Raw genomic sequence first — 72,089 nt, 5'->3', positions numbered from 1 at the left:
CTACCGGCCAACGTGTCATCTGGCAGCTTTCTCCTAGAGAACACAGAAGTGCTCGACTCAATGAGTATGTGAGAGTTGGCCGAGATGGCTGACAGCTGAATGATCGGTCGAAGCATCGTTCGGCCGGCAGCCATCTAATGTGTATGGCCAACTTAAATAGCTCTTTCTTTCTAATGCCTTCTGCCTGTATAGACACTTGTTATATACACACGTCAAAATTGTTGGTACCCCTCGTTTAATGAAACAAAAACCCACAATGGTCACAGAAATAACTTGAATCTGACAAAAGTAATAATAAATTAAAAATCTATGAAAATGAACAAATGAAAGTCAGACATTGCTTTTCAACCCTGCTTCCATAGAATTAAAAAAAAAATTAAACTCATGAAATAGGCCTGGACAGAAATGATGGTACCCCTGAAAATAATGGGACATGTTAAATCAAGTTGTGTCCACTAATTAGCATCACAGGGGTCTACAATCTTGTAATCAGTCAGTGGGCCTGTATATAGGGCTACAGATACTCAATGTGCTGATTGGTGACATGGTGTGTACCACACTCAACATAGGCCAGAGGAAGCAAAGGAAAGAGTTGTCTCAGGAGATTAGAAAGAAAATTATAGACAAGCATGTTAAAGGTAAAGGTTATAAGACCATCTCCAAGCAGCTTGATTTTCCTGTCACTACAGTTGCTCATATTATTCAGAAATTTAAGATCCATGGGACTGTAACCAACCTCCCTGGTCATGGCCGCAGGAGGAAAATTGATGACAAATCAAAGAGACGGATAATACAAATGGTAACAAAAGAGCTCAGGATAACTTCTAAAGAGATTAAAGGTGAACTTCAAGCTTAAGGAACATCAGTGTCAGATCGCACCATTCGTCGTTGTTTGATCCAAAGTGGACTTCATGGGGGACGACCAAGGAGAACAACATTGTTGAAAAAAAATCATAAAAAAGCCAGACTGGAATTTGCCAAACTACATGTTCACAAGCCACAAAGCTTCTGGGAGAATGTCGTATGGACAGATGAAACAAAAATGGAAGTTTTTGGCAAGGGACATCAGCTCTATGTTCACAGATGGAAAAATGAAGCATATCAAGAAAAGAACACTGTCCCTACTGTGAAACATGGAGGAGGCTCTGTTATGTTCTGGGGCTGCTTTGCTGCATCTGGCACAGGGTGTCTTGAATCTGTGCAGGGTACAATGAAATCTCAAGACTATCAAGGGATTCTTGAGAGAAATGTGCTGCCCAGTGTCAGAAAGCTTGGTCTCAGTCGCGGGTCATGGGTCTTGCAACAGGATAATGACCTAAAACACGCAGCTAAAAACACCCTAGAATGGCTAAGAGGAAAACATTGGACTATTATGAAGTGGCCTTCTATGAGCCCTGACCTAAATCCTATTGAGCATCTTTGGAAAGAGCTGAAACATGCCGTCTGGAAAAGGCAACCTTCAAACACGAGACAACTGGAGCAGTTTGCTCATGAGGAGTGCGCCAAAATACCTGTCAAGAGGTGCAGAAGTCTCATTGACAGTTACAGGAATCGTTTGTGATTGCCTCAAAAGGTTGTTCAACAAAATATTAAGTTAAGGGTACAATTATTTCTGTCCAGGCCTATTACATGAGCTTAATTTTTTTTAAAATTCTCCGTCTCATGCTGCACATAACACATCTGCATCTCTGGCTGCTATGGGCATAAAAGGGGACAAACTTATGGTGTGGCACCCATGCTCCCCTGACCTCAACCCCATTGAGAACCTCTGGAGCATCATCAAAAGGAGTGTCTATGCTGGCGGGAGGCAGTTCACATCTAAGCAACAGCTCTGGGAGGGTATTCTGTCCTCATGCAAAACAATTAAAGCAGAAACCATCCAAAACCTGACAAATTCAATGGACGAGAGAGTTCAGAAGCTCCTTTCGAACAAGCGGTCCTATGTGCAAATGTAACATCACCTAGAATAAAGTTTTGAGTTGAAAACTGTTTGATTTCAGTTTGTAATAACCTGCTAATGCTTATAATTTCAAAAATGACCATTTTTTTGTTCTATATTCAAATGAAAAGGTTGAAAACTCTGCTGTGCATAATAATTTGGAACATGCATTTTGAGTGCAGTTTGAGTGTTTTATTTTTTTAAAAATATACTGTTATCATAGGCAGTTTGTACAAAAAACTTTCAATTGTACTCTAATAGTTATTTGACTGGAAACTTACAATGACTGCAATTCATATAGGTAATTTGGGAAAATCTGAGAAAATATTATTTGCATAATAATTTGGAACACAGTGTAGTTGTGGGAGTCTACAGGAATTGAACAGGAGACAAGTTGGTATGCAGGACTGGCGTTAGTGATAAGGGAGAAAACTGGGCACGCTCTCAGGCTCCTCACTCTCTTAGGGGCCCCAGCATTTCTATTCTGAGGTTAAGACTGCTTAAGGACCTTTGATGACATCATGGTCATGTGACCTTGATGTCCCCAAAGGTCCTTTAACTGCGTTAGTCTAGAGCAGGGGTCTCAAACATGTGGCCCGAGGGCCGCATGCGGCCCCTGAGGCTGCTTAATGCGGCCCGTAGGCACCGGAGCCCCCGTAATGATTGCGGCCTGCTACTGAGGGCCGCCGAAGTCAGTGATTCTTTTCAGTTGAATGTTCTACAAGTTAGGGACCAGCATGGCCATTACTACAAGATGGGGACAGGGATGGGCAACATTACTACAAGATGGGGACTGGGATGGGCAACATTACTACAAGATGGGGACCAGGATGGGCACATTATTACAAGATGGGGACCGGGATGGGCATATTACTACAAGATGGGGACCAGGATGGGCACATTACTACAAGATGGGGTCAGGGATGGGCACATTATTACAAGATGGGGACCGGAATGGGCATATTACTACAAGATGGGGACCAGGATGGGCACATTACTACAAGATGGGGACTGGGATGGGCACATTACTACAAGATGGGGACCGGGATGGGCACATTACTACAAGATGGGGACCGGGATGGGCATATTACTACAAGATGGGGACCGGGATGGGCACATTACTACAAGATGGGGACCGGGATGGGCACATTACTACAAAATGGGGACCGGGATGGACACATTACTACAAGATGGGGACCAGGATGGGCATATTACTACAAGATGGGGACCGGCATGGGCACATTACTACAAGATGGATACCAGGATGGGCACATTATTACAAGATGGGGACCGGGATGGGCACATTACTACAAGATGGGGACCGGGATGGGCACATTACTACAAGATGGGGACCAGGATGGGCATATTACTACAAGATGGGAACCGGGATGGGCACATTACTACAAGATGGGGACCGGGATGGGCACATTACTACAAGATGGGGACCAGGATGGACACATTACTACAAGATGGGGACCAGGATGGGCATATTACTACAAGATGGGGACCGGCATGGGCACATTACTACAAGATGGATACCAGGATGGGCACATTATTACAAGATGGGGACCGGGATGGGCACATTACTACAAGATGGGGACCGGGATGGGCACATTACTACAAGATGGGGACCAGGATGGGCATATTACTACAAGATGGGGACCGGGATGGGCACATTACTACAAAATGGGGACCGGGATGGGCACATTACTAAAAGATGGGGACAGGGATGGACACATTATTACAAGATGGGGACCGGGATGGGCACATTACTACAGGATGGAGACCGGGATGGGCACATTACTACAAGATTGGGACCAGGATGGCCATATTGCTACAAGATGGGAACCGGGATGGGCACATTACTACAAGATGGGGACCGGGATGGGCACATTACTACAAAATGGGGACCGGGATGGGCACATTACTAAAAGATGGGGATAGGGATGGACACATTATTACAAGATGGGGACCGGGATGGGCACATTACTACAGGATGGGGACCGGGATGGGCACATTACTACAAGATTGGGACCAGGATGGCCATATTGCTACAAGATGGGGACCGGGATGGGCATATTACTACAAGATGGGGACCGGGATGGGCACATTACTACAAGATGGATACCAGGGTGGACACATTATTACAAGATGGGTACCAGGATGGGCACATTATTGCAAGATGGGGACCAGGATGAGCACATTACTACAAGATGGGGACCAAGATGGGTACATTACTACAGGATGCAGACAAGGATGGGGACATTACTACAAGATGGGGAAACTATTACAAGATGGGGACATTACTATAAGAAGTTGGTCAGAATTACCATATGGTGTTAAAAAAAATCACTGTATATGGCCAATTAGAGGACACAAAAAGGAAATAAAAATTGTAAAAACTACAAAACTGTACCATAGCCCATAAAATGAATGACATTTAAAAGAATAAAATAAAAAAAGCCAAAAATGTTCAAACAATGATCCAAAATGTGTATAGAAAAAAACAATATGGTATCATTAAAAATTTCATATCATCCTGTAAAGAATGCGGCCCTTCTAATTCACATTTTTTCTATGTGCGGTCCAAATTCTTAGCCGAGTTTGAGACCCCTGGTCTAGAGGAACTGAAGAAGAGGCATGCTGGTATGTAACTGTGGCACCCCAGGGGGTCTGGTTGCCACAGTGGTAGAAATACCATGTCTGAGAGCGAGCATGAGTTTTCCTGGTCAGGAGCACTATTGCATGCAACGCCTCCTGCCCCAGTCCAGGGAGGGGAGGAACCTGCCCTTTATAAACTGGATCTGGGGCGGGGTTAGCAGAGTAGAGTGGAGTCGAGTCGAGTTCTAGTCCAGAGGAAGGGACAGAGGAGCAGCAAGGAGCTCTGTATGAGACAGGAGCTGAAGGCCAGGGACTGGAGCTAGCAGAGCTCGTCCTGGCCGAAGACGCAGAGAACTGGACACCGGAGTCCGAGGCTGTGAGGATATCCACATCCAGCAGCAGAAACCACCTGGCAGGGGATTTCAGGTCCTCTGGCCATAGAAAGCCCGCAGGCTCAGTCACACGCAAGGGAACGGCACCGCCATCGAGGAGCGGAAGGTACCAAAGGCCCCAAGTTACAAGCCATACGGGTGAGCACCACACGGTACACTTAGGGACATGGGCTACTACACGACTACAGCAGTGTAGCCAGGAAGAGTGCAGTCAGACCGGAAGGCCTACACCTCCACCTGGCCAGGGGGACTCTTGTTCGCTCACAGACTGACCAGGCCTCTAATGTTAACCAGTACTCCCGGCAGGGCCTTCTTCATTACCAACAGTAAAGACCCTGAACTGCACTGCACGGACTCTGAGTCATTTCTGCTACGCCCATGCACCACAACCCTCACCATCTACACATGCTGCCCTGAGGCTATACTCCTCCCGTGGGGAGTTATACTACCCTCTGCTGCGCACACAACATCAGCCTCAGCGGTCTGCCCCGCAGCGGCGGTTCTCAGTGACCGCAATCCACGGGTGGCCTAGTCGGACATTTCAACATTAAAAACCAAGTAAACAGATCCGCCACTGGTTTGACCACCCTGAGCCACGGGACCGGGTCACCGCCACGGAGACTACAACCCCTGACATTACACAGAGACCCGGCTCCGGGTATTCCCCCACACACGGCCCAGGGGGCACGTCAACTTTGGTGTAGTCGGCAGGATTTCGTGCCCGCAACTGCCGGGTACTGCGTGCCTGAAGAAAGACTGTGATACTTACCGTGGTGAAGTTTCCCGCCATCCGCAGCCGCTTTCCCGCCATCCGCAGCCATTTTCCCGCCGTTGGGCGCCATTTTTGGGACGCCGCGCGGGAAGAAGAGGGGCGTGGATGCCAAAAGCGCGCGAGAGCCGAAGCCCCGCCTTACGTACTGACGCTGCGCAAGGTCCTGGAAGGAGCCCAGCGGACACCGATCTCACCAGCGTGCGACGCAAGGTCCTCGACCCCGACGATCGCCTGCGGAGCCGCGGCCTACGGAGAAGAAGCAACGGAAGGTAGGCCACGGTTAACCAGGGGGGAGGAAGACACCAGGAATGGAGGGAGCTCCCACCGCAGTGATGCCGTTCACGATGCCGTATATCCCCGGAGCGGCATGGTTACCCCAGTACTCAGGGGAGTCGCATACCCTGAGCGATTTTAAAGAAAGACTGAATAGCCTATTCAAAGTATACTCCCTGTCCGAGGAACAAAAAGTGAGCATCCTGATAGGCCAGTTAATCAGAGCAGCCAAAAGAGAAGTGAAGTCCTGGTCAGCCAGGGAAAAGGGGACTGTAAAGGAAATACTGGCCCATCTAAAGGACACTTTTGATACCCGCACCTCAGCAGAGATCAAGCTAAAATTTTATGGATGCAAACAGTGGGCACAAGACAGTATACGGGACTATGCTTTGAATTTGCAGGAGGCCCTGAGAGCCATTAAGCAGGCAGACCCTGACAGCATGCGGAATGAGGATAAGCTATTGACTGAACAGTTCACTGAGGGTCTACAGTCCAGCGCCCACCGAACGCAGTTGCGTGTAATGGCTTTGCAGAACCCTGATTTGGACTTTGCGCAGTTTAAAGACAGGGCCATCCGGGTGCTCCGAGAACTGGCACCAGGTGGCGCTGTAACCCACAGGCGCCCTGCTATCACCTATCACCAGGAGGCAGCGCCCTTGTCTGCAGAGCCTGTGGGAGCTGATGCACAGGCTTTGGACAAAGCCCCGACTACAGACCTGCACCATCAGGTCCAAGAGCTGACCAAAAGCGTTGCCGCGCTAACCAGAACTGTGCAGTCTTTACAGGTGTCCCCCCCAGGAAAGATCCAGCTGGCTTCCAGTCCGGAGGAAGTCCCTTGGCACCGACAGAGGAGGATCCATCGTCCAGAGGAAGGCCCAGCGACCGCTACGACCAGGACAGACAACCCATCTGCCACCGCTGCAACCAACCAGGACATATGGCAAGGTACTGTCATTTAAACGGGCCCAACCTGGGGCAGAGGGCCGACCCCCAGGCATAAGACCATCAAGCCCATCGAGCTGGCGTGATAAGTACGTAGGGGGATGACCGGTCTTGCCTGTGGTGCTGGATGGCATTCCTATGAGTGCACTACTGGACACCGGGTCACAGGTAACCACCATCCCCTATGTGCTTTTTAAGCGGTACTGGAATGACTCAGATATTACCCGCTACCCAGATAACGATTTGAGCATCATCGCCAGCACTGGTCAGCCCGTACCGCAGGTGGGATTCAAGGAGGTGACCATCAAAATTGGTAAAGTTGAACTGCCAGCGCAAGGACTGATTATTGTGGACATTGTCCGTCGTGAAAGCCACCCTAAGATAACCTAATGTTATTGAAAATTGTCTTGCAGAGATAATTGTCATATTACAGCAGGTTGCGGTGAACTCCAGCTCCAGCCAGCAGCGTGTCCTACAAAAAGAGATCAGAGCCCTGATGAAAAGGCAACAGGTAGAACTGTCTGGTGGTGAGATTGGTAGTGTTAGGATGAGTGACCCGTTCCCTATCGCCATGCCCCCAAAAAGTGAGATGATGATCTGGTGCCGGACTGCAATCGGGTTAAGAGGAAGGGACTACCAAGCCATGGTAGAACCCGTCTACTCAGACAGTAGGCCCACCATTTTGACAGCACGGGGGGTGGTCGATGTACGCCATGGAAGGGTACCCGTCCGCATCCTAAACATTGGGGAAAGAGAAGTATACTTGCCCCGGTATGCCACTCTAGCCAAATTGTTCACCGTTAACCAAAACTCTGTAAAGGCCGTGAAACTCTTGCCTCCATCTCAACCAGAGGAGGGTAACGGCTCCAAGAAACAAATGGAGGACTGGTGTCAGAAGCTGCATGTGGGCACCGACTTCACTCCTTCACACCAAAAACAGGGAGTCTACCGGGTGGTGCAGGAGTACGAAAGAGTCTTTAGCAAACACCCGCTAGACTTTGAGCAAGTAAAGGGTGTAGAACACCACATCCCCACAGGAGACCATCCACCCATAAAGGAAAGATACCGATCTGTACCCCCTGCACACTATCAGAATGCCAAGGGAATGTTGCGAGAAATGAAGGAGGCTGGGGTAATCAGGGACACCTGTAGCCCCTGGGCAGCTCCACTAGTTCTTGTGAAAAAGAAAGATGGCACCATGAGAATGTGTGTAGATTACAGAAAGATCAACTGTATCACACACAAAGATGCGTACCCGTTACCTAGGATAGAGGAATCTTTAGCTGCATTAAAGTCTGCCAACTTCTTCTCCACTTTGGATCTTGCTAGCGGGTACTGGCAGGTTCCTGTAGCAGAGGCCGACAAGGAGAAGACCGCGTTCACCACCCCGATGGGTCTCAGCTAATTCAACTGTATGCCGTTCGGGCTCTGCAATGCACCAGGAACCTTCCAGCGGTTGATGGAGTGCTGCCTGGGGCACAGGAATTTCGAGACGGTCCTGCTATACCTGGACGATGTCATCGTGTATTCCAAAACATATGAGGACCATCTGAAACACCTGACAGAGGTGTTTGACGCCCTGGCAGGCTACGGCCTAAAGGTGAAACCCTCCAAGTGTCATCTACTGAAACCAAAGGTACAGTACCTGGGACACGTGGTGAGTGCTGACGGAGTAGCTCCAGACCCTGATAAGATCACATTGATTAAGGACTGGCCAAGACCCTCCAGCATAAAGGAAGTGCGGCAGTTCCTCGGGTTGGTAGGCTACTACTGAAGATTCATTCCCGGGTTCACCAAATTGGCAGCCCCTATGCAAGACCTCCTGTTAGGTCAGTCAAAGATCAAGAATCAGAAGCCGCCCTTCAGGTAGGACAAGCTGGAAGAGGAGTCTTTCCGCCAGCTGAAGATGGCCCTCACGGGGGATGAGATCCTGGCTTACCCTGATTACGGCCAGCCTTTCATCCTCCACACAGACACCAGTAACGTGGGGCTGGGAGCGGTACTATCCCAGATCCAGCAGGGAAGAGAGCGGGTAATTGCTTACGCCCCATATGGCCTCAAGTCACCAGCCATATGGGTGAGCACCACACGGTACACTCAGGGACGTGGGCTACTACACGACTACAGCAGGGTAGCCAGGAAGAGTGCAGTCAGACCGGAAGGCCTACACCTCCACCTGGCCAGGGGGACTCTTGTTCGCTCACAGACTGACCAGGCCTCTAATGTTAACCAGTACTCCCGGCAGGGCCTTCTTCATTACCAACAGAAAAGACCCTGAACTGCACTGCACGGACTCTGAGTCATTTCTGCTGCGCCCATGCACCACAACCCTCACCATCTACACACGCTGCCCTGAGGCTATACTACCCTCTGCTGCGCACACAACATCAGCCTCAGCGGTCTGCCCCGCAGCGGCGGTTCTCAGTGACTGCAATCCACGGGTGGCGTAGTCAGACATTTCAACATTAAAAACCAAGTAAACAGATCCGCCACTGGTTTGACCACCCTGAGCCACGGGACCGGGTCGCCGCCATGGAGACTACAACCCCTGAGATTACACAGAGACCCGGCTCCGGGTATTCCCCCACACACGGCCCAGGGGGCGCGTAATAACGTATGTGCAGTGTGTGTATATACATTTGTGTGTGCATGTGTGTATGTGCAGTGTGTGTGTTTGTGTATACATCTATATGTGCAGTGTGTGTGTATGTAAATACACGTGTATGTGTAGTGTGTGTCTGTATACATGTGTATGTGCAATGTGTGTGTGATGACATGATTATATTTGAATAAATGTTGATTTTTTTTGTTGTTTATGGAAATAAAATAAGACATCCCCTAAAAATGTGCCCTAACCCATCTTTTGGTGCAAAAATAATATACGACCCTGTCTTTTTTGGGGGGAGACACAGTATCTCAATATGTATGAGGATTTAGTCTGAGTCTCCATCTCATCGGCAAGCAAATAATTACTACTTCAAGGGTCATGATCTTCAGGATACAGCAAGGAACAACTCCAGTGTCAAACGGAAAGAAATAGTAGATTCCGTAAAGGAATAGTTTAGAAACCAAATTTTCCTATAACCTTGTAGTGAATTTTGAATTAATACTGGGAATCCTCTATTCAGAATTGTCAACCCTTGGCCAGAATGGAAGTCGCTCACAAAAAGCATCTCTCTTTCTGGAAGAGTCCAATTTTCACTGTGTTCAAATGGGTGATGAGTGACTCTTATCTAGTATTGCATTACTGTATTTTCAATTTGAGGAGCTTGAGGACTTGTCCTTACTGCGTCATGCAGCTCCATGGGACATGCAGATTGTTTTTTGGCAACTGTTTATTGCTGATTTTATATCATGGGAACTGTAGAGGAACCATAAGAGGGTAAGAAGGAATCAAGACGATAAAGAAAAAATGACTCATCAGCTACAACAGGTACATTAGAACATTAAACTTTAAAGCACCACTTCAGTGTTTTCTTTTTTATTTCACCACTGTAGTGGTGTCAATAATCCAAGTTTCCTGCTTGCAGTATTATACTCAGCAGCCACCATCTTCTCTTGAGAAAGTTCGGAGAAGAGCTACAAACAATGTCCTATGAGGAAAGGTTAGAGGATCTGGGAATGTTTAGCTTGCAAAAGAGAAAACTGAGAGGAGACTTAACAGCTGTCTACAAATATGTCAAGGGCTGTCACATTGTAGAAGGATCATCTTTATTCTCATTTGCACAAAGAAAGACAAGACGCTATAGTATGAAACTGAATGGGAGAAGATACAGGTTAGATATTAGAAAAAAACTTTTTGACAGTGAGATTGATTAATGAGTGGAACAGGCTGCCACGAGAGGTGGTGAGTTCTCCTTCAATGGACGTCTTCAAACAGAGGCTGGACAGACATCTGTCTGAGATGGTTTAGTGAATCCTGCATTGAGCAGGGGGTTGGACCAGATGACCCTGGAGGTCCCCTACAACTCTAACATTCTATGATTCATCTGTTATTGGCGCCGCACTGGTCGGTCTTCTGCGGTTTATGACCTGCCGGCCAAGCCGAATGCTCATGTGTATGGGGATGATCAGAGAGATAGCTGTCAGCCAGCAACTCTCTCATGTGTTTGGCCAGCCTTACCCACAGCTCCGATGGTCCTTGCAGGTCCAGCAGTGATGACGTCCCATCCATCATTCATTTTACCACTGCATCCAATCACTTGGCTTGGTGGTCACATGCCATACATATAAATATCAACACTAAGGCCAGTCGTTGACTGCAGTGGTCATGTGAATGATTGATGGGTGAGGACCACCAAAGTGATAGTACAGAAGCCTTGGTAAATTTTATGTGTAAGTAAAAGTTATTTATTTATTTTATTGCTTTTTCCCAAATTTCTGGAATATTAAAAGACTCCTTTAACATTTCTAGGATAAAAGGGTCCAGAGGTGGCCAAAGATCTTACTAACTGTTGGGGTCCTCATTAAATTACTGTACACTGTACTGTACAATATATATCTGGGCTAAAATGGCTTTGAGCTGGGATGAATCATATGTACTCGTCACTCTATCTGCTGTATAAGAGCTTCTAATAAAAAGAAGACTTTTATCTGCAATATGTTGATACATATGGACTATCATCTACTATGGCATCTACTCATTTCTAACACTCCCTCTATATTTGGTGTGGCAGTCATCTCTCTCTCTCTGTGCATTACATATGGTTCTGTCATCTTAGTCTATTTTCTATACCCCACTAACATTTCAGAAAGCCTATAAAATGCTAAAACCCTTATTAAAACAAGTCATTATCAGCATGGGCTTAACGGTCACAGAGTGTGCGACATCGACCGGGCCCGTGCTGGAGGGGGACCCACCAACGCCCATTCAGCTAAAATGCATTGCAGCGCAGAGACCAGCCGGGTCCCTGCTCTGCAATACAAGCTGCCAGCCAATCAGAGGCCAGCAGCTGACGTTGGTGTGCCCGTGAGTAGGGGCACATTGCAGTGACGTCATGCGCTGTCCGCTTGAACGATGAAGTCAGCTGCCGACTACAGAAGAGGATACCGCGCAGCGCGGGAGCAGTGGCAAGGTGAGTAGAATAGATTATTTTTATATGCATTAAAGAACAGTGGAAGAACGGGGGACATACAGTACAGACCAAAAGTTTGGACACACCTTCTCATTTAAAGATTTTTCTGTATTTTCATGACTGAAATTTGTACATTCACACTGAAGGCATCAAAACTATGAATTAACACATGTGGAATTATATACTTAACAAAAAAGTGTGAAACAACTGAAAATATGTCTTATATTCTAGGTTCTTCAAAGTAGCCACCTTTTGCTTTGATGACTGCTTTGCACACTCTTGGCATTCTCTTGATGAGCTTCAAGAGGTAGTCACCGGAAATGGTCTTCCAACAATCTTGAAGGAGTTCCCAGAGATGCTAAGCACTTGTTGGCCCTTTTGCCTTCACTCTGCGGTCCAGCTCACCCAAAACCATCTCGATTGGGTTCAGGTCTAGTGACTGTGGAGGCCAGGTCATCTGGCGTAGCACCCCATCACTCTTCTTCTTGGTCAAATAGCCCTTACACAGCCTGGAGGTGTGTTTGGGGTCATTGTGCTGTTGAAAAATAAATGATGGTCCAACTAAACGCAAACCGGATGGAATAGCATGCCGCTGCAAGTTGCTGTGGTAGCCATGCTGGTTAAGTATGCCTTCAATTTTGAATAAATCCCCAACAGTGTCACCAGCAAAGCACCCCCACACCATCACACCTCCTCCTCCATGCTTCACGGTGAGAACCAGGCATGTAGAGTCCATCCGTTCACCTTTTCTGCGTCGCACAAAGACACGGTGGTTGGAACCAAAGATCTCAAATTTGGACTCATCAGACCAAAACACAGATTTCCACTGGTCTAATGTCCATTCCTTGTGTTATTTAGCCCAAACAAGTCTCTTCTGCTTGTTGCCTGTCCTTAGCAGTGGTTTCCTAGCAGCTATTTTACCATGAAGGCCTGCTGCACAAAGTCTCCTCTTAACAGTTGTTGTAGAGATGTGTCTGCTGCTAGAACTCTGTGTGGCATTGACCTGGTCTCTAATCTGAGCTGCTGTTAACCTGCGATTTCTGAGGCTGGTGACTCGGATAAACTTATCCTTAGAAGCAGAGGTGACTCTTGGTCTTCCTTTTCTGGGGCAGTCCTCATGTGAGCCAGTTTCTTTGTAGCGCTTGACGGTTTTTGCAACTGCACTTGGGGACACTTTCAAAGTTTGCCCAATTTTTCGGACTGACTGACCTTTATTTCTTAAAGTAATGATGGCCACTTGTTTTTCTTTACTTAGCTGCTTTTTTCTTACCATAATACAAATTCTAACAGTCTATTCAGTAGGACTATCAGCTGTATATCCACCAGACTTCTGCACAACACAACTGATGGTCCCAACCCCATTTATAAGGCAAGAAATCCCACTTATTAAACCTGACAGGGCACACCTGTGAAGTGAAAACCATTTCTGGTGACTACGTCTTGAAGCTTATCAAGAGAATGCCAAGAGTGTGCAAAGCAGTCATCAAAGCAAAAGGTGGCTACTTTGAAGAACCTAGAATATAAGACATATTTTCAGTTGTTTCACACTTTTTTGTTAAGTATATAATTCCACATGTGTTAATTCATAGTTTTGATGCCTTCAGTGTGAATGTACAATTTTCATAGTCAGGAAAATACAGAAAAATCTTTAAATGAGAAGGTGTGTCCAAACTTTTGGTCTGTACTATATATAACAGGATGGGGGACATATATACCAGGATAGGAAACATATATACCAGGATGGGGGACATATATAGCAGGATGGGAGTCATATATACCAGGATGGGGGACATATATACCAGGATGGAGGACATATATACCAGGATGGGTAACATACATACCAGGGGCCCAGGTAGGGGGCATATATACCAGTATGAGAAACATATATACCAGGATGGGGTGCAGGATGTGGAACATATATACCAGAATGGGAGACATATATACCAGGAAGGGGCCCAGGGTGGGGGACAAGTATATCAGGATGGGCCCAGGATGTGGAACATATATACCAGGATGGAGGACATATATACCAGGATGGGGGACATATATACCAGGATGGCACCAAGATGAGGGGCATATGTACCAGAATGAGCCCAGGATGGTGGACATTACTGCATAATGGGAGAGGGGGGCAAAACAAATGTTCTTATAGAATTTAGAATGCTACAAGGGCCCATACATCTCACCAACATGCGGGAGGGGGGGGCAAGTCCAAATTTTGCACTGGGGTCCATAATACTCTAGTTACGCCACTGATTATCAGCACTGAGTATGTATGTTTTCTTTGAGTTTATGTAGATTTCTACTGCCGGTTTGAGATCTCCGAAAGATGTTTTATTTTTTTGCCCATTTGAACCCACGTTAGAGCCTAATTACTCGGCTAGTAAGTAATTAACATTGCTTGTAGTCCAATGACAATCCAGGGGTTCCCAAACAATGCAGAACAATGAACAGAACAGGAGCATGTGAGGTGAGCTCTGTAAATCCCTTCCTCCTGGTGTGAGACAAGTATGTGCAAACTGTATTCTCAGCAACATACATGATATAAAAAATGAGTACGTAACAACCTTGCCTTTGATTTTCCAAAATCAATTCTTTTCATCCGTTGCACAGTTTGTTAGAAATCTACAGTCCTCCATATTCCTTTCTACAGAATTACATTCAGGAACAATGAAACAGTATGATTGTGTACTATGACTAATAAAAAGTAATAGTCCATGTGGAGTCGTTCTTACATTTTTAACGACACAAGAAGCTTTAATGTATGCATGCAAAAAAACCCAGTTCTTTAAACAGTGCTTAAAGGGCTTGTCCGCTGCCATACTGAGATAATAAAGGGGGCCCCTGTAAATAGCACTTCATGTCTATCTGCTCAGGAGAACTAACGCCATTCACTGCATTCAATGAACACCCCCTGACATCTATGGCTGCCATGCAATGCAACTAATGTTCACCTTAAAGGGTTATCTAAGATTAAAAAAAAGTTTTCTTTTCCAGTATCGGTGCCAATTTTCTTTAAAGGCTATGGACACCTTTGTCAGGTCAATAAAGGTTTTTACATTTGTTAGTAGTTACCATAAGCTAATAAAATTGCATTAAACTTCATGGATCTTTATTTCTTCTTACATTTTCAGACCTGCTGATATGTGGTGTGCAGCCTGATCCAAGTTTTAAATTTATCTCTTGTGTCTCTCTCCCAGTAATAATGGATGGATGTGAGGTCTCTGTGTATCCAAGGTCTGTTTTTGTTAGCTGAGATATAAGCATACCTTCTATCCTGCACTTATTTCCTCTTCATATGCTTTCCTCTTGGTCTTCAGTCTGTTTTCTCTGCCCTCTCTAAGACTGTACATGCTTTCTACTCTCCATTGCAGAGATATGTACAACCCCCACCTCCTCTGTGCTGCAATCTCTAAGAGCAGGTGCAAATGGCAGTAGATTCTCTCATGCGAGAGAATTGGGCCGATTATGCAAATGACACTGTGATCAAACTCTGATCAGAGTTTGATCACAGTATCAGCATAGTTTGATGTGATTCTCTCGGATGAGGAGAAGAAGGAAAACATTTTTTTACACCTTCTCCATTCAATCATCTGTGAAAATCAGACTGCGCTCAGATTACATCTGAGCGCAGTCTGATAGTTTCCATGGCCGAGTGCAATCCGAATATTAGATCAAAATTGGGCATGCAACGATTTTTTCTTGACTTGTTTTTCTGACAATCGTACATGAGCACGGCCCCATTGCGTAACATTGGTCTGACTGTGATCCAATGTTTTGTCTGATCGCACTCAGGCCAGAAATACGCTGATCTGCACGAGCCCCAACTCTGAGAGAAAGGAGAGAGAGAGCAGAGAGGGCTGTCAGAACCTTGAGCAGGAGCTCTGATGGATTTGTGCCAGTTTTGGAAAAGCACTGAGCTAAAGAATTTTTCTGAATGGTAGTGTAATGCCCTAAAGTTGTTGTATGTGTGCCTTTAAGAGGAAGCAAAGCGAGCAGCTACCTTTTTGTTTGCACAATGTTCACATTTCCCTTTGCAGATAATGTACATGAGAATTCAGTACATAGAAGTAGTTTATATATGCATAAAGTGATGCACTTATTATGTTCTGCTATTAGGTGGTTGTAAAGAGTTAACAAAGCAGCTTTGCTTTCCATATATGGCCATTAGGTCACATAGTTAGACCACATGACTGGGTCCTGGGCTTGGTAGAGAAGGAAGGAGACATTTTTTTGCACAAGTGTTACCTAGGAAAGCTGAAGGTAAGAAAGCACCTGAAGCTCCAGTATATGAGAAACCACAGCCTCAGCCGCAGGCAGCAGTGTGATAAAGACTGTGCATATAAGCAGAAGCTGGAACTCAGGAATCACTGCACCATATATTATATATATTATATATATATATATATATATATATATATATATATATATATATATATATATATATATACATATATATATATATATATACATACACACACACACACACACACACACACACACTTCTCAAAAAATAAAGGGAACACTGAAATAACACATCCTAGATCTGAATGAATGAAATATTCTCATTGAATACTTTGTTCTGTACAAAGTTGAATGGGCTGACAAGAAAATCACACAAAAATCATCAATGGAAATCAAATTTATTAACCAATGGAGGCCTGGATTTGGAGTCAACCCCAAAATTAAAGTGGAAAAACACACTACAGGCTGATCCAACTTTGATGTAATGTCCTTAAAACAAGTCAGAATGAGGCTCAGTATTGTGTGTGGCCTCCACGTGCCTGTATGACCTCCCTACAACACCTGGGCATGCTCCTGATGAGGTTGCGGATGGTCTTCTGTGGGATCTCCTCCCAGACCTGGACTATGCATTACTATACTGGGAAGTAACTGTGCTTCTGTGTTTGCTGCACTGGCATTGAATCTGTGTTAAATCATTGTTGATCTGGATGTACTTGTGTATTCGTGCAACAAGTAAAGTTTATCAACAGTCCCTTAGGCCTCCCTGTTTTCTGGACTATTTGGAGTGCACCACATTACATCATTCTACCAGGAAACAGAGTTTAATTAAGTGCATCCTGGCGTCACAAACTTTATTTTCTTTTATTTTTGTCCCAGCCATAGCGAAGTGGTAACACTACAGTATATGGTGTGTGACCTATGGCATAGTAGTGCATCACAGCATTACAGTAGCAAAATGTCAGAAGACTAATTACAGAGTTGCTTAACTTTGCATTAAGGAGCAAATGAACAATGACAAAATTCTGTGTGAATGTTGTACAGAGCCTTGCAGGTATTATAATGGAATAACATTTCTTGGTACAGGGAGATAATTTTAATGGAAGATCCACCAATAGATCTGGAGTTTCTACCATCCTCTATTTCTCTTTACTTTCCTGGTGTGAGGAGCATCAATTAATACTACCAAAAAGATGAAGGTGAAAAATATTAAGTAGACTAGTATGAAAAAGATTTGGATCTGTTACTTTCCCCAGTGAAGTATGGAAAGACACAGGTTGTTTCATTATAAGGTTATTTATTTATTTTACTCACTTATATGGCCCCATCCTATTCCACAGTGCTTTAGAGATATCATTGGTGGCATAACTTGAAGCTTGTGGCCCCCAATTATTGCAAGTCTTTAATAGTAATGGTCTTTTCATATGGGCTAAAAGAGACCTCTCGGGTCCCCTAGGCTCTAGGGTTCAAATGTGATTGCAACCCCTGCACCTATTCTAGTGATGCCCCTGGACATCATCATCACTGTCCCCATTGGAGCTCACAATCCAAATTCCATATCATTAAGTCTCTGGAGCGTAGAAGGAAACCAGAGTAGAAAATGAAACCCATGCAAACAGAGGGAAACATACAAACTCCTTGCAGATGTTGTCCTTGATGGTATTTGAGCCCAGGACCCCAGCGCTGCAATGCAACAGTGCTAACCACTGAGCCACCCTTCCTCCAACCTGTTGTTTTCATTTCCCCTTTTAGGTTTTCTTTTTTTTTCTCCTACTATTCCTCTTACGTTTAGCTGTAAACAAATGTAATGGAAAATTGTGTTATTGTATAAAATGGAAATTATAAGACAACATCAATCAATGCTGCGGTTTTTGATGCGTTTTTGATGTAGTTTTTCAGCATTTTTTTTCACCATCCATTACTTCCTATGGGTGAAAAAAACGCTGAAAGAAGTGACATGCTCTACTTTCCAAAAAACCCAACCAGGGCACAAAATAAACAGTAAAAAAAACAAACAAGATGTGTGAACAGAGAATTCTGGTTTCTCATAGACTTTGCTGGGACTGCAAAACGCAGCTGAAAATTTGCATAAAAATCTGCAGCAAAATACACTGAAAAACCCAACGTGTGTGAACATAGCCTAAGGGGCATATTTGTTAATGGGATTGCACCAGTTTTCTGTTATATTTGCGTTATATAGAATAGCATTCAGGCCATAACCAAACTTTTTTCAAGCACTTACAAGATGTCTTGGGAAGGTGACGACTTTTTTGTAGCATGCAGTGGTAGGCTATGTTCACATGTTTGCTGCAGTTTTTTTGCAGCAGTTTTTTAATGCAAAAAGCTGCTTTTTTCAGTACCAGCAGAGGCTGTGAGATTTCAGAAATCTCATGCATACGCTGGTATTTTTTTTTCCAGACTGAATTAGAAAATCGCAGAGGTTTTTTAAAACCTGCAGCATTTCAGTTCTTTCAGCATTTTTTCACCCGTAGCAAATAACAACACTGTAGACAAATCACACAAGTGCATAAAAAAAGGCAAAAAAAGCTGTGAGAATACTGAAAAATGGGCGTTTTTACTGACAAGAGGGCAAGTTTTGGCTGGCAAGAAAAATAAACACTGCAAAAACGCAATGTGTGAAGATAGCCTTACTAATAGACAAGACAAGACCAATGGTGATTTTGCAGGCATCATCTTATATAGCACTGTGTACTTAGTTGCTCATTTTGTCTTTCAACCCAGTTAATTCTTCTCTTTTCCATTAGCTCTATGACATCATGTGATTAAAAAGAGACTAGCTGAATCCTTCTAAGCTCTTTGTAGAAACACAAAGTCTCTTTTCACTGCATGAGTCATCATTAGAACTACAATTTTACCTCACTTCAAAGCCCCTGGCAGGGGGAGGAGTAGCTGGGTCAGGAGTTGAAGAGGGGGTGGAGCTGAGCTCCCAGGTATTTTGTAGTGATGTAGAATTGTAGTTTTAATGATGACTCATGCAGGGAAAAGAGACTTCATATTTCTACATAGAGCTAAGAAGGATTCAGTCAGTGTTTAATCACGTGATGTTATAGACCTAATAGAAAACAGAAAAATTAGCTGCGTAGAAGGACAAAATGAGCACTTGTAAGTACACAATGCTATATAATATGATAACTGCAATATATTAAGAGGATAAAAACTTTGACGGCTTCTTTAAACCTTTGCTGTTTCTGTGATTTTTAGTCCAGTGGGCCGTCTTATCAATGATTGATAGCCGATAGCTGAATCCTTTTTAGCTCTGTGTAGAAACAGGAAGTCTCTTTTCCCTGCATGAGTCATCACTAAAACTACAATTCTACATCACTGCAAAGTCCCTGGGAGTTCAGCTCCATCCCCTTTTCAACTCCTGACCCATCTGCTCCACTTGTTGTTCTAATGATGAAAAAGGAAAAGATACTTCGTTTTTCTACATAGAGCTAAGAAGGATTCAGCTAGTCTGTTTTTAGTCAGGAGATGTCATAGACCTAATGGAAATGAGAAGAAATAACTGGGTAGAAAGGCAAAATGAGCAATTGTAAGTACACAGTGCTGTGTAATATTTAGACCTTATCATAGCATAGAGATACAGTACCTGTTGCAACTCAGTAGGCGCTCAGTAGTAATCAGCCCAGTGCACATTGAATTGATGAACACTGCAAAAAAAAATCAGAATACTGCATTTCTTAGTAAATATGCCCCAATGTCTGGCCCTTCAATAACCCAATGTAAAGGCAACTGCATATAACATCTTACACTGCTGAAACACACCTAGTATAGAACTTGCTGGCTTATACAAGGGGATATATTTCTGTGTGAGTGGGGCAGGCTGCCATCACAATCTGCATTAGAACATTATATATAAATCTATAAAGCAGAGATGAGTGTATTTATATTCGCACGCAGCTACGTGTGGGAGGTTCAGTGCTGTCTACAGTGTGATAGACGACACCAGACCCCCGGCTGCCAGTTATACTCTTCCCTCTTTGTATAATATAGAGATGGAGAGGCTCTTTCCTTTTGTTGCAGAATTGCAAGGGTCACTGTTTATTGCCCACCTTGGTGGATGTGGGATATTAAGATGCTCCCTTCCCCCCTCCCTTCCTTCTCCTACCACCATATGGACTTTCCCTTTATGATTCACAGGCTGTTAAAACACTGGTTGCATCAAGACAAAGGAATCAGAGTTCATCTACACAATGCCAGTCTTCCTGGTATTATTCCGTAGTGCCCCCTCTTCTTCGCATGTCGTGTATTTGCTTCTCTTGAGGATCTTCATCAGGAATGTAAGATTAATGTTTTGTTTTTGCAAAAAATTAAAATGATGAAAAAAAAAAAAGAAAATGTATTTTTAGTAATAAGATGTGGGTCACCTGCTTCCAGCATGTCAGAGTATCGGTAGGGGGTAAAAGTTTGCACCCTTGTGCCTATGCGCTGGAAATAGTTGCAGGGCGCAGGCATGTACGGCAGTGGGATAAAATCTCGCCTCCCTATTCTCCAGCCACGCTGCTCCTCTATATTACTTGTTTCCACTGCATTGTCTATAAGTAGTAAGTAGGCAGGAGGTTGTCTCTTTCTCTATGTCGGCACAGCCGCTTCATTGGTAATGTGATGATTGTCCTGGGGGACATTTGATGGATTAGAGAGCTAAACAGCTCCATTGCAAAGCACCACCTGATCTCAGGCCTGCGTCCCATATAAAGACAGCATGAGTGCTGAGCTCAGCTATTGCTGCCAGATTTTCCCCCTCCCTCCTTTTCCTGCTCCCTTCATCTCCTTTCTCTCTCTCACTCTCCCTCTCTCTCTCCTGCACACTGCAGAAAGTCGGAGCTGTCCAGTGCTGAATGTGAACCGCCGTCCCCCCCGTCTCTTTAAAAAAGACTAGCGCTAAAACAAAAGGAGACCCTCGTCCAGCTCAACATGCCACGTTCTTTTCTCGTCAAGAAGATAAAACTAGATGACTTTTCATCCAGTGGGATTTCAGCCTCAAATTACCACCACTTTGATGAGCCCTGTGTCCTGGGGCAGTCGCTCACCAGCACTGTAGGAAGCTTGGGAGTCCCTGTTGCTGAAAACGGTAAGTCAGCACCTTGCGCATGGATGGCAGAGGACGTAGCAGATGATATACCCACTATGTAGTGACATAGCATAGCATTACATGGCACATTGGGGAATTGTCCTACCAGACTAAACCTGGGTCCATACACATGGAGATTTTTAACCAGACTAAACCTGGTTCCATACACATGGACATTTTTAATATTTTGGCTTCCGATTCGTTACTATATGGACCATTTGTTGTACGTGATGATAAAAAGTTTGCTCCTGCAAAGTCAGGATGAGCCTTACATAGACGTTGCAAACAGCGCAATAAATGGATGCGGCCTCGGAGAAATGATCGGATTTGATGCATTTTGTTCCTACTTATGACCATCAATATAATGTAAGGAGTATGCGGAAGGATTGGTAGTAGTATGATCATTTATCGGCAAATTATTGCATTGTGCGTGGCAGAATGAAGGTGTAAGAGTTAGCTGCCCTGTCTCAGGTCTTCAATAGTCCACCAGCGCCTGTTGACTTAGGACACATGTAGCTACCAGGCCTTGGATGCTCCTAACCCTTATTGTTTGGGTTTGACCTAATTATCCAAGACCTTCTCCTCAATTTCTATATTATGTCAATAATGCTCTACCGAAAATACATAGGAAAGCAAGAACTATGAGAAAGTTCGGCCAATGTCAGCTCCAACACAGAGACCCTGTATGACCATCCTAGCGCCACTAGACGTGTGGAGCAATGCAGGCCTGGATGCAGAGCCACGTTTTCCTGCTATCACCTGTAGAATAAGAGCTCAATTAACAATAGTTTCCTTGGATGTATTGGTAGCGAGGGCTCTTGGCTTCTTTGAGGACATGGTATTAATTCCTGCACTATCAAGTCCTTGATGTCTTTTAGAGGAGTGAATGCCAGAGCCTTACAGAGGGGAGGACAGAAAGGATGGGGGGAGGGGATCTAAGCTTTCTCCGGGGACCTCATTGTTCAGGAGGCAGCCAAAAGACTCTCTCTAAAGCCCTTTAAGCGGCTCCATCCTGGGGGAATGGGATCTGTTTGGGATTTCTGCGGTTAAAGGAAAAAAAATGACAAGACTGGTTTACTTGGTCAAATTTACTATTAGGTGGTAATGTATTTATTGCATGTGTATCGTGATGGGGGAGGGGGAATCAGGTAGGGCTTGTGTGTGTTATATGGAGCACAATGGATAGATTTTTCAGTATAACCTTGTACTGTACTTCTGCTACTGAGATGCAACTTGTGGTCCCAGGGCAGGACATCTGCAAGCTAAGCACATCTTACTCGGAGACTGCAATCTATAAGACTATTCCTTGTAGGCTTTATGCAGGACAAGACACCTTCACATTAACATCACTAGAGCTGAAGCTACTGAGTCTGTAAACCATATATATATATTTCAAACCTTTCCTTGCACCAGATAAAACTACCCCCTGTACCATCCCATCTGTTGGGGTACTACAAATCCCAGCAACCATCAATGACATGCAGGGTTTTTAGGTTCACAAGAGCTAGTTGTTTTTTGGACTACATCATTTCTACTAAAACCATGTCCATATCATGTGTCATTAATCATAATTATGGCATAAAACAATGGACTTAAGAAAAAGGGCAAATATCTAGATTTTGAGTTAAAAATGCACACAATATTATGGGTTGTTTTTTTTTGCAATAATGGCAACAGATTAGGAAAATGCACTTACAGAGTCTAGGCAGAAACCTGTGGAGTTGATCACAAATATCATCACAATCTATAAGGGATCATCATACATAATTTTTCTGAAACTTTTCTACTTTCTGGTTGATGTCCGTCCTCTTTGATAATACATTTACCCTATGTAACTACATGGAAAAATGATGGTTCTTACCCTGTCATATACAAAGCCATGACCCCAGTACTGCAAGGTGACAGTGTCACCCACTACATCCCCAGTACCGAGGACTGGTCATGGTGTCATGTTGTATCCCTGAACCCCAACAATACTGCTACTACACACGTCACAACATTCAGCACACAGGCACCTGACAAAATGTCATCAGAGATCAAACAGGTGTCACTGAGCCCCCTCTAATATAGGTATTAATGATACAGTCAGAAGGGAAAGGTATCTGGAAGGAAGCGCCTGTCTCAAAGTCACGCTCTTGAAAATAACCTTGCTGTGTGCTTGGAGAGGTGTGAGATATTGCTGAGGAAAGCTGTTTTCTACCTCAAGCATGTGACTGCACAATCTGCAAATAAGGAGGCAGAAAGATGACGAAGAATAACAATCTGTGAAGCGAGATGGATAGTCAGGCAGCGGTGATTGTGGTAATGGACTTGTCAATCTTTTACACCTTGATGGTGCTGTAGCCATGAGAAGATAGAACTTGCATTTCTTGGGTCTGATAGACGGCATGGAAGATTATCTTAATATTAACTGCAAACACAGACAGAAGAGGGTCCCTATGCAAGAACAATATATGGGCCCTTTGCAGTCATAGCCCATCATAATGCACAAATCCACCTGTTTTGTAGGTGGAAATGGGCCCTATTACCTCTTGAGCTGCACAGGTTGCACCAATGGCATGTCCACCCCTGTGTGTACAGTTGATGACCACATTGTGCCTCCAGGATGTCTTTTCATCTGTTTGGATCTTCTGTCTTCTTAATGTCATTTTCATGATTTCCATTAATCTTGTTACTATTGGGTTTCCTTCTTCTTTTACCTTTCATGTCCGTACTTATATTTTTCAATTAAATGGATCTTCTCATACTATATCCAAAATCAGATAAAGCTTCAGTCTGATTATTGGGGTTTTGAAGGCCAGAAAGGTTGGATTTGTTTCAGTTATGAGACCATGTATAATATTTTTCTCAAGGTATGGGACCCATACAATATTCTGCTTAAGGTATGGGACCCATACAATATTGTGCTCAAGGTATGGGACCATGCACAACATTCTGCTGAGGGTATGGGACCCATACAATATTGTGCTCAAGATATGGGACATTGCAAAACATTCTGCTCAAGGTACTGTATGGGACCATGCACAATATTCTGCTCAAGGTATGGGACCATGCACAATATTCTGCTCAAAGTATGGGACAATGCACAATATTCTGCTCAAAGTATGGGACCATGCACAGCATTCTGCTCAAGGTATGGGACCATGCACAGCATTCTGCTCAAGGTATGGGACCATGCACAGCATTCTCCTCAAGGTATGGGACCATGCACAGCATTCTGCTCAAGGTATGGGACCATGCACAGCATTCTGCTCAAGGTATGGGACCCATACAACATTGTTCTCAAGATATGGGACCATGCTAAACATTCTGCTCAAGGTATGGGCCATGCACAATATTCTGCTCAAGTTATGGGACCATACAATATTGTGCAACATTAGAAGGCCACAGAGACAATATAACATCCCCATCAAAGAGAGTGATTGCTGTCACTTCAGCCCAAAACCCATTATAAACTGGAACAGCCTCCCTAAGCAAAAAATGTTGGTGAGGGCCCTTCCGTTGGTGAACATATAGCAGCCCAGATAACTACAGATGCCTGCAGATTTCCACATAAAGTCAATAAATCCTGTAATGACAAAACTAATTACATCTCCCCCCCCTCCCATTACAAGCATCTGTTGGGTGGTAAAGCTGGAGAAAAGAAACCAAGCTGATAAAGCTGCAATGTTCATAGAAGCAGGACCGATCTGAGGCTCGTAGACAATGAGCTGCTGCATTTTCCTTCACTATTAATGCATGAAATGTGCAGGAGCCAAGATTTGTTTGTGGGCTCCACTTATCTGCAATCTTTATCTATTATGGCTGGAGCAGCAGATCTGGAGAAGATGTCATCCTCTAGAAGCCATGGCGCTGCAGGCCAAGAAGTAGAGATTTGTTTTTCCACGTGCTCCGCAGTGTCACCTTGATACAAGGCACATGCATTAAATCTGCAGAGGAGGGGCACGAGCCGTGTCGATGGCACATGTATACGTACAAGCCACATCACTGGCCATCGTTTTTTTGCACACACACGCAGAGTATAACAGTCAAAGACCAAAGCTTGGTTTGTGCAGTGCAGAGGTTTATCTCTTAAGCTTAGCAAATGATGCACATTTAGGAGAGTGCAGTATGGGAGTTGTGCGGAGAAGCCGAAGCTAACAAGAGAAAAATAAATGGACAGCGTATTTGAGATTCCTGACCCCAGCTAATGCTTGCATTAAATGGAATATTGACTGCACGCTAATGGTTTAAGAGATCCAAGAAGTTAAAGGGTCACGATGCCGAGCGTTGATATATTCCATTGCAGAGACAGAAAAGTAGGTTCCTGCCGCATCGCTTCGCTGACAGCCATCAAAAGCAAAAAATAGGAAGTGAATGCGGGGCGCTCAGAGCATCGGCGGTGTCTGTTTATAGGAATATAGATGCAGTGACAGCAGTGGGGTAATGTGTATCTCAGCAGAGATCATCCTTCCGTGCTGAGCTGGAGAAGGGCTCATCTTGCAGATCAATAGATCACAGTTATCGACAGAAGAGTCCAGTAAATAATGTCACAGCTGGGATGACAGAGGGAACAGGTGTCATAAACTTGTAGCTGAGAAAAGAGCATTATTTTACAAATGCAGGAATCTGCACTCATAGGAATAGCTGACGCGTACCGCCGGTCTGCTGCAGTTTTCTCGTCTATACATATGAGGGCTGTTAAGTGATCCTAAGCACTCAGAAAAAAAACAAGTAGGGGAACCTATATAACGATCATGATACATCCAGTACTAGGCGAATGGGCATAATGGTTTTCTGGTTCCATCAGGTTTACATGAATATGCCACATACTGAAAATATAGGTTAAAAGATACTTTTTTGGTATCAGTTTTGTAACACTAGTAAATTGACTTTGTCACATTGATTGCAGATGACTGCAATCTAAATGACATCACCAGGATGCAATGGAAGTATAGGATTTTTTTTAGTCAATGCCTTCAGCGTTGCATTGATAGAGTATTAATGTAACGTATGATCCTCTAATGGTCTGACACTTGTAATCTCAAAATTGTGCCTTCTTCAATATAAGAAACACCAATATATTTAGCAGCGCTGGACACTCAATGTTTGAGTTCTTTCTACGTCACATATATAGACTGGTCAGTATTCATTAAATATGTTGACAAAGTTTCAAGTATAGTTAAAACTTCAAGCCCAGTTAAATGTTAAAAAATGTATTGGGTTCTCTTCTGATTTGTGGTTATCTGGAAATAAGGTGACTGCATTTTATAGCAGTTTGAGCTCCATTTCTCAAAGCTCCAAATCTACCACAAAGAAGTGAAAAGTTAAGGGCTCACCTGGTGGGGTGAATTATCTAAACTGAAGGTCAGGGTGAGCAGCACCGATTAAAGGTGATGGTGTAGTGGAGAGGGTTTTGAGTGCCAACACATAAATAAGAGAGGACCAGGACTGCAGAGCAGAACAAGTGCCTCAGATGAAACAGCCATGTTTCTGTATACACATGGGAGTAGTAGCTGTATAGGAAAGTGGTATCTTCCCAGCAAGGATGAAGTCAATCAATGAATGCACTCTGGTATCTTACAGTAAGGCCATGGTTAATCACAGGAATAACAGAGAAGTAAATGCAGTCTTGTATATTCCATCAGGGAAATGGTTAATAGCAGTGATGTATGCAAGCTGGGACTTGTAGTGAGTATTAACCAAAGTATAGCAGTGTAGTATAGCCAAACTGAAGACTAGAATGCTAGAACAGATGTGTTACCTTGATTGCAGAGGCTAAGTGTGATTAATTGCGAGAAGTTGGTTTCTTGTGTGCTGAGAGGTATGTGTGGACAATACCTAGATGGCTGGACTGAGCTTTAAAGCATAAAAGTCATCAGTAGCAGAGAGAATGATAAGTCACTTGGCTGGAGCTGAGCCAATGAAGTAGTATTAAACTCCTGATAAACTTGAACTGTGGACAGCGCTACTTAATACTCAAGACTATAGCCTCTGCATAATCCGGCCTTAAAATGCTTGGGGTAATGATGTCAAACCTGTTGACTGGGTTACTTGAGAAACCTGGTGTGGACTACTGCGAAGGTAGGTAGTCGCAGGAGAAGGGAGCAAGGCCTGGTGCTAGAGCCAGGTCAGTTCCTGCACCCACTATTAGAGGGAGCTCAGGGGCTTCCTGTATACTGTGTAATTATTGACTTCAGTATATAAACAGTATGTAGTAAGCATCTGCTCTTTCTAATGGCTAGTGCTGGCTGCGGGTGGCCATGATGTTATTATATAATGGATTTATGTCTATGCAGGGAATTTGGGCTATTACATATGAAAAATGGAGCTCCATCCCCATTAAAGATATATTATGACACTAAAATATGTTTTGTGAGTGGATTCCCAATAGTTAATTGCTTGATTTCTCTATGTGCAAAGTAATAATAATCATTAAACAATGTTTACTGCAGTGAAAACAAATCTAGGTCAAAATAAAACAAGATATAAAAGTAAATGTACATATCTCATAGTAGCAGACAGGAGATTTGGTCTTAAAGAAATTGCTTGAATTGATACAGAAAATATGATACCAAAAATATGCATTTTGATCCTATTGATTTAAATCAGAATCAGAGTTTTCCTCGTTGTTTGCTGAGGATAAATAAAAAGCCTGCAGAGCCTCATAATGGTATGAAACCAAATCCTTCCTCTTGTCCCAATTCTCCTGACAGTTCAGTAAAGTAATAGAGGTAATACGAGGCCTCATTATGTAACAGTAAACATGATGATGTCAGTGTAAAATTAAATGGGGATTTTTTTTTTATGGAAACCACTGCGGGGTGCGCACTGTGCACCTACTATTCTGCTTACAAATCGACTGCCTCTCTGTGCTATGAATTATTCATTTACTGTATGCTGACCTGTCCTGAACCCGCCAGATAACGTCAGATGCATAAACTCAACAGCATGGAACAGAGCAAATCTGATTATAGACATAATGAAACATCTTGTGTATTAATAGGTTACACTGTCACATTACCATACTCAGAAGTCAGTGTGTCATTGTCCTGTACCCCAAGTGTCATTGTCCTGTATCCCGAGCATCAGTGTCATTGTCCTGTACCCCAAGCGTCAGTATCCTGTACCCCAAGTGTCATTATCATGTACCCCATTGTGTCAGTATCATTATCTTGTACCCCAAGTGTTAGTGTCATTGTCCTGTACCCCAACTGTCAGTATCCTGTACCCCAAGTGTCATTATCATGTACCCCATTGTGTCAGTATCATTATCTTGTACCCCAAGTGTCAGTGTCATTGTCCTGTACCCCAAGTGTCAGTATCCTGTACCCCAAGTGTCAGTGTCATTATCCAGGAGCCAAAGGTTCAGTGTGTCATTGTCCTATACACCAAGTGTCCGTGTGTCTTCATCCTGTACCGAAGTGTCAGTGTGTCATTATCCTGTACCCCACGTGTCAGTGTCATTATCCTATACCCCAAGTGTCAGTGTCATTATCCTATACCCCAAGTGTCAGTGTCATTGTCCTGTACCCCAAGTGTCAGTGTCCTGTACCCCAATGGTAGGTGTGTCATTCTCCTGTACCCAAAATGTCATTATCCTGTACCTCAATGTGTCAGTGTGATTGTCCTGTACCTCAAGTGTCAGTATCATTATCCTGTACCCCAAGTGTCAGTGCCATTGTCCTGTACCCCAAGTGTCAATGTCATTATCCTGTACCCCAAGTGTCAGTGTCATTTTCCTGTACCCCAAGTGTAGGTGTGTCATTCTCCTGTACCCAAAATGTCATTATCCTGTACCTCAATGTGTCAGTGTCATTGTCCTTTACCCCTAGTGTTATTGTCCTGTAACGTCAGTGTCATTGAATCCCAAGTGTCAGTTTGTCATTGACCTGTACCCCAAAGGTAATTGTCCTGTACCCCCAGTGTTAGTGTCATTATCCTGTACCCCAAGTGTCATTGTCCTGTACCTCAGGTATTAGTGTCATTGTCCTGTACCCCAAGTGTCAGTGTGTCATTGTCTTGCCCCTGTCATGTGTTATTCTCATTGCAGTCAACCATTGTTTAAGGTCAAATCCTTGTCCTTGAACCTGCCTTTGTGTTATTACCCTGGGATCCTGACTACCAGAGTGTCATTATGGATGATATATATATCTGTTTGTGTGGGCTACTACAAGTGCAAGAGAAATGACAGTGCCAGTGATCCAATGTACAGAGAAGAGCAGTGAGGAGAATGAATGATGTTTCTGAGCCTTGTGTTCAGGTAATGCAGTGTTTGTATTTTGTCCATCCTGTAGGTTTTACCGAGCACTGTATCACATCGTCTGACTACAAAGTCGGGAAAAAAAGTGGAAGCAAATTTTCATCATCTGAAACTGACTACACGCCAACTCACGATGACTACAGCGAGCCTGACAGCCCACAGTCCAGCCTCTCAGCCGGGTACTTCAGCGGGGAAGCAGCAGTCACAGACAGCTACTCAATAGATGCTTTCTTCATCACTGATGGCCGATCAAGACGTAGTGGTGAAACCCGTGGAAACCAGCGCCACACGTGTTCTGAATGCGGTAAAACCTATGCCACCTCCTCCAACCTCAGTCGGCACAAGCAAACTCACAGGAGCCTGGACAGTAAAATGGCAAGAAAATGCCCGACTTGTGGCAAGACCTACGTATCTATGCCAGCCTTGGCCATGCATCTCCTGACACACAACCTAAAACACAAGTGCGATGTATGCGGGAAGGCTTTCAGCCGGCCCTGGTTGCTACAAGGCCATATGCGTTCTCATACTGGTGAGAAGCCTTTTGGTTGTGCCCACTGCGGTAAAGCCTTTGCTGACCGATCTAACCTTCGTGCACACATGCAGACGCACTCGGCCTTTAAGCACTACAAGTGCAAGCGGTGCGAAAAAACCTTTGCTCTCAAGTCTTATCTCAACAAGCATTACGAGTCGGCTTGCTTCAAGGGCTCGGAGCATGAGTGCACTGTCCAAAGCTAAAGCCAAGTGCTCACAATAAAACTGTACACAACTAGACATGGCACAAACCACTGTGCCCCTCCGCCCTTTTCAATGGCACAAGGCACCAGAAACTGAAAAAAATAATAAAATAAAATCAGGGTACTTGGCATATAACAGTGTTACGTTAGATTGCACTTCACCACCTTCTATGAGAGCACCGTATTTGACCATGCTTTCCGGACCATATCACACATCGCTTTTAATTTATTTATTAATTTATTTCAAGCCGTGCAATATAAATTTCACACTTTTCTTTCATTTTTTTTTTTAATTCTATTTCCTCTCCGCTGAAGCTTTTAAAAATAATTTTTACGTGCAAAGCCAAGCTTTCTTAAGATGAACCACATGAAATGTGAACGTGTCATTAGACTCAACGGGACTCAATCGGATGGAGAGGCTCTTCAACGCTCAGGCTTAGGTGCCATTTTTCTGTTTTGCGCCAGATTATTTTTTAAGGGGATGCGCATTGTGCCATTGTATGGCATTGCTTCCGACAGATCCGTATTATTTTTTTTTTCTAAAAACTTTGTGCCACGCTTCTTCCAATTTCCATGTACAAAGCATCAAGGATCCTAGTCATGAATGCACAAATAGTTTCTTGCAGGCTTAAGCAGCAAAAACGCATGAATGTCCCACATAAGCTCTTCCCAATGGCACCAAAGCCTGACTGGCTGTACATAAAGGCAGAAAGATTTCCTCCAGTGTCTTGATTTAATATTTGGAAGCACATATGTACAGTAAAAAAATAAAATGGGCAAAGTTGTGCCAATATTTATATAGCAAAGGGAATGGCACTCAACTACAATTAACTTGCCGCAGATTCCCGCGAAACAGTGTTACCTCTAGTGTTTTCTAAAGCAATGAGAATATGCACTATATTTGGATGACTGATACACATATTTATTAAGCGCCCTGCATTAATAAGGGGGTCATTTCACTCCGCATTGTGACTATTATAACTTATTACGCTCTGCATCATGATGCGACCTCCACCTTTCGGGTGAAGGCGAATGTCTGAAGCGATTGTTCTGATGAACTGCTTATTTAAGTCATGTAATTTATACAAGGTGTTATTTATACTATTTATTTGCCAATTTACTTTTTATTAATTAATGACTTTTCGATTTTTTTTTTTTTGTGGTTGCAAATGACTGGATAGAATGTGGTGTTAATAATGAAGAGACGGAGCGGTCAATGTTTACAGGCGAGCGTTACAAAGCAACGGACTCGACAGGCACGTTTCATCGCATTGGACTGTCTTCCTCTTGAGCTCTGCGACAGGCAGACAGAACGTATTCTTCAGGCCCACATTTACGATCAAGCCGTCCAGGAGATCCTGGACGATTCTGGAAAAGCCTATGCAATTTCTCATTGACTTTATACCTCATGACGACTCAAAGGAAGCCAATATTAATCACGCCACCGGTAGCTCTGGCATTTTTTTGTCAAAGCTTGTACTTTTTTTGACTTGCTGTCCAATCAACTTTGAGTCACAAATTCTGTATTGCATTTTCATCAGCCATGGTCCAGGCTGGCTTTACGGCATGCTTGAGGTTTTGCTAGGGAAGCCTGGGTATAATCAAGAGATCATGACTTGATATGGGGAAAAAGTCACCTCAAAATGGAAAAAAGATGTTTTTTTAATGACTGCAAAAAAAAAAAAAAAGAAAGTAGACATTCACTGGAGTTTACAGAGCCTTGCAGTAATGGTATGCATTGACAGCACTTGTAGGGGGTCACTGGGCCATCCCAAGGTTAATTAGAATGCAGTATTACTACACGTGACACATTGTAACGCATCGTTCCAGACGATGCGAGCCGATTTTGCTAGTCTTGCCTTGCTTTTCAGTGGACCTGCTTATATCAGACTATAAACAGGGGGTGAGGGCAATTTTCAGGCAACGCTCGCTGGGATAATGTTTTAGGGTCTCTTTCACCTTCCTGCATGCCGAACTATAACGAGCCTTGAGTTATTAGATAATAGAAGCCTTACTTGCATTATCAGTGTTATTGCATCGCAAGAGAGAATGTATCAAAATAGCTGAAAAGAAAATCATGGCCTTAGATGTATAGTGTACACAGGGCTCGGGATAAGAATTCTCAGCCGCTAATAATCACTACAGGAACAGATATTAAGTCAGGGCAACATAGCATTAATATAACTGGAAGCCATGAAAGGAGCGAAAACTGCAGCTGATCACCGGACATGGACTGGGATGGATGTTTCTTCCATACAGCTCAGTATTTCCAGGTATTTAAAGGCAATCTCCTCTTAAAAGGAGTCTTCCATAGTATGTGTCCTAGGAATCCTTAAGACTTCCTTATGAGTATTTTTTTTGTATGTATTTATTAAATTTGCTCTATGGTGGCTAGTGATTGCTTGAAGTGGTGAGGAGACAGATTGCAGAGACATCATCACTTAAAAGGGTATTCTCAAGTTGACACATGAGCAGCTCAGAGCAATGCAGTCTCCTTACTTCATTGTTCCTAGCAGCACAAGCTCTCCTCCTCCTTGAGTGACAGTTCTGGTGAGCAGCAGAGCTGTAGTATTAGTAAAAATATAAAGCTCAGCACAACTTCTGCTGTAACACATTCAGTGGTTTGTTCTGCTCTGGTTTGCTCTGAATCTACACTGCTATCACTATACACATAGAGAAAGCAGGGCATTTCAACAAGCATACAGATTCGGACAGTGAGAGCTGTGATTAGGAGAACTGCTTTGGGAAAAGCCGATGGTGGGAGCTGGTGATTTTCCAAAATTTATAATAGTCAGGAGTTGAGTGGGAGGGGAAGAGAGATGAGCAGCTAACTTCTGTATAGAAATCAGTGGGATGGACATAACTAAGAGTTAACCCCTCTCCTAAAATATAGCTACTGTGCAGTCACTTCCAGAGTCTAAGCAAGCTCTGGTGGCCAAGCTCCATGGAAGCCAGGTGCACACTATGAAAAAATAAAAGCTCTATTTGAACAAGAATTAAAGCAGCTAGAAAAAGCAAGTTAATTTCAAACTTGCTTACTTTCATGGTGTCTTACTAATTAAATGCCTTGAGAATATCCCTTTAAAAGTGGGAGATTTAAGAAACAACTAATGGTTTCCCAATTCTTAAATATCTCAGAAATCTTCTGGAAGCAAAGTTTAGGATTTATGTACCTAGAAATAGTATTAAAGGGTTAAACCATACCCTTATTGGTTGCTGGGGGTCTAACCACTGGTACCCCCAGAAATGTCAAAAACAGGGCTCTGGATGAGAAGAGGTGAGCATGTTCGAACTTCATTTTATTCATTGACTATGGATCAACTGGAAACAGTTCAAGTTTCTCTGGTAGTCTCATAGACGATGAATAGAGTGAAGACTGAGCATGCACACCTCTGCTCCATTTGGGAAGGGGCTTGCAGAACCCTGTTCTGTGGATTTCTGAGGTTCTGACAGATAGATAGGGGAATGTTTTTGAGTAATAACCCTTTAAACTCCGTTATGTGCTAGGCCACAGTTACAGCTGGCCACCTAGAGCCCTGCATCCTAACCAACGCAATCAGGAGTATCACTTGAAATCCTTAAGGGACTTCTTCCTTCTTGCTCAGCATTGTACATTGTATAATGTCTTTTGACAGCCAAAGGGGTTTGATCATCAGATATCTAATCTCTGCTCTGTACAGAAGTGTGGAGCGATCAACATTTCTGCAATCCTCTGCACCAGATAAATACATGAATCAGCTCAACATAAAATAAGTGCCATCAATGGTATAAATCCAATAAAAAAACAGGGAATACAGGGGCTCTGAGCTAGCAATAAAGTCTGACAACTATCAATAAGCCTTGCATCTCAGTATAAAATCCTGATAGATGTGCTATGTGGGAGGAGACCCTATAACAAAAATGGGACTCCTCTAGTTGTTAGTTTATGCCAGAATACCCCCCATCCCCAGATGGTAGCAAATGGCACTTGTTTTTTACCCATGGCCCATCTCTGTTAAAGGGAGAGGCACATAATCCTCAAGCTTTAATCCCTTTTTCATGTTTGGGTATGTTAGTAGCTGATTGCAGATCCATAATACCTACGGAGAAGGAAGATGAAGCCAATCCAAGCCATGTCCACCCTTCCACAGGCTGCAGAGATGTTTATGATGACCTGAATATATAGCCTTTTTTTCTGATTCTTCTTTCAGGCTGCTCATGACTGTAGATGTAATGACAATCATTACGATACTCATTAATGGTCATTGTTATATCTATGGTACTAGAAGAAATGCTAGTTTAATCATTTGCAGCAATGCACATAAACTATATTAGCTGCACCAGGAACAATTTTCTGCACCATCCCATCATTGCAAATACCTTTGCATGCATTTTAACCCCGTGGGCAGATCTTTGCCTTGTGTTAGCTGCATTAATTATAAGGCAAAGACTTACTGCTTAAACCAAGGTGCAAAATTTTAACCTGTTAGCACAAGCGCTCCTCCATGTTCATTACAGCCTGCACATTTCACAAGACCCTGCGTGCTGGCACCGGAATGGGTTAACTCCTCATAGTATGTTCCTAGGGTGCATATCCGAAAATCCGACTAATTCTACGCCGTCATTTCATTTTTAGAGATGTGCATTTGCAAACTGATGGCACGGCCACAGCCTTTCAGCTGCCTTCTTTACCTGATCCCGTATGCGGCATTTTTACCCGTAGATGTAGGGCACCTACCTACCCTTCTTTCATATTTATACTGTACATAGAAAGAAACAGCAATAATTTTAAGTGCATGTCAGAGATTTGGTTCTAGAAAAAGGTTTCCTTTTTTTTTCTCTTCTTCCAGTAACTGATGCTGATAAAGCCGGTTCTACTTGTCACCTTTTACTGTATTAATTCTCATGCAATTCAGGGAAATTAAAGAGTTTATGATTCAATAGATCCGCATTGTGGTGAGTTCGGTTCTTGTAATTCTTCTCCTATGATATCATTGCTCAGGGACACGGATGGTAAACACGCACTTTCTCACACCTGTCCTTCCTGATTAGTTAATTGGGGGGCTTGAGAATATGAAGTTAGAAGCAGACTCCTTTAAGACCGAAATTTACATGACAAAGACTTCTGCATATGGTGGCCTGTCTACAGTAGGGTGAGCCTGTGCTCTTGGTAAGTCACTCTGTAATAATAAGCTGCCACTTTGCCTAATTGGCCTCCACGCGACTCAGCTGCAGTGACTCCCCCCTCTCCGACACCCCTTAGCTCGGAGTATCACGCTTCAGGGGTCGCTGGGGTAAAATATCTAAAGGCCTATCTGCAAAAATCCGATTGGGAATAAAATCCTTTGTGCGCAGCAGAAGCAGGAGCTATTTGTAGCAGTAAAATAAATGCAGAAGGAGGCAGCTGCGGTGACTTGCGAGCGCCGATTGGTCGCACGGAGGACAGAATATGCCACCTGCAGTCCTTTGTGTGATGTGACTGAATTACATTACAAGGCGCCCGGCTTTCACGGGCTCTTACAAAATTGTACGTTCCTTCTGCGGAGAAATGCAGAGCAGGGGGCACAATAGCAGACATTATGAAACGGGTCTTAGGACAAAGAGGCCACGCAAGTTTCATTTTCGAATATGCGCAGTCGTCAGAATTTAAAAAAAAAAGACAGATAAAATGACGCCCCCCTACCTCCCCACCTCCAAGGAGATTAAAGGTCTTTTTATTCTGTGCTCAGTGAAAAGATCTGACAGATTTCACCTGTCAAGAGAGATGATCGCAGATTTTAAGCTGCATTTATTTTGATGTGGACCCAATGTTCCAGTCTGTTTCCTAAAGGCCTCCGAAGACGTTAGGAACATGAGCTGAATTTAGGAAAATAAAATGATGACTTTGCATCTCTTGCAAAATGATGTTGCAGCATTACTGCATGCCTGCTCACAGCCGGAGCTTTAATAAGCCCCCGGGCAGATCTATGCACGCCAACTCGATGCAAGAGGGTGGGGGGGAGGCGGATAGATGAGGAGTTGCTGGTGTGTTTTACAGAATCAGGACAAAGAGCAATAAGGCGACCAACAAGCAGAACCCGGAATAATCCCTTACATCGTGCTGCATAAATATGTGATTTATCTCCATTACGGTAAGTGTCTGATATAAAGTAGACTAATGGATTTAATAAAGGTAAGGCTTTGTCAGAGTAGGTACTTTGCGAGTTAACAGGGGATCGTTCTCTGTAATCACCATAACATTTTGACCACTCAAACAGATGGGGAACAAAGGCGCAAGATGGATATGAAAAAGCTGCAATCACAAAAGTAAAAAAAACTTTAATAATCCCCAAGAGCTCAAAGGGTGAAGACAAAGTAAGACCAGAAGTTCATCCAACGGTGTTTTTCCCTCTAGTTCTTCAGCATGTGAATGAGAAAAGTTGGGGAAAGGGTACCTTACTTTATTTCAGGCTTATCTATTAATTCCGGTTTGACTATACAACAAAAATTGCCATAAATTATAGCGGAAATCTATGGGAGCTAATAGGTGATGTAGACTTCAGTTTATGGTGGCCCAGATGTGGCAAGTTTTGGGTTTTAACCTATGGACAGTGGCTCCGTTGGTCCTTACATCCGAATACTGAAGCAATGGAGATTTCTCGCTCTGTCAGCCCATCTGCACCCTTAGTTCGCAACAACCCTTTATATAAAACGATATAATTATTTATCCTGTACAGTGACAGCTGTTAAAAACGAAAAGATTGCTATTTTTTAATTGCTATTTTTGTTCATTTCATCTCACAAAAAATGAAAAAAAAAAAAAGATCAAAACATCGTACAAATCCTAAAATGGTACCAATAATGCAGTTTGTTCCACACAAAAAAAACACAAGCTCTTGCACTCTATAAAAAGATAATTAAAAAGGTTGAGCTCCCAGAATATGACGGAAAAAAACAAAGATTTTTCTCTAAACAACGATTTTGTTGTGCAAAAGAAGTAAAACAGAAAAAAATATATATAAATCATTGCAATCATATCAACCCTCAGAATAAATTTAACAAGTCAACTATACTGCATGGTGAACGCAGTAAAAAAGAAATAATCTAAAATGAATTCTAGACTTATTGTTTTTTCTGTAACCATACTTAATACAAAAAATTTTAAAAGTGATCAAAAAGTCAAATTTATTTGAAAATAGTACCAGTAAAAACTACAGCTTGCCCCCCAAAAAACGAGCATTCATACAGCTTCACTTACAGAAAAATAAGAAAGTGATACATAACAGAGCGTACTGACACCCCAAAAATCTTAAGTCATTTCTTGTGCAAAAGTAGCAAAACATAATAAAAACATATGTAAATCTGGTATTGTCATGATCATAGCGACCTGCAGAATACAGATAACATGTCAATTATACCTAACAATGCATGATGTTTAAAGAGAACCTGACACTTGATACATGCTGGCCAATCCGCAGGTAGAAAAATGCTGCGTAGTTTCAGAGAAAAACATACTTTTAATAGTGGCCAGAGAGTGAGCCAGGCAGCAGACTAGTTGGACAGGTGGATGCCCTATGGCTTCTCCCTGCCCGCTGCCCTAGATTGACAGGTCTCTACCTATGAGCGCATATATAAAGACCTGTCAGTCCAGGGCAGCGGGCGGGGAGAAGCCACAGGGCATCCACCTGTCCAACTAGTCTGCTGCCCGGCTCACTCTCCGGCTCCTATATATAATTGCTGTTTTTTGTTTATCTTGCCTTCCAAAGAATGTAATAAAAAGTGATCAAAAAGTCGCATGTACCATAAAATGGTGTCAATGAAAACTACAGGTTTTTACACAAAAAATAAGCCCTCATATAGCTCTGATGATGGAAAATGTTAAAACTTATGCTTCTAAGAATATGGCAACACAAACACAAATTATTTTTTTTCAGAATGTATTAAGTGTACAACAGTAATAAAAAAGAAAATAAAGCCATACTTTGGTATTGCCATAATCATACTCATCTACAGAATAAAGTAAACTCCTTATTTGTGCAGAAGGGCAAATAGTGTAAAATTTGAAATTCAAAAAGTAACTGGTAGAATTGCTCTTTTGTTTATGTTCCAATAAAGAGTTAAGAAAAGTTTAGCCCGATACAACTAAGTTGCCCCCACCCCACCTCCCCCCCAAAAAATGTGGCTCCTGGAAAACAATATTAAAATAATGTAAAAAAAAAGTTTGTCATAAAGGCCAAAACTAGCTGTGACGACAATAGGCTAAAACTCATATTTATCCCCTGTAGATTCCATGTCAACAAATTCTAGTTTTAGCAAGTTGTTTCAGATATCATCTCCTTTGTACATGACACAGAGATCATTTCATTGATAATTCACAATATCAAAATTTCAGTGGGTCAGGCATCTACAAACACCGAGTTGATTGTGCCTTTAACCCTTTCCTGACATGTGACGTACATCTATGTCACACATCGAGTGCAGGGCTCATGTATTCCCTATGTCAAGTGACTGGCAAGGAACATGGTGGTGAGATCAGAGGAATGGCACTGGTCCAGGAGGTACATATATAGTGTGTTATTTTTTTTAGGCAAAACCTTGAAGTTATTAATAAGGGGTAGTACTGTAGTGTAGTGGACAACCTATACTTCTACATTCCCACAATGAGCTTTTAGTGAATTTTTGATACTGCAGATTTTTTTCACCTATTAAAAGGGTTCTCCCATGAACAAAGCTCATTGTAATCAATAGATCTTGGAATAATAATAACTTCCACAATTGGATGTGTTTAAATAAAATGTTCCTGTGCTGAGATAATCTTATAAATGTGCCCCTGCTGTGTGCTGTGTAATGGCTGTGTCTGACCGTACAGGGACATGGTCTGATCATACCACATCTCCTGGGCAGGGGAGGAAGGAAAAAAGTATACAGACAGGACAGCACGGGATCGTAAATAATTCTTTCTTTGAGGTAAAACATTGCTTAAAAACAGCCAGGGAAATGTTTTACCTCACAAAAAGAATCAGTTGTGATTAGTGTTGAGCGAGCACTAAAATGCTCGGGTGCTCGAAGCTCGGGCCGAGCTCACCGTGATACTCGGGTGCTCGACCCGAGCAACGAGCCCAATGTTAGTCTATGGGAGACCCGAGCATTTTTGCGGCGGCACCCCCGGCAGTCTGTAGAAAGCCTAAAAAGTGCCCAAAACGATAGTGACAGTGCTCAAAAGACATGGGGGCAGCATGGGGATTGCCCCAGGAAGCATTTCTGACCCCCAGGTCACTGCCGTCAACAACGTGGTCAGAGGTATTAAGCCACTTTTAAGGGCTCACAATAAAACGTTCAAAAACGAAACTGAAACGGTTTTCCTGTGAAATATGTTAAGGAATTTCCTTTCCAGGGTAAAGACTTGTGTATAAGGTAAAATAAATAACCAAAAGCAAAAATACTCCTCCACACCTTGGGCTATGTTCACAAGTAGCATTTTTCATGCGTTTTTGCACTTTTGTATTGCTTTCAACCGTGACAAATGCATTCACCAGGAAATGTCATTTTAACATTTTACAACCTTATCTGGCCATGTGCTGTGTGACACATGCATATGTAGCACCCTGAGGATTCGGCTGCTACAGGGGTATTGCACCTCAACCCAGAGGTGTGATATTCCACTCCCGGGTAAGGAAGGAGTGTGGAACTGAGCTCAGATAGACTGCATGCACTACATACATCCCATTCCAGAGGAGCAGGCCGACGGTACTCCCACTTAGGAATGTGCAGGTACAACCGAGCCTGTTCCTGGCTGGAGTGGGAGGGGGGTGGTACATCCCATGTAGTGTAGGGGCAGATAGGGGGAGCAGTCTGGGTAGTGATAGGAGCTCATTGGGTGCTGGTCACCTGAGCTCACACATAGAGGGATATATAAGGAGGGCACCAACTTAGATCAGGGTCAGACGCTGAGAACAAGTCAGTTGGAGAGAGAGAAGGAAACAGCAGCCCTGGAGAGAAAGAGAGGAGAAAGAAAGAGAAAGACCCAGAGGGGGAAGACTGAAGGGACCCAAGAACCCAAATTAGAGCACCGGGTGAGGAGTCAGCAAGAGGGTACCGGAACCCAAGCTGGTGGGGGCAAAAACAATCCCCAGCCAGAAACCGGAGACCGTGGGCAGTGTCTGTCACGGTCACCCACCACATTCACCCCGAAGGCACACCACGTGAAGGGTCAGGGAACCCAGGGCCAAGGGTGTCCCAAAAGAAGGCCCGAGGGAGCTGGACCTAGGTGGATCACTGGTGGGGACGGCTGAAGAAAGGACAGAGGGAGAGCTCAGGGCCACGCTCCGGACTTGTTTGGGGGTTGGCTGGATCCAGGACCTGGTGGACGCAGCACGGCTCGGGTGGTCACTAGCAGCTGGAGTGACCAGTACAACATCTGCAGTAAGTAAACACCCTTAACTGCACAACCCGACTCTGTCTTCATTGCCGGCTGCACCGCACCACCACAACCCCCATCCTCTGCGCCTGTCCCCTCTGAGGCTATACCCCTCCCGTTGGGGGTTATCCCACCAAGCTGCACATCCACCATCAGCCTCAGCGGACCCTGCTGCAGCGGCGGCCACAGTGACCGCATCACAACGGGTGGCGTAGTCGACATAAAAGAACTTTAATAACATCTGTAGGACTGCCACATAACACTTAGCTTGACGCCCTGGGCACGGGCCGGGTCACAGCCGCTCGGAGACTACAACCCCCCATCTGATCCGGTGCCGGGTATTCCCCTCAAAAAGGAATATGTCCCAGGGGGCGTGTCACATACAGTGCTGAAAAGACATGGGAACAGCATGGGGAAGACCCCTGGAAGCATCTCTGAATCCCAGGTCACTGCCTAAAAGTGTGCCCATCAGAAGTGATCCTTGCCGCATCAGAAGATGCAGACTTGCAACTATCCCCGTGCAAGTCCTTGTCCCAGGGCAGTGTTCAGTTGTACCTCCCCCATTCCTTGCAATGCAAGCGCAAATATGCAGCCAACCACCCACCCACCCGCAGGCTGAAATACCATACTGCTAGCTTTCTCTTGAAATGGGGCCTTTTAGTTTGGAGGAGGCCGAAGCTGGCCACTACCTCATGGCTGCTTCAGCAGCGAGGTATCCATACTCAGTTCCCAGCTGCCCGGCGGCCGGATGTCCACACTCGGTCCCCAGCCGCCAGGGGGTGGCTGGGTGTCCATACTCGGTCCCCAGCCGCCCCACGGCCGGGTGTCCACACACGGTCCCCAGCTGCCTGGGGGCGACCGGGTGTCCATAAACGGTCCCCAGCCACCCCTATTTCTCCTGTCACCTTCCCACACACTTTTCTTAGCCTGGCCTGCTTTAGGGCAGCATTGGACGAGCTCACCAGCGAACCAGACTCTGCTGGTGGGCCCTGGCTTCTCCATCAGGGGAGTTGAGAGTGCCAAGGTGAGGAGCATGATGATGATGATAGAAGTTAGCATCTGCTTTGTTTTCTTTTAATGCAAGCGTAAGTGTGCAGCCTGCCACCCACCCACCCCCAGGCTGCAATGCCATACTGCTAGCTTGCACTTGAAATGGGGCCTTTTAGTTTGGAGAAGGCCGAAGCTGGCCTCTACCTCATGGCTACTTCGGCGGCCTGGTATCCATACTCAGTCCCCAGCTGCCCGGTGGCCGGGTGTCCACGCTCGGTCCCCAGCCGCCAGGGGGCGGCCGGGTGTCCATACTCGGTCCCCAGCCGCCCCTCGGCCGGGTGTCCACACATGGTCCCCAGCCGCCCCTATTTCCCCTGTCACCGGTGGGCCCTGGCTTCTCCATCAGGGGAGATGAGAGTGCCAAGGTGAGGAGCATGATGATGATAGAAGTTAGCATCTGCTTTGTTTTCTTGGAATGCAAGCGCATGTATGTAGTAGCGGCTAAGGTGGTCAGCGTTTTGGCGCATATCCTACCTCCTCCGAGGATTGCTGGATGTTTTCCTGCTACTATCCCAGTTCTATGACTCCCGTTAAAACAAAGCTTCAGGTGATTAATGATGGATGAGGTGGTGGCAAAGGAGAAAGAGCAGGAGGAACAAGGACCATTCACATCAATATCAGGCCAGTCAACCACACATGTCTTGTAGGATATGTTTCTGTAACAAAAGGAGCGGTTCGGCTACACAGTTATAGGGCATATAGTGAGTGCAATGCCTACCAAAAATTTTGAGGCACTCCAATGCCCCTTGGAAGTGACATGGAGGTCAGAGGGCCTTAACTAAACCGTTTTTTTCCATTTATAGCAACTGGGTCTCCTGTACACTGTTGGCCTAAGCAGTGAATGGAAGGCTTTCCAAAAATTATGAGGAACTGCAATGCCCCTTGAAACAGACGTGGATTACAGCGTACTAAAAACCTTCTACCCATTATTGGGGAGTGGGTCTCCCTTAGTTTTTGCCTTTGCATTGAAAAGCAAAAGCTGACTAAAATTAGGAGGAAATGCAATGCCCGTTGGAAGAGTCGTGGAGGTTAGAGGTAATTAAAAGCAACATTTCAATGCCCCTTGGAAGAGCTGTGGAGTTCAGAGTGGTTTAAGAAGACGCTTTTAATGCCCCTTTGAAGACACGTGGAGGTCACAGTAGCTTAACAAGACGGTTTTAATGCCCCTTGGAAAAGTGGTGGAGGTCACAGTAGCTTAACAAGACGGTTTTAATGCCCCTCGGAAGAGACGTGGAGGTCGCAGTAGCTTAACAAGATGGTTTTAATGCCCTTTGGAAAAGTGGTGGAGGTCACAGTAGCTTAACAAGACGGTTTTAATGCCCCTTGGAAGAGACGTGGAGGTCGCAGTAGCTTAAAAAGATGGTTTTAATGCCCCTCGGAAGAGACGTGGAGGTCGCAGTAGCTTAACAAGACGGTTTTAATGTCCCTTGGAAAAGTGGTGGAGGTCGCAGTAGCTTAACAAGACGGTTTTAATGCCCCTTGGAAAAGTGGTGGAGGTCGCAGTAGCTTAACAAGATGGTTTTAATGCCCCTTGGAAAAGTGGTGGAGGTCCCAGTAGCTTAACAAGATGCTTTTAATGCCCCTCGGAAGAGACGTGGAGGTCGCAGTAGCTTAACAAGACGGTTTTAATGCCCCTCGGAAGAGACGTGGAGGTCGCAGTAGCTTAACAAGACGGTTTTAATGCCCCTTGGAAAAGTGGTGGAGGTCACAGTAGCTTAACAAGATGGTTTTAATGCCCATTACAAGAGCCATAAAGTACAGCATCTTAAAAATATTATTCCCATTATTGGGGAGTGGGTCTCCCACAGTCTTTGCTTATGCCTTCCAAGCAAAAGCTGCCAAAAATAAGGACGGAGGAACTTTCAATAATGGCAACATGGACCACGGTCACCCTGGTGGTATAGTGGTGGTGGAGGCTGAGGATAAGGAGAAGAACATAAAACAGCCGAAATGAGGAAGCGTATACTCATGTGTGGGTGTGAAGCGGTGCATGTGAATACACCTCCCGAAATAACACAGTGGATTTGACTTTATGTTACTCTGCTGTCATTTGGTGGTGATGAGAAGTCTGGCCCAATCCAGCCCTTGTTCATTTTGATAAGGGTCAGCTTGTCAGCATTGTCAGTTGACAGGCGAGTGCGCTTATCAGTTATAATTCCCCCAGCGGCACTAAAAACACGCTCCGATAACACGCTAGCGGCAGGGCAGGCCAGGACCTCCAAGGCGTACAGAGCGAGTTCATTCCAAGTGTCCAGCTTGGATACCCAATAATTAAAAGGCACAGAGGAATCACGAAGGACGCTGGTACGGTCGGCAAGGTACACCCTCACCATCTTTTGAAACTTTCCACTCCTTGTGAGAGTACCCCGCGCCTCAGGGTCTGTCCGAAGGGAGGGTCTGAGAAAACTGTCCCAGAATGTTGACAGTGTTCCCCTGCCTCTGCTGGATTGGAGTTGCGTGTTCAGATGGGAATTTTTTTAACAGTTCTGCAGCAAGGGCCTTCTGGTACTGCCCCATTTTTGTAGACCTCTCCACCTCAGGAATAAGAGAGTGAGAGCTCTCCTTGTAGCGGGGATCTAAAAGTGTCACCAACCAGTAATGACTGTCACCCAACATTTTGACAACGCGAGGGTCACGGTTAAGGCAGCGTAACATAAAGTCAGCCATGCGTGCCAGACTGGTAACGGGCAAGACTTCCGTGTCCTCACCAAGATGACGACTGACCATGCTCTCCTCCTCCTCCTCCCCCCTGTCCTCAGGCCACCCACGCTGAACCGACGGTATGACAGTTGTACAGGTACTACCGTCTACAGCGCATGATACCAGCTCCTGTTCTTCCTCCTCCTCCTCCTCCTCTTCCTCTCCCTCATTGTCCCCCAATGCACGTTGGGATGAGATAAGGCTGGGCTGTATGTAATCGACCGCTACGGCTTCTTGATCCATCTCATCATACTCTGGCTGCAATGCCTCCTCTTTAATTCTCTGCAGAGAGCATTGCAAAAGACAGACTAGTGGAATGCTGACACTAATGATGGCGTCATCGCCACTCACCATCTTGGTGGACTCCTCAAAGTTTGTCAGGATGGTACATATGTCAGACATCCAGGTCCACTCCTGAGGTCTTATGTGTGGAGTCTGACCTGAATATCGACGGCCTTGTTGCAGCTGGTACTCCACAACTGCTCTCTTCTGATCACAAATCCTTTGCAACATGTGGAGAGTAGAGTTCCAACGTGTGGGGACATCACACACCAGTCGGTGTGACGGAAGCTGCAAACGCTGCTGCAACACAGCAAAGGCGGCGGAAGTTGTAGCCGACTTGAGAAAATGAGCTGACAGGCGGCGTACTTTGACGAGCAGATCTGACAACTCGGGGTACGATTTGAGAAACCGCTGAACCACGAGGTTAAGCACATGAGCCAGGCATGGTACGTGTGTGATCTCGCCTCACCTCAGAGCCGCCACCAGGTTACGGCCATTGTCACACACGACCATGCCTGGATGTAGGTTCAGCGGTCTCAGCCACAGATCTGCCTGCTCTTTCACAGCTGTCCACAACTCACAAGCAGTGTGAGGTTTCTCACCTAAGCTTATGAGTTTCAGCACAGCCTGTTGCCGCTTGGCGGAGGCAGTACTGCAGTGCTTCCAGCTTGTAACTGATGTGGTGATATCTGAGATGGAGGCTGAACATGAGGAGGAGGAGGAGGATGATGCACAGGAGCTGTACACTGTGGGGGCAACTCTGACTGACATAGGGCCCGCAATCCTCGGTGTGGGGAGGATGTGTTCCGTCCCAAGGTCCGACTGGGTCCCAGTTTCCACTATGTTTACCCAGTGTGCCGTCAGGGAGATGTACTGTCCCTAGCCACAAGCACTTGTCCACGTGTCCGTTTTCAGGTGGACTCTCCCAGTAACTGCGTTGTTGAGGGCACGGCAGATGTTTTGGGACACGTGCTTGTGTAGTGCGGGGATGGCACACCGGGCAAAATAGTGTCGACTGGGGACCGAGTACCGAAGGACTGCCACCGCCATAAGGTTGCGGAAGGATTACGTCTCCACCAGCCTAAAAGGCAGCATTTCCAACACAAGCAGTCGTGAAATGTGCGAATTTAGGACTGTGGCCTGTGGGGCGTTGGCTGCGAATTTCCGCTTTCATTCAAAGGTCTGGGATATGGACAATTGAACACTGCGGTGGACGTGGACGTTGATGCTGTTTCTTGAGAAACTGCCATAACAAGTGAAGACTGAGAGGAGGGGGCATCTTTGCATGCAGTATGGACAGGGGATTGCCTTGCACACACAACAGGGGGGTTCTATTGCACGCACAACAGCGGAAGAAGCAGTGGTGACACCCGCTGACACTGGTCGTGGATCCTGGGGTTCACCCCACAAAGTCGGGTGCTTTGCTGCCATGTGCCTGATCATGCTGGTGGTGGTCAGGCTTGTAGTTTTGTCACTCCTGCTGATGCTGGCATGACAGGTGGTACAAATGGCCTTTTTGGGGTTATCATCAGAGTCTTTAAAAAATTCCAGACTCTGGAAGACCTACAGGTTGTACTGGCAACGTCCCTCGTGTTGGTGTTACGGGGAACTGTTGCCTGCCTTCTGTGTGCGGCCACCACATTGCTTCTTCCTGCCTGTTGGGGTACTCTGCCTCCCTCACCCTGTGTGCTGCTGGCCTCGCTCTGCATGTCCTCCTGCCACGTTGGGTCAGTTACTAGATCATCCACCACCTCCTCCTCTTCCATGTGCGCACCACGATCCTCCTCCTCACTTCCTGGCAATTGAGTCTCGTCATCGTCAACCTCTTGTGACAAATTGCCATCATCGACTTCCTGTGGCCGTGGCTGTTCAAATATTTGGGCATCGCTACATGGGATCTCCTCTTCCACCACTTCAAGCGGAGCAGGCGAGGGGCACAAATCTGGAAATGGACCAGTGAACAGCTCTTCAGAGTGTCCAAGTGTGGGATCAGTTGCTGTCTGACGACACTCGGCATGGTGGGAGGAAGGAGCATCAGGGTGAGGAGGAGTATGCTGTCGAGACTCACGGCTACTAAGATTTGACCGTGTGGAAGACAGACCGGAGGTGGTGTTGCCCAGGTAACTGGAAGTATTATCTGCTATCCAATTAATAACCTGTTCACACTGATCAGGTCGCAATACTGGTGTTGTTCTGTGCTTCCCTAGTAATTCGGTCAAGAACTGGGAGTGAGAAGATGTGGCTGTTGGTTGTGGCACATTTTCACCTTGGCCACAGCCCCGTCCTCTGCACGCACCATCACCAGAACGTCCAGTTCCACGTCCCTTGCCACGCGCCTTGCCCATTGTAAATGAAGTAAAATAGCTTACACTCGCACTATCAATGGAAAAAGGGTAACAAAAAGGAGATTAGAACCGTGGAAGAGGAAAACCACAGTTCTATTTCTCTGGCCTACACCCGACTCTTTTAAACAATCTGAACAATCAGGGAGAAACTATTACTGTTTTTCTTTACGGAAAAAATATCAAAAGCTGGATAATAGAGATTTTTTACCGTGGAACGGCAAAACCACAGTTATAATTTACTGGTGTATACCAGACTCTTTTAAACAGATATATTTGTGTCTGAACAATCAGGAGACACTATTACTGTTTCTCTTTACGGAAAAAATACCAAAAGCTGGATAATAGATTTTTTTTACCGTGGAACGGCAAAACCACAGTTATAATTCACTGGTGTATACCAGACTTTTTTAAATAGATATATTTGCGGCTGAACAGTGAGCGACACACTCAAACTGTTTTTTTTAGGTAAAAATGGCCCAAAAGTGGATAATACAGAGGTTTGAACCGTGGAACTGCAAAACCACACTTCTATTTCTCTGGCCTACACCAGACTATTTTAAACAGATATATTTGTGTCTGAACAATCAGGGAGACACTATTACAGTTTTTTTTTTACGGCAAAAAATGCCAAAAGCAGGATAATAGAGATTTTTTACCGTGGAACGGCAAAACCACAGTTATAATTTACTGGGGTATACCAGACTTTTTTAAATAGATATATTTGCGGCTGTACAGTGAGCGACACACTCAAACTGTTTTTTTTAGGTAAAAATGGCCCAAAAGTGGATAGTACAGAGATTTGACCCGTGGAACTGCAAAACCACACTTCTATTTCTCGGGCCTACACCAGACTCTTTTAAACAGATATATTTGTGCCTGAACTGTCACAGACACACTTTTTTTTTTTTGGGGGGGGACGACACCAAAAGGTTAATAAGACGGGTATTTGTACAGTGTGAAGGAGGAAAAAAAAAAAGAGGATTTAGATGAAAAAAAAAGGATTTTTCCTGGCCCCCGAGACCTGGAGCTAAGTCCTGCAATTTCAGCAACAGGAGCACACAGGACTGTAATGTAGCGTTTGCTGGTATAACCACTGCGTCTCCTATACAGCCTGCCTGCCTGATATCTGGGATGGATATTAGTCCTGAGAAGGACTGTTTGTTTGATTTGGCAGCCTTTACAGACCCTACACTAACTATTTCGCAGTATATATCTCTCCCTAAATCAGCAGCGCTGTCCCTACACTGTCTGATCCCAGCCGTCTGTGTCCAAGATGGCGGTGCCCGGTTTTAAATACTCGAGGTGACGCTGTGCGGCCAGCCAATCAATGTAATGCCCACAACCAACATGGCTGCGGCATTACAGTGACTGGCTGGCAATCCCTGCATGTTCATTGGCTCTGTAAAAAGCGCCAAACATGCAGGGCGGAGACCCGAGCTCCCGCCCGAGTAACCTGGAAATGCTCGGTGCTCGCCGAACATCCCGAGTAGTGTGATGCTCGGGCGAGTACCGGGCAGTGTCGAGCATGCTCGCTCAACACTAGTTGTGATCCCATGCTGTAATGTCTGTATACTCTTTTGCTTCCCCCCCTGCCCAGGAGATGTGGTATGATCAGACCATGTTCCTGCAAGGTCAGACACAGCCATTACACAGTACACAGCAGGGGCACATTTATAAGATTAACTCAGCACAGGACCTTTTTTTTTAAAACACATCCAATTGTGGAAATTCTTATTCCTATATGTATTGATTAAAATCAACTTTAAAATTAACTTTGCTCATGGGAAAACCCCTTTAACACCTTTCTGACTTTGGGTGTAATAATACATACCTGCGCCCTGGGCCTATTGGACCAGGTACATATTATTACGCCCTACCTTTAATGCGGCACCGCGACCGTAGTCACGGTGATCGCATTAAATTTCCGGCGCCATCTTAACTTAGGGTAGATGGCGTCGTCATCCTGGTGGGTGTCGCCGCCCCCACGCAACCACAATCACTGTGATTGGCTGTTCAATTCTGAACAGCCTATCACAGCATTTCTCACTGTTTCAATCAATCGGATTGCCTGAAACAGTGATGTGCAGCCTAGGATCAGTGCTCCTAAGAGAACTGACCCCAGGCTGGTGCCTGGCAACGCCAGGCTTGGCCCCAGCCCCTTCTGATTGGTGCGATTGACGATGAGATTGATCGCACCAATCAGAGCGTATGACGGCGCTGTGACCGGGGCCTGACCGCGCTGTGACCGGTGACACTGTTGATCGCTGTTGTGCTGGGCCTCGTGGTGCCACAGAAACTTCTGTGACACCTCAATTCCTTCTCCTACCTGCTCCTGCTCCTGCAAGAAGAAGAGAGAAGAGAACAGTAAGTACATCTGATCTCTCCTCATCCACCCCAATCCCTCTCTCTCTCCCTCTTTTTACCCCGCTTCCCATCCCTCCTTTCTGCCACTGAGCGCTGATCAGTACTTGATAGCTCAATTTTTGGCAGGTTTTTTTTTTCATGCGTCCTGCAGCGGCCGAGCGCTGATCAGTGACTACATCGCTGATCAACGTCTGTGCTCGCTGTTTTCCAGGACTTTTTTTGTCCCTGTCCATTCCCCCCCTCCCACTTTGCACCACCTCTGTGCATGCATCCAAAAGCCGCCGAGCGTTGATCGGTGACGCAAATCACCGATCAGCACTCGTGCTCCCTGTTTTACGCTTTTTTTGTTCCACTGTCTTTTTTTTTATACAGGGTGTCACGTTGTCAGATCATGCACTGTGCTGGGCCTTGTGGTCCCACAGATACCCGTGACACCACAATCACAGCTCCTGCTGCGACAGAAGACATCAGACAGAAGAAGACAAGACAACTGTAAGTAGGATTTTTGATCCCTCCTCATCCACCCCAATCCCCCTCTCACTGATCCACACTCGTGCTCGCTGTTTTACACTTTTTTTTTCCACCCCTCTTTGCACCACCTCCATGCGCACATCCAGCAGCCACCGAGCGTTGATCCGTGACGCAGTCACTGATCCGCACTCGTGCTCGCTATCAGGGCCGGCTCCAGGTTTTTCTGGGCCCCGGGCGAAAGAGTCTCAGTGGACCCTTTTAACACATACACGATTCATGATGCACAGATACTGCAGAGAAATATATATATATAGTACACAGGGCCCAGCCTGCCACCTCATCCTTCACATATGCAGACATGCGCACGCACACACGGTACGCAGACACATGCACGCACACGGTACGCAGACATGCACACACACACAAACATTTTTACACAAATTCTTAAAGACATATATAAAACAGACAAATATATATACACAGTCATACACACTGACATTCACATACATGCACTCACACAGACCCATTACAAGTATTTTTAATATGCGGATTGGGGAAGCCTCACTCACCTGTCCCCGGTCCAGTGTCCTGTCCAGCAGCTCCTCAGGTATGGGGCAGTGCAGGGCCCCCGGCGTGTCACAGACTTCATGGCCCTGGACCATCAGAGGGGCCCACTTGCGGTCGGGTCCGGGCCGCTCCCCCCCTATCTGTGCAGGACCTCCGCTCCGACGGTGTTTGAGGGCACTCCCCCAGACATGGCCGTGCGCTGTGCGACTGTGTCTGCTAGTAATGACGCGGCAGGGGCGACACACAAGCAAAATTAAAGGTGCAGTGCCGTCGACCCTGCCGTGTCATTACTAGCAGACACAGCCTGACAGCGCGCGGCCATTTCTGGGACTGGGGGAGTGCCGGCAATCAAGCAGCGCCTGCGTCACTGAACAGGTGCCGAAGATGTGGCCATGGCCCCGACAGTGAGTGGGCGGGTGGGTGTGTGGGCCGGGCCCCGACAGTGAGTGGGCGGGTGGGTGTGTGGGCCGGGCCCCGACAGTGAGTGGGCGGGTGGGTGTGTGGGCCGGGCCCCGACAGTGAGTGGGCTGGTGGGTGTGTGGGCCGGGCCCCGACAGTGAGTGAGTGAGTGAGTGAGTGAGTGGGCGGGTGGGTGTGTGGGCCGGGCCCCGACAGTGAGTGGGCGGGTGGGTGTGTGGGCCGGGCCCCGACAGTGAGTGGGCTGGTGGGTGTGTGGGCCGGGCCCCGACAGTGAGTGAGTGGGCGGCTGGGCCCCTCTGATTTTCCAGGGCCCCGGCACTTGCCCGGGTACGCCGGGTGCTGACGCCGGCCCTGCTCGCTATTTGCATCACCTCCGGCTGTTCCTTTATTTTTATCTTTTTCTTTCAGAAAAAAAAAAGTTTACACCAAGCACACTGACACACACACACATTGAATAAAATACTGGCACACACACACCACATACATAAAAAAAAATGTGGTCCCGCTGGTCCCAAACCCACTATTCAGTGGAGGAGGCATAAGCTTTCCTCGCCTCCGACACTGACAGTGAGGGAGAGGATCCTACCTTTCTTTATTTTTCTGACTCCTTGTCGTCGTCCTCCTCCTCTTCTTCCTCCTCAGGTGCTGCTGAACCGCCACACAGATGCCCTAGGACAGAAGATGAACCAGCGCCCACTGTTACTGACCCAGTATGGACCTCACCCCCAGAAAATTATGAGCCACTGATTCCTGAATTTGTGGCGGAATCAGGAATCAAGTTTGACATCACCGGCCTCACAGAAATAGACTTTTTCAAAGTCTTTTTCTCTGAGGATTTTGTAAACCTCATGGTAGGCCAAACTCATTTGTACGCTCAACAATTTGTAACAGAAAACCGCTCTTCATCATTTTCTAATTGGTCTCTTGTAGATGCAGTAGAAATTATGAAGTTCTGGGGCCTGGTCCTTCACATGGGGTTCCTGAAGATGCCAGAAGTTCGGCAATACTGGAGTGTTGATGAATGGTCATGACCTGGACACGTTTTGAGGCCATGCACAAGTTCTTGCATTACAACGATAATGCACGGTGTCCTGCACGCGATGACTCCAACGTTGATCATCTTTTCAAAGTTCTGCCGGCCATCGAGCACTTCAACAACAAGTTTTCTGAAGTGTACGTCTCCCAAAGGGACATCTGCGTGGATGAGTCCCTAATTCATTTTAAGGGGAGGCTTGGATTCCGACAGTATCTGCCCAGTAAGAGGGCTAGGTATGGAATTAAGCTGTATAAACTGTGTGAGAGTACCTCAGGGTACACTCACAAGTTTAGAGTTTACGAAGGGAAGGACTCTCGGATTGAACCCCCTGAATGCCCACCTGTCCTGAGAGTGAGTGGGAAAATTGTGTGAGATTTGGTGCACCCACTGCTGGATAAAGGTTATCACCTCTACGTGGATAACTTTTATACCAGCATGCCTCTCTTCAAGTCCCTTTCTGCGCGAGGTACAGCAGCCTGCGGTACTGTCCGCAAAAATCAGAGAGGCCTCCCGAAGATGCTAATTGGGCAGATGCTCAGAAGGGGTCAGAGCAAAGCCCAATGTAGCGACCACCTGCTGGTGATTAAGTACAAGAGAGATGTCCTTTTCTTGACCACCATACATGGTGATGGTAGCACCCCCAGCACTGTACGAGGTTCCTTTACACAGGTCGTCAAACCAGACTGTGTAGTGGGGTACAACAAGTACATGGGGGGAGTTGATCTCTCTGATCAAGTCCTCCAGCCGTACAGTGCTTTGAGAAAGGCCAACGTTTCGTACAAGAAGCTGGCCATGCACATCGTACAGATGGCAATGCACAACGCTTTCCTTCTATCACGGTGTGCAGGCCAGACTTCTACGTTGTACCTTCAGTTCCAGGAGGTAGTGCTCAAGGCCTTGATATTTGGCAGTGGTGACGGAGCGAGCCCCAGTACTTCCGGAACTGAAGGACCTCGAATCGTACCAGGTCAGTATTTCCCGGGGGAGGTCCCTCAAAGCGGAAAAAAAGGTAAGTCACAAAAGAAGTGCCGAGTGTGTTACAAAAGGAGAATACGCAAGGACACCATTTATCAATGTGACACCTGCCCTGACAAACCTGGCCTGTGCATGAAAGAATGCTTTAGAAGGTAGCATACTTCCATGCACTAGTAAATTCATTTCTGACTTACACAACTGACGTATGACAACCTGACGAACACTACACAACTGACGTATGACAACCTGACGAACACTACACAACTGACGTATGACACTAAATTATAAAATTCACATTTCAGAAATCAGTAGATCAGTTCAAAAAAGGGGGCACTTGTTGGGCATTTTCACTGTTTAGGCACATCAGGGGCTCTGCAAATGTGACATGACACCCACAGACAATTCCATCAAAGTCTGCATTCCAAAGCGTCACTCCTTCCTTTCCGAGCCCTGACGTGCGCCCAAACAGTAGTTTTCTCCAACATATGGGGTATCAGCGTACTCAGGAGAAATGGTACAACAACTTTTGGGGTCCAATTTCTCCTGTTACGCTCGTGAAAATAAAAAAATTGCGGCTAAAAGATTGTTTTTGTGGAAAAAAAAAATTTTTTTCACAGCTCTACGTTATAAACTTTTGCAAAACACTTGGGGGTTCAAAGTTCTAAATAAGTTCCTTAAGGGATCTAGTTTCCAAAATGGGGTCACTTGTGGGGGGTTTCCGCTGTTTAGGCACATCAGGGACTCTCCAAACGCGACATAGCGTCCGCTGTCAATTCCAGCCAGTTTTACGTTGAAAACGTCAAAGGGTGCTCCTTCCCTTCCAAGCCCTGCCGTGCGCCCAAACAATTGGTTTCCCTCACATATGAGGTATCTGCGTACTCAGGAGAAATTGGAGAACAAATTTATGGTCCAAATTCTCCTGTTACCCTCGTGAAAATAAAAAATTGGAGTCTAAAGTAAAATTTTTGGGAAAAAAAGTTAAATGTTAATTTTTTCCTTTCACATTCGATTAATTGCTGTGAAGCACGTGAAGGGTTAATAAACTTCTTGAATGTGGGTTTGAGCACCTTGAGGGGTGCAGTTGTTAGAATGGTGTCACTTTTGGGTATTTTCTGTCATATAGACCCCTCAAAGTCACTTCAAATGTGATGTGGTTCCTAAAAAAAATGGTTTTGTAAATTTTGTTGTAAAAATGAGAAATCGCTGGTCAACTTTTAACCCTTATAACTTCCTAATAAAAAAAAAAAAATTGGTTCCAAAACTGAGCTGATGTAAAGTAGACATGTGGGAGATGTTATTTCTATTTTGAGGGACATATCTCTCTGATTTAAGGGCATAAAAATGCAAATTTTGAAAATGGTGAAATTTTCAAAATTTTCGCCAAATTTCCGATTTTTGCACAAATAAACACAAGTGATATCGAATAAATGTTACCACTATCATGAAGTACAATATGTCACGAAAAAACAGTCTCAGAATCAGTGGGATCCGTTGAAGCGTTCCAGAGTAATTACTTCATAAAGTGACAGTGGTCAGAATTGTAAAAATTGGCCTGGTCATTAAATATGATCATGAGAACTGGGCCTGACATACTCATAGTCAATGCAGGAAATAATAGCTGCAATGGCGATCTATGCAAATGATTCCATGGAGCAGAAATCTCCACATTTGTGCAATAACATGACGACGGCTCCGATCACTACAGTGAAATGCTCTGCAGCCAGTACACACCGCGCCGTGCTGATTCACACTGATTCAGCTGCTGGAATGTACCACTCACTGACACAGGGGATCATGGAAGAAAAAAAACACTAAAATAATCTTTTTTTTGTTCACTTTCTTCTCTGTCATGAGCTTTTTAATACCATAAACATCCATGTGAGTGTTTCTATACTAAAGAAAGAAGGTTGAAAGCTATTTTTTACAACCCTCGTGTTTATAGTAAGTGGATTCTTCAAGTTAAAAAGCAAGGAAGGATCTGAAGCTCGCCATGCATGTATCGAAGGACGCTCAGCGCGACTGAGAGCTGGAAAAGTGGATATCTGAGGAGGGATATGGGCCAGACCCGTAGGATGATGGCGGATGACACCGTCCAGGAAAACCGGAGCGTTCATTCCGGAAACATCTCCGAAGTCCATAACATCCCTATGAGGGTGCTGATCAGACCCATCCCGTCTGTCCTTGAGGAGACGAAGGTGCGGAGTCTGATGGAAACAATCCAGGTAACAAAACAGCTCCGTGACCCCCCTGGTGTGAACAGTGCACATACAGCGATGAGAAATATTGTCTATTCATCCAACAGTAGGATGGGGCTTTACAGCGATTTTGGCCACAACACATCTCACTGCCAAGAATTGCTTTATGGCGCTGCTACATCGCAGCATAGGTGAATGAGGTCACATTGCGACCCTTGGGGTACAATGAGAAGCAAGTCGCAAAAAATACAACTAGTTACAACTTTTTGTGACTTGCTTGTTGTGGTGCCCTAGCGGTTACAATGTGACTCCATTCATCTGCATTACGCCAAAATGTCGCATCTGCGCAGAGCGATCTTCAACAGTGCGCCCCAAACTTTAAAGGGGTTATCCAGGACTATTTTATTTTGTTAACTATGGCTCTGAAAACTAACAGGCAGCTAGTTGCTAACTACCTGCCTGTTCTACTTGGCGCTGTCACTGAACACTGCTTGCGGTAATTCAGCTGCTCCACATCAACAGAGCCGCTCTTTCTTTTCCTGGCTGCTCTGTTGATGGGGCATGACTGCCGACTTCATGCTGATTGACAGTCCGCTCTCTGACATCTGCAGTCACGCCCCATCAACAGAGCAGACCGGAAGAGAATGAGCTGCTCCATCAACATGACATCAGAGGAAGCCACTGAATCACCAAATGGAGCGGTCTGTGACCGCTCTGTGCCGGCGGAAATCATCATCGGGCAGAACAGGTAGGTACAAGTGCTTCTCACTAAATTAGAATATCATCAAAAAGTAAATTTATTTCAGTTCTTCAATACAAAAAATGAAACTCATGTATGATATAGAGTCATTACAAACAGAGTGATCTATTTCAAGTGTTTATTTCTGTTAATGTTGATGATTATGGCTTACAGCCAATGAAAACACAAACGTCATTATCTCAGTAAATTAGAATAATTAGCAAAAAAACACCTGCAAAGGCTTCCTAAGCGTTTAAAAAGGTCCCTTAGTCTGTTTCAGTAGGCTCCACAATCATGGGGAAGACTGCTGACTTGACAGATGTCCAGAAGGCAGTTATTGACACACTCCACAAGGAGGTTAAGCTACAAAAGGTCATTGCTAAAGAAGCTGGCTGTTCACACAGTGCTGTATCCAAGAATATTAATGGAAAGGTGAGTGGAAGGAAAAACTGTGGTAGAAAAAGGTGCACAAGCAACCGGGATAACAATAATAAGCCATAATCATCAACATTAACAGAAATAAACACTTGAAATAGATCACTCTGTTTGTAATGACTCTATATAATATATCAAGTTTCACTTTTTGTATTGAAGAACTGAAATAAATTAACTTTTTGATGATATTCTAATTTAGTGAGAAGTGAGAAGCACTTGTAGGTAGGACTACCTGCCTGTTAGTACTTAGGCCCATAGTACCAAAAAAATAAATAGTCCCGGATAACCCTTTTAATGTATTTTTCAATTAAAATGTCCTGAGCTTTCAAACATCTCTTGTCATGAATTGACAAGTCTGCAGACTTAGGATATGTGCATGTGATGTATTTTAGATGCTTGTGTACCTGCAGAGTTTTTGAAGCAGAAGACACTTCAGTAAATAAAATTAAACACAATATATAAAAACTAGTGAGTGACATCCAAACGGAAGACGTCTGAAAAATAGTCAGGTCACTTCTTTTAACGGCTTTAGAAGCCTGTAGCAGTTAAATGAAGCTCAAAGAGACTGATTATGCGTACAGCAATCAATTTAACATTGCAGTGTAGGTGTTCATTCTTTTTAGCATTTTGTAGACGCATTTCAGGCAGACTTCAGGTAGATTCCACCTTCTATGAGTGCACATAGCCTTACAAGGGCTTTCCTATCCCTAATTACTTTCAAGTTACTGCAAATGTTAAAAAAATTGCAATATACCAAGCTTTTCAATTTGGCCTTTGCTCCCTGTTGTCATCACACAGGGCAGTGAAAAGGGGCCAATAAACACAAATATTTTTTATTATTATTTATTTATATAGCACCATTGATTCCATGGTGCTGTACATGAGAAGGGGTTACATACAAAATACAGATATCACTTACAGTAAATGACTAACACTGATAGACTGGTACAGAAGGAAGAGGACCCTGCCCTTGAGGGCTTACATGCTACATGTTTGGAGCAATTTGAAGAGGTTGCCCACCACCTTAACACTGATAGCCTATCTTTCAGATAAGACTTCAATGTCTAATCAGTGGAAGTGCGACACCACGCACTCCCGCCGATCAGCTGTTCACAGTGTCGATGGCGGCTAGAACTGCTGTTACTCACATGCCCGAACAGACTGGCGTGAGCATGATTAGTGATCCCACTGGACTATGAACCGAGGAGTGCCTGGAGGGGCGTAACTAAGTATCAACTCGGTCCAACCAAGGTCACACGGCGGCTCAGTCGACTTCGTGAACCAGGGAGGAACCGAGCAGAGGGACCAGGTGCTACTCCAGGTCAGACCCTGGTCACAGCTGTAGACCCACACCGGGGAATGCAGGAACAGGCAGGTTAGGCTGGCATACAGACTGGTGGATACTGGCAGGCTTGGCTGGTATGCAGACAGGTGGGTATTGGCAGGCCCGGCTGGTATGCAGACAGGTGGGCGCTGGCAGGCACGGCTGGCATGCAGACAGGTGGACACTGGCAGGCACGGCTGGCATGCAGACAGGCGGGTACTGGCAGGTAGGAACGCAGGCAGGATAGGGACCAGTACAGACTGGGACACAGGAACGGAGCCGCAGGTGCGGTAGATAAGCAGAGCAGAGCAAAACCCGCAGATGCGGTAGACAAGCAGAGCAGAGCAAAACCCGCAGGTGCGGTAGACAAGCAGAGCAGAGCAAAACCCCCAGGTGCGGTAGACAAGCAGAGCAGAGCAAAACCCCCAGGTGCGGTAGACCAGCAGAGCAGAGCAAAACCCGCAGGTGCGGTAGACCAGCAGAGCAGAGCAAAACCCGCAGATGCGGTAGACAAGCAGAGCAGAGAAAAACCCGCAGATGCGGTAGACAAGCAGAGCAGAGCAAAACCCGCAGATGCGGTAGACAAGCAGAGCAGAGCAAAACCCGCAGATGCGGTAGACAAGCAGGGCAGAGCAAAACCCGCAGATGCGGTAGACAAGCAGAGCAGAGCAAAACCCGCAGATGCGGTAGACAAGCAGAGCAGAGCAAAACCTGCAGATGCGGTAGACAAGTAGAGCAGAGCAAAACCCGCAGATGCGGTAGACAGGACAGGGCTCTGTTCACATGGAACAGACTGGAAAACACAAGAAGATAGCTGGAACACTGGAGTTAAATATGGAGGCAGGGAAACAGAACAAGCAGAACCAGATACACACAAGGTACTTGCAATGAAGTAGCGAGTGGACACAAAACTCACAAACAGAAATACAGAGACAATGAGTTGGAGTTAGGTGCAGGTTCAGATACTGCAGGAAAAGGGGAAGGTACAGACATAGAGACAAACAGGTAACAGACTAGGACACAGTTCAGACAGGATCTGAACCAGGAATAAGATACAGGAACGAGCCTGGGAACTCAGCCCCCAGGGTGACGGAAACTGAATAGAAGTCACAGGTACAGGTAACAGGCCTGGGTATACAGCCCCCAGGGTGGCAGAAACAGACTAGATACAGGACAGGACCTGGCAACTCAGTTGCAAGGAACACACAGATGGAAAGTGTTGCTCAGGCACCTCCTACTGGGTGGAGGGGGTTTAAGTATCCAGTGACTCACAGCAATAGGCTGGGGACGCATTAGGACTGCGCACACTGTAGCTTTAAGAATCAGAAAGTAACAGCGCCGCCGCCCTAAGCCAGCAGACAAAAGACATACAAACAGCAGGTACTGGAGCAAAGTGTGCAGCCTGGCCTGATAGGTAAGATTGCGGTCTTGCATGGTGGGAGGTGGTAAACCATGCAAGCACGCCGCCAGGGATGATGCAACTGCTCAGTTACAGATCTGCACAGCACAGCTCGGTCTAATGTATAGTGGCCGTAGCCGGGTACTGCACATCAGCCCTCTATTCAAATCAATAGGGGACCGCTGACACCAGCAACAGCTCATCGGTAGGGGTGCCGTGAGTCACACCTCCACCGATCAGACAATGATTACCTATCCTAAGGATAGGCCATCAATGTTAAAGTCTCGGACAACCCCTTTAAAACACAGCACATAATTAAAAGGTGCAAATACTAAAGCCAATAATAATGAACAAACTAGTCCAGAAAAGTGGAGAAACAACAATGATCAATCGGAGCTTTTATGTTTTTTTTCCTATATAAAAACCTATGGAAAATGAATGAAAAAAGTGGCACGTAGAGCATGTTGTATTATGGAAAATGGCACAAAAATATGTAAAGGCTGTAAATCAATTTAATAAGCCTGGGCAGAACTCCAAATCAGTGATGGATAAAATCTCATGATCCCTTGCCTGGTACAGGTCATTACAGTACTAGCATCACAAGCAGTTTAGATATATAGAAATTTGTACACAATCCCAAGTGTTTCCTATAAACATAGGCAGAGGTTGTGATAAACTGTGTGATAAACCTTACCTCCCCTGTGTTCACTAACCCTGTATGTTTGTAAGCAGACCCTGCATGACCCCTGTTCACCACTTTTCTTTATGACCAGCATGTTTTACTTTGTCTGTTATATCCTGCATCTGGCTCAATTTGTAATTATCTGATAAAGATGAGTAGAGGCCTCTCCCCTCTGCTTCACACCTGAATGCACTTTCTAGCATATATATTGTAAGTAGTGAATCTGCTGACTTAGTGTGCGCAGTGTATCACACAAGTGTGATGAACTGAATTAGAACTGAAGGAAACTGGATACCCAAGCATCTCTCCCCTATAGTCCTCCACTTTCTACTAACCCACCTAATCCCTACACCTAGAAAGGAACTGGTAATCTCTCCCTCCATCCTCCCCATCCATCTCACCTCCGCCTCAGAACTATTCCTCAACATTCAATCCTGTGTCTCCAAACACAGACAGCCACCTCGTGACCTCTCCTGTTCCCACGTGCTAACACTTTCCTTGCGCCTCACTGCCGGTGATATCTCTCCAAATCCTTGTCCTCCCCATCACATCCCCATAGTCACTTCCACCTCCTATCCACGATCTATAAGAAACTCTCGCAGCCTCCCTAACCTTATACCTATCCGCCCAGCCCCCGCTTCTCCAGTCCCACTTAACGCTCGCTCCATCTGCAACAAACTTTCCTACATCCATGATCTTTTCATTACTAATGAACTTTCCTTCCTCGGCATTACTGAAACCTGGCTCATCCCCTCTGACTCATCCTCTCCAGCTGCACTTTCGTACAGTGGATTCCATCTTTCTCACACCCCTCGCCCCATTGACATGGTAGAGGAGTAGGTTTTCTCCTGTCAGATAACTGCCTCCGCTCAAATCTCACTGCCGCCCTCCGTTACTCTCCCCTCTTTTGAGGTACACTATGTGAGCATCTACTCCCCCTCCAACCTCCAACTGGCTGTCATTTACCTCCCCCCAGGTCCAGCTACCACTTTCTTCGAACACTTCACCACCTGGCTACTTCACTTCCTTTCCGCTGACATGCCCACTATCATCATGGGCAACTTCAACATCCCCATCGACACTTCCCTCTCAGCTGTCTCTAAGCTTCTATCTCTCACATCCTCCTTTGGCCTTGCTCAATGGTCTTCCGCACCCACTCACAAAGATGGTCACACACTGGACCTCATCTTCACCAACCTCTGTTCCCTATCTAACCTCACTAACTCGCCTCTCCCTCTTTCTGACCACAACCTACTTACATTCTCTGCCCTCTCCTCTCCAGGTCCACAATCCCCACTCCACAGTCTTGCACACCCTCATAGAAATCTCAAACACCTGGACCTACTGTACACTCACTCTCTGAATCCCTTCTCCCTCTTACAGACATAAGTTCCTTACATGATGCAGATGTTGCTACCGCTGTTGAGGACACCACACCAGCTGCTGCTCTCAATTCGGTGCCCCCTCACACATTCCAAAGCTCACACAATCAACAGGCAACCCTGGCACACCAACCTGACTAAAGAACTGAGACGGGCTTCCAGGGTTGCGGAGCGGAGATGGAAAAGGTCCCACTCCAACGAGCACTTCATTGCATTCAAACAATCCCTCACTACTTTCAAGTCCACACTCACTGCAGCAAAACAAACCTACCTTTCATCTCTCATATCCTCCCTGTCTCACAACTCCAAACAGCTATTCAACACTTTCAATTCTCTCCTCATTCCCCCAGCGCCTCCTCCCTCTCCTTTCAGCTGAAGACTCATAGAGTCTCACGGCTGTCAGTATCACCTCAATGCTGATGACACACAGATCTACCTCTCTGAACCTGATATCACCTCCTTACTAACCAGAATCCCACATTGTCTGCACACTATTTCATCTTTCTTCTCTGCTAGATTTCTAAACGTCAACATTGATAAAACATAATTCATCATCTTTCCCCCATCTCACTTAACCCCCCAAACTGACCTATCCATCAAAGTCAATGGTTGCCCACTCACCCCCAGTCCCGCAAGCTCGCTGCCTCGGGGTAATCATGGACTATGATCTCTCCTTCAAACCACATATCCAAGCCCTTTCCACTTCCTGCCAACTCAAAAATATCTCCAGAATCCACATATTCCTCAACCACAAATCTGCAAAAGCACTAGTGCATGCCCTTATCATCTCCCGCCTCGATTACTGCAACATCCTGCTTTGTGACCTCCCCTCTAACACTCTTGCACCCCTCCAATCTATCCTAAACTCTGCTGCCCAACTAATCCACCTGTCACCCCACTATTCCCCAGCCGCTCTTCTGTCAATCCCTTCACTGGCTCCCCATTGCCCAGAGACTCCAGTTCAAAACCCTAACCATGTTATGCAAAGCCATCTACAACCCGTCTCCTCCATACATCTGTGACCTAGTCTCCCGTTACTTACCTGCATGGAACCTCCGATCCTCACAAGATCTCCTTCTCTACTCCCCTCTTATCTTCCCCCCTACTCTGGAACTCTCTAACCCAACATATCAGACTCTCGCATACCGTGGAAACCTTCATAAGGAACCTGAAGACCCACCTCTTCCGACAAGCATACAACCTGCAGTAACCCTCGCTCCACCATATCGCTGCACCCTCACCTACTGTATCTTCACCCACCCCTTGTAGATTGTGAGCCCTTGTGGGCAGGGTCCTCTCTCCTCCTGTACCAGTCGCTGACTCATTTTTGTTCAAGATTATTGTAATTGTTTTTGCTATGTCTACCCCCTTTTTTACATGTAAAGGGCCATGGAATAAATGACGCTATAATAATAATTGGGTACAGCTCTGGGTGCCACTTTTTTGTCATGCATTTTGCCATAGGGTTCTGTTTAGAATAAAATAGCATAAAGAAAACATATGAAGGTATAAAAAAGCCACAAAAAATGCTATAAATAATTCTATTTTTTAAAGAAATGTAGATAGGACAAGAACATATACTGTACTGGCACAATAGATCTGAAAGATAAAACTTCTTGTTTGTTTCACAATAGGAGGATGCAGACCTAGTGCCCCCCATAGACGTTCTTTGGATTAAGGGTCGTAATGGGGGGGATTATTACTATTCCTTTGGGGGATGTCATCGCTATGCAGCTCATCAGAGACTCAACAAAGAAACTATACCAGCCAAACTCATCCATTCATCCGTCAGTGACCTGCGCACATATCTTGGTTCCAGCACCCCCGATCTGCTGTAAGGGGTCTATGGACATTATTCCCCAACTGACTTATCTGAAGATGAGAAGATCAGGGCTCTCTGACAGTGGATGCTCCAGTATTGGGGTTCACTATACTCCTTGGTAGAGGTCACCATTACAAGAGGCATTTGTGTTATACAATCGCCAAGTGTCCTTATACATTTTATAAGGATCAGACTGCAGAAAAGTGTCATGTAGGGACTCACTAATTATTTGTCAACCCTCAGAACAGTGTGAGAAATATTAATATTTAGATTACTGAGAAGATAAATGTATTTGATAACTTGAAATCATGATATATAGAATGCACAGTAATGATATTTATTAAACATAAGGTTAGATATACTGCTACATGTTCCGGTTGTATTTTTTTTCTATAGCTCACTTCCTTGTAGGTTTCCTTTAGATTTTTAGCTCACCAGAAGTGTAATGTTACTGCTTATAAAGCTTTCGATGAAAGTTTAGAAATAAATAGCCTTGCTCACGCGTTTCAAACAGAAGCAGTGTTTTAGTTTTAGCTAAGTGAGTCTATATTTTCATGTTCACCTCGATGTAAAAGTAAGGGTAAATTTAAAGCGGACCACTCACCAAATTTTTCATGCTGGACAGGACACACAATTTAATATTGGATGTAGAGTAGAATAAAACTATTTTATTTTCAAATTTTGCCTCTTCACTGCAGAGCTATTATCAATCAAAGAATTTGGCACCTAATGAGTTAATCTTTAAGTCCAAGTGGGTGTTATCTGATAGTTTTCACTGGGGGGCGTGTACTTCTTCAATGTGTATGATGCTGACCTATCTTAAGCAGCCAGCAACACTCAAAGGAAAGAAGCACACGCCCCACAATTGCTTAGAGAAAGTTTCTCAGAGTTTGAGATGTAATCATACTTACAGGTGTTTTTAAACCAGGTATTGGTACTTTTGGCAGTGTGGACAGGTGCCAAGTCCTGCTGGAGAATGAAATTTCCATCTCCAAAAAGCTTGTCGGCAGAGGGAAGCATGAAGTGCTCTAAAATTTCCTGGTAGACGGCTGCGCTGACTTTGGTCTTGATAAAACACAGTGGACCTACACCAGCAGATGACATGGCTCCCCAAACCATCACTGATTGTGGAAACTTCACACTAGACCTCAAGCAGCTTGGATTGTGGCCTCTCCACTCTTCCTCCAGACTCTGGGACCTTGATTTCCAAATGAAATGCAAAATTTACTTTCATCTGAAAACACCTTGGACCACTGAGCAAGAGTCCAGGTCTTTTTCTCCTTGGCCCAGGTAAGACGCTTCTGGCGTTGTCTATTGGTCATGAGTGGCTTGACACAAGGAATGTGACACTTATAGCCCATGTCCTGGATACGTCTGTGTGTGGTGGCTCTTGAAGCAATGACTCCAGCAGCAGTCCACTCCTTGTGAATCTCCCCCAAATTTTTGAATGGCATTTCTTAACAATCCTTCAAGGCTGCGGTTATCCAGGTTGCTTGTGCACCTTTTTCTACCACACTTTTTCCTTCCACTCAACTTTCCATTAATATGCTTGGATACAGCACTGTGTGAACAGCCAGCTTCTTTAGCAATGACCTTTTATGGCTTACCCTCCTTGTGGAGTGTGTCAGTGACTGCCTTCTAGACATCAGTCAAGTTAGCAGTCTTCCCCAAGATTGTGGAGCCTACTGAAACAGACTAAGGGACCCTTTTAAATGCTTAGGAAGCTTTTGCAGGTGTTTTTTGTTAATTATTCTAATTTACTGAGATAATGACTTTTGTGTTTTCATTGGCTGTAAGCCATAATCATCAACATTAACAGAAATAAACACTTGAAATAGATCACTCTGTGTGTAATGACTCTATATAATACATGAGTTTCACTTTTTGTATTTAAGAGCTGAAATAAATTAACTTTTTGATGATATTCTAATTTTGTGAGAAGCACCTGTATATCTGCTGTGCTCAAGCCACTTGTAATCACTCTGCCGTGAGATCAATGCAAGTGTATTGAGCGAGGCCGGACATGTCTAGTCGGAATGTGACCAGAAATCTGCAAATCGCTTACTGGCGGTCACATGACTGCCTGCTCCTGCCGCCGGATAGTCCTCATAGCGTGCAGTTAGTTCGATGTGAGGATTCACAAATCTGCAGTCACATAGTTTAAAGGCCATATGCACTCTAATATCAAATCAAACTGTTCATTATATTCTTAAAACTCCCTTACACATTAATAGAAATATGGATTTAAAAAAAGTTAAAACACCAGGATTAAACTCCTGGAGCATTGTGTACCAGATTTTGGATGGCTGAAAATGTCGAAATGCTGGAAGTAGTTACTATTAGGGCTCATGCAAATCATTCTAAGCACGGACCCCAATGCACGGACTGGCCACGGCCCTCCGGACCCGAGCGTCCCATCTTCAAATATGTCTAAGAGGCTGTGATGCTCGGTTCGGGAGAGCCGTGGCCAGTCTGTGCCCTTACAGTCTCATGTTTGAAGATGATCCGAGACACCCACTTTGATTGTTCCTATAGCTGACCTCACTCTGATGCCACTGGCGATGCCAATGCAGCCGTGCTAACACCATCTGGATACAGCGCTGATACCAGCACAGACACCATAATAATAACTACAAATAGGAATATTACAGAAACACACACTATAGCCACATGTGCAAATAAATACTTTCCTCGTCCCCTCATCATGAATCCCAAATTCACGGATCCAATTTTCACATCTTTCACACATCTCCCATAAACAGAATTAACCTGGGTTTAATTATCTGTATGACATGTCAGACATTATAACACAATGTAATTAATCCCATGATAACTGAACTGGAAAATGACAGGAGGATCCCGCTTAAACCGCCATCATCGACACTTTTGGCAATGGTTACGTTGCAGCGCCCCTGATTTTATAATCGCGTTGCTTTGTGCACCTACACGTTCTCTGGGAAACACATGGCATACAGAAATAATATGGATCCAGGCATCTGATGAATGTCTGCACCAGGAAAGGAAATGATTTGTGCTCCAGATTATTACATTATGGGCCTGCTCCAAGGAATATAGACTGGCTTCATTTGGTTCTCTCCAGAGATGTTATTAACCAGACAGATGACAGGTGTACATGCCGGGACTATGATAAATCTTCTAGACAGGCTATGGTAATGTCTGCTTTCGGGTGTACAGAGCAGTAGTCCTTTATGTGCACTGAGGTATGGGATCCATTAAATCACTGCATCCCCCATTCTCTCTCCCACAGCTGAGCTCTCATGCAGAACATGTTTTCTCCAGCAGGTGGCAGTCTTCTCATTACCATATATCCGCCGCCCGCACTATATAGGACAGGAGCAGCTCCACCTGGTAACAATTATCTAATGGAACAAAATGGAACAATGGACTATGGTATATGTAACAGCGAAGCACTGAGAATATGAGAACCATGCAACAGAGTGCCGTCTGTGTGTAAAAGGTGTATGGTGGCTTCCAAATACAATAACATTGTAATATTTTGGCATCTGATGGTTAAAAAAATGTCAAGATAATCTAGAGTATTTATTAAGCTAAGGGAGCAGTCAGACGACCGTATAACTCGGATAAGGATTGCATCGCAATGCTCGGACTGGCTCCCTGCATAATGTGGCTGCATAAATCAATGTTTTACACACACCCAAATTCTTGTATGGTTGCGCGTGATCTGATTTGTGCAGTCACTCGCAGCATTCTGCGACTTTTTTTGTCGCGTCGCATCAGCAGGAGAAAAAAAAGTCGCAGATCTGTATCGCCCCATAGTATAACATTGGGCCGAGTGCTGTCCGATAAAACATCCGATAGCAGTTGTCCGAGTTATACGCTCGTGTGAGTGAACCCTATAAATAGTCACGCAACAGCAAGTTGCAGACAAGCTGCTCAGATACTTTCATTTGCGCGACTTGTCTGAGATTTGCTGTCGCGTGACATTTGTCGTCGTGTAGCCCCAGCCTAAATATGGTTAAATATATAGTGTTATAACTATAATGGGTACGTGTGCAATCCATGGTGCACACGGAAGGCACACCATGCAGGGCCAGTTTCAGACAAAGTGGGGCCCTGGGCAAAAGTTTAAAGTGGGGCCCCAAACACTCACATATTGCACAATCACACATTTCGCTTGTATTTACATGCGCTGAGTTCAGGCCGCTAAACAAGCATGACCGACAATATTGAAGTCATTCTACGCTTGTTTCCTGGCTTCTTTACATCGGCTGAGGAAGAATGATGGGCACAGGGCAATCACTAATAGGTCAATCTGTCCCCATACATATCCTGTTATCAGCAGAATATCTGAAGTTTTCACAGGGTGATGTGCTGCTGAGAACAATGATTTTTGTTTTGGCGTAAACAATCCAATCACTCGAAGAATAGGCAGCATTTTGCTTGTTTAGTATAATACACTCCATAGTCCCCCACATAGTATAATGCACCCCATCGTCTTCCACATAGTATAATGCACCCCATCGTCCTCCACATAGTATAATGCACTATGTGGAGGACTATGGGGTGCATTATATGCACTAATAGTCCTTGATAGAGTATAATGCACCCCCCATATAGTATAATGCACGTCATAGTCTTCGATAGAATATAATGCAGCCCCCCCCATAGTGTATGATGCAGTCCCCCAGAGTATGATGCAGACCCCAAATAGTATAAAGCCCCCTCATAGTCCTTGATAGAAAATGATGCAGCCCTCCATAGAGTATTATGCAGACCCCCATATAGTATTATGCAGACCCCCCAGAGCATTATACAGACCCGATATAGTATGATGCAGCCCCCCAGAGTATGATGCGGACCCCAAATAGTATAAAGCCCCTCATAGTCCTTGATAGAATATGATGCAACCCTCCATATAGTATTATGCAGACCCCCATATAATATAATGCAGACCCCCCAAGAGTATTATACAGACCCCATATAGTATGATGCAGCCCCCCAGTCCTGCAGTATTATGGCCATTATATACTCACTGATTTAGAAAGTAAAAAAATACAATACTCACCTCTCCTGCTCCGGTGTCCACAGCACGTCTCAGCAGCTCCACTGCCCTGCACAGTGACGTCATCGCACCTGCTGCATCAGAGGCAGAGAGGGATGATGGGAAAGGGAGTGTCACATGACGCTCTCTCCTCCATCATTGCTTTTAACATCTTTGATGCCAATACAGTTGAATGTGTAGCGCCCCGAGGGTTCGGTTGCTACAGAGGTATTGCACCTCAACCAGAGGTGTGATATCCCACTCCCGGGTAAGGATGGTGTGTGGACCAGGTCTCGGTTAGCTGCATGCATCACACACACCCCATTTCCGGGGGACAGGTCAATGGTGCTCCCATTAGTACAGTAATGCAGGCACGACAGAACATGTCCCTGGCTGGAGTGGGGAGGGGGGGAGGAAAACCCAGTGATGTAGGAGCAGGAAGGGACGGTTTCTGGGCATAGGTAGGAGCTCATTGGTTGCTTGTCACCTGGGCTCATACACAGAGAGGGAGGTATATAAGGCGGGCACCATCTTAGTTCAGCAGAGAGTGCAGAGAGTTGGAGAAGAGAAGGAGTTCAGCCAGAGATGGCTGACAGGGAGCTGTGGCTCAGTCTGGGCCCAGCTCCACGAGGCAGGCCTGGAGTGGAGGCCAGAGCCAGAGGAGAGGAACAGAAACAGAAAGGAACAGAAAGGAAAGTAAGAAGGAACAGAACACCAAGAGAGGCCCAGAGACACGAGGGCAGAAGGAACCCTAAGGACCCAGGGGATTGCGGGTGACGGGTTGGCAGAACAGGGTACCGGATCCCAAATTGGTGGAGGCGACTAATCCTTAACCAAGGACCGGCGGTCGTGACCATTTACTGGTGCGACCCCTCACTACACCTACCAGAAAGGCACACCACATAGGGTCAGGGAAGTGGACACCCAGTCCTCCCAGGAGAAGACCCGAGGCAGCAGGACAGAGGTAGTGTCACTGGTGGGGCACGGCTGACGAAAGGATAGAAGGGAGTCCTGTGTCACACTCCGGAATTACCTGGGGGTTGACCGAGCCCCCTGCCTGGTGGATGCAGCATGGCTCGGGCGGTCCTACCTGCGCACAAGTGACCTGAATGAGAACTGTGAGTAAAGAACTTGAACTGCAATACCTTGTCTCTGTGCTTTCTCACCCCATACAGCACTATTAGTGCTGGGATGCCCGCACCATAACCCCCACCATCTACTACACTGCCCTGGGGCTGCACTCTTCCCGTGGGGAGTTACACTACCTCAGCTGCATACACCATCAGCCCCAGCGGTCTGCCTTGCAGCGGCGGTTCGCACTGACCGCAATCCACGGGTGGCGTAGTCGGACATTAAACCACAAAAAACCCATAAATTGACTGCCACTGGTTTGACCACCCTGAGCCACGGGACCGGGTCACCGCCACGGTGACTACAACCACCAGCATCCCACAAAAGGGCCCGGTTCCGGGTTACCCACGCGGCCCAGGGGGCGAGTCAAATGCGTGAGGGGGTCGGAGCCGAGTCCCCCAGACTCAAGGGCTCCATAGCGGACACATGGCGTGCCGCTATTAGCTGCATGCCACTGGCTGGGGGCCCCTGGGGGAGTGGGGGCCCTAGGCAGATGCCTAGTCTGCCTGCCCCTAACGCCGGCCCTGGGCACATGCACCTGTTATAGCCAATGTACCAGTGCACATGGACGATTTTCCATATGGACCAGTGGTCTATATTGAAAAAATGTACAGGCCAGACTAGTGTGTGCAAATAGCAGGCAGTTCCTGCACTCACGTGGAGCCGGTCATGTCTGCAATCTGCAAACGTGACTTGCCTGAGTTTTAACATGGCCGTCTGACGATGACCTAAGAATGGACAGCATACGGATTGCACATGGATATCATCCCTGTGCTGTCTGTGATTTTCATGGAGCCATAGATTTGTGTTGTCAAGTTGTTGTGACTCAGATCAAAAACAGACATGCTTCTTTTCTTTATGGCGACCCAACTGGTCCAAAAACACGTACATATGAACAGCCACCTAGACTATATTAGGTACATGTGTCTGAATGAGGTCTTATCCATCATATCCTATCCACCATAGCTGTGGGGTATGCAGAGGCAGTAATTGAGACCCAGAAGTGATACCTTGAGGGCCCGTATCCTCCAAACCAAAGAAGAAAGCAGGATGTAAGGAATGATATTGCAGTGACTTCTTTACTCTAGGTCTCATTCACACATCCGTTTTTCATGTGCAAGATTTTCACGGATAGAACATGTATCTATTATAATCTATGGGGCTGCCCACATATCCAATTTATTTGCAGATGACCAAAAAATAATACAAATACATGTCCATTTTGTATACTCATGTAAACTGTTCTGGGAAATAACATCACACAGATGCCATCCTTGTGTCATCCATGTACTGTCCATTTTTTACTGTTCAATGGATAGGAGAAGCTTGGATTATTTTTTTTTTTGCATACGAGAAAAACTGAAATAGATGAAACTTGGATGTAACACATTGATGAATAAAAGGTCTGGGTTTTTATTTTACACGGAAAAAAAAAAATCTGAGTGAGGCTAATACAATCTTACAGATATTGCTGTCTTACTGTACAAATGACTATCTATATATCCTGTCAAGCTTAGATACAGTGACATATGACGTCATTAGCGAATCGGTAAAGGTCCTCGTCCTGTCAAATCATAACAATAAAAAAAACAGTCACTACTAATAAATATGAAAAGAGCAAAAAGAATCTTGATCACGCAGCAATGGTTCAATAACTCAGAGATCCGTATAGATATATGCATTGCTGTATTATACTACAGACCTGCTGTGCCGGCATATCATCAGAGCTATGGAGGCACACTGAGACCTCTAGGGTACATTCACATGAACGGATTTTTGGTCCACATGCTGTCCGTGCGGACCAATTGCAGCCTAAGTATTAGTGCACATGGATAATTTTACACCCGGACCTCAGGACTGCATGGAAAAAAATTGCAGCATGCACTAACCTGGGCCAGGCTAATGCATGTACATAGTAGGCACCTTCTGCTCCCGTCCGCTACGCGCTCGAGCCCACAGAGATGCACATAATTTGAGGATGTCAGTAGTCCACTAAGTGTGACACGTCCTAGTGAAATCCATTTTTTGCTCGGACAGGACTGTGATCCATAGAGGTTCATTAAGGGCACGTTCAGACAAGCATATTATACGTACGCATGCTGTCTGAATAAAAATCGTACAGCACACTGACCAATGTAATTCATTGATGACAGTTTTTTCACATGGAACGAGTGTTGATGGGAAAAAAAAATCGCAATTTGCACTATTCCCTTCCATATCTCGGATGCAACTCACCCATTCAAGTCTATGAGTCCATAAAAAAATTGGATCCCACACAGAACATTCGTGCGGCATCCGATTTTTATGGATAAATTAACCTATGAAACTGTATTTGATCATGTACATTTTTGAATCTATCTGTATGAACCGTTCACACATGGACGTCACATGGGCGTAAAAAATGGACACACAGGTGACAATATGGATGAAACTGGATAAAAGTCTGAGTTTTCTGGATGAAACTCGGATGATATTTCATGCTCTCGTTTGACCCTTACCTGAACCATACACACATCAGTTTTAAAAACGATCCGCGTCTCCGGTTCATGAGACTCAGAGTATGGCCACGGCCCCACTTTCTGTATTTGGTCAGTATTCAGTCAGTATTTTTTCTCAGGAGTTCGAGCCAAAATCCGGAGTGGGTGATAAATGCAGAATTGGTGACTTGTTTCTATTATACCTTTTCTCTGATTGTCCCTCACCTGGTTTTGGCTCCCACTCCTGAGAAAAAATACTGACCAAATGCTGATAGTGGGGCCTGGGCCTTAGGCTATGTGCGCATGATCAGGATTTGAAGAAGAAATTTCCTGAGCGTTTCTGCATCTCCTTGTCAGGAAGAACGCAGCACGTTTTTTGATGCGGTTTTTGAAGCGTTTTTGTACAACAATGAATGCTTTTTGGAGCTAAATAAAGTTATTTGGTGGGACATTGCTTAAACCCTTGGATTACCGTCAGAACTGGGGTGAGTATATTGATTAATTTAAATGATTAAAAAATGTGTCTGTTGTATTTCAAATAAAGTGTTTACTCTGTGTCTGTGTGTTTATTTAACTCTTTACTTTACTTTA

General features: G+C 45.2%; 2 protein-coding genes across 2 annotated transcripts; both read left to right on the top strand.

The window, feature by feature from the left end:
• The first annotated feature begins 20,959 nt into the window (after window positions 1–20,959).
• On the top strand, window positions 20,960–35,219 carry SCRT2 (scratch family transcriptional repressor 2). The gene is made up of 2 exons (XM_073682839.1): window positions 20,960–21,328; window positions 29,605–35,219. Exons 1-2 carry the CDS (start codon window positions 21,172–21,174, stop codon window positions 30,303–30,305), a joined length of 858 nt encoding a protein of 285 aa, XP_073538940.1. The 5' UTR covers window positions 20,960–21,171; the 3' UTR covers window positions 30,306–35,219.
• A 1,048-nt stretch (window positions 35,220–36,267) lies between these two features.
• On the top strand, window positions 36,268–64,639 carry SRXN1 (sulfiredoxin 1). The gene is made up of 3 exons (XM_073682838.1): window positions 36,268–36,414; window positions 54,832–55,111; window positions 62,680–64,639. Exons 2-3 carry the CDS (start codon window positions 54,884–54,886, stop codon window positions 62,881–62,883), a joined length of 432 nt encoding a protein of 143 aa, XP_073538939.1. The 5' UTR covers window positions 36,268–36,414; window positions 54,832–54,883; the 3' UTR covers window positions 62,884–64,639.
• Window positions 64,640–72,089: the final 7,450 nt, after the last annotated feature.

The sequence above is a fragment of the Phyllobates terribilis genome, unplaced genomic scaffold (genome assembly GCF_046119375.1).
Source record: "Phyllobates terribilis strain yellow unplaced genomic scaffold, ASM4611937v1 Scaffold_5__5_contigs__length_657084704, whole genome shotgun sequence".
In the NCBI taxonomy this organism is placed as follows: Eukaryota; Metazoa; Chordata; class Amphibia; order Anura; family Dendrobatidae; genus Phyllobates; species Phyllobates terribilis.
Note: the sequence above shows the minus strand (reverse complement) of the source record. Positions and strands in the feature narration are given on the sequence as shown.

Coding starts and splice junctions, on each gene's coding strand:
- SCRT2 (XM_073682839.1), top strand. CDS start 21,172: ATGCCACGTTCTTTTCTCGTCAAGAAGATAAAACTAGATGACTTTTCA. Junction 21,329..29,604: donor AGTCCCTGTTGCTGAAAACG/GTAAGTCAGCAC, acceptor TCCATCCTGTAG/GTTTTACCGAGCACTGTATC.
- SRXN1 (XM_073682838.1), top strand. CDS start 54,884: ATGTATCGAAGGACGCTCAGCGCGACTGAGAGCTGGAAAAGTGGATAT. Junction 55,112..62,679: donor GTCTGATGGAAACAATCCAG/GTAACAAAACAG, acceptor GTTTCACAATAG/GAGGATGCAGACCTAGTGCC.